The 56,825-nt window shown below is 46.3% G+C and overlaps 1 protein-coding gene and 1 long non-coding RNA gene across 3 annotated transcripts; one reads left to right on the forward strand and one right to left on the reverse strand.

Annotated features, from left to right (window-relative positions):
* Positions 1-690: 690 nt before the first annotated feature.
* Positions 691-42,005, reverse strand: Traf3ip2 (TRAF3 interacting protein 2). Of its 2 annotated transcripts, XM_075945228.1 has the most exons (9): positions 41,627-42,005; positions 28,594-29,430; positions 18,527-18,710; positions 15,085-15,263; positions 13,032-13,120; positions 9,185-9,253; positions 8,005-8,121; positions 3,748-3,822; positions 691-1,216 (listed from the first exon to the last, which is right to left on the reverse strand). In XM_075945228.1, exons 2-9 carry the CDS (start codon positions 29,420-29,422, stop codon positions 1,070-1,072), a joined length of 1,689 nt encoding a protein of 562 aa, XP_075801343.1. In that variant the 5' UTR covers positions 29,423-29,430; positions 41,627-42,005; the 3' UTR covers positions 691-1,069. The 2 variants fall into 2 exon arrangements, with proteins under 2 accessions (XP_075801343.1, XP_075801354.1); XM_075945239.1 differs by lacking the exon at positions 28,594-29,430 and having other exon boundaries at positions 41,627-41,752.
* On the forward strand, positions 41,165-48,200 carry LOC142833652 (uncharacterized). Its single transcript, XR_012907429.1, has 2 exons — positions 41,165-41,493; positions 46,580-48,200. It is a non-coding gene; the product is annotated as an uncharacterized LOC142833652 (long non-coding RNA).
* The last annotated feature ends 8,625 nt before the right edge of the window (positions 48,201-56,825 follow it).

A 56,825-nucleotide genomic window follows, 5' to 3' on the forward strand; every position in this document is an offset into this window, starting at 1 on the left:
CAGAAAAGTGAAAAAACTTGCTTAATTACAGGTGCTTAGGCTTAGGACAAAGATTAGAATTTTTAGACCACAACTCTGGCCTGTGTGACACATCCCTCTTACATCATGAGTAGACTCAAAATATTTATTTTAACTAAATGGTCAGACTCCCCCCATTTCTGTCTCTGTCTCTCTTGGTCTTCCTCCCTTCCTCCATCCCTCCCCCCCTCTTTCTTGTTTATTTGGTTTTTAGAAACAGGGTTTCTCTGTGTATCCCTGGCTATCCTGGATCTCCCTCTGTTGACCAGACTGTCCTTGAACTCATAGAGATCCACCTGCCTCTGCCTCCCAAGTGCTGGGATTAAAGGCAAGCATCACCGACCCTTCTTTTCTCTTCTTGCAGTGCTTGGAGTTGAATCCTGGACATCTCCTACATGTTAAGCAAGTGTTCTACCACTGAGCCACACTCCCTGCGCAATCATACTGTTTACAATCAGGGTTGTTCTGTTAAAAGCCTCACTGTAAGAGTAAACCTTTCATAGTTACATAAAAAGGGATGTTTTAACTTTCTTTAAATGTATTAATCCTTTAATACAGATAACTCTATCACATTTATCTAATACTATATCTAAGCAGTTTTGTTGCCGTCCCACACCTGCCCATTTCAGTGTAAAGTAATACGCCCAACTCCATTCAGATAAATGAAACACGTTCTTCCAAAGAGTAATCATTTATTATTTGGACATGAATCAGGTTGGTCTTTGGTCTAAGGACACAGCATCTGGCCAACTCATAAAAGTAGCTGAAGTGATGGGGGAGTTCTTGTGGTCGTAGGTGTTTGCTGCCGTCACCTATAGTATCCACTCACCAGAAGTACTCAGCTCAGGAGGACATGGGTACCTTGTGTGTTTTTTAAAAGACAGGAAATACAGAGCAGTCAAAGTATTGGAAGGCAGAGAATTGTGCAGAAGAAGTGTTCTGGGGCCTGAATCCCCCTAGAAGACACTGAAACAGGCCTGACTGTCACCAGCCAGCCTCAGCTAGAAGAATGCTGTGAGAACAGGGCCACACTGAGCTGGAAGCGGCTGGGTCACAGGGGTACCACCTGAAGGGTGGGCAGAGGACCACGGGGAGGAGCCACATACTCTTCCTCTCGGAGTAGCCGCAGCAGGATGTTTTTCTTATTCTTGGGCCAGCTGTAAACATGAGTGTTCTGGAGCCAGGTGGGCACGTGCTCCTGTGGAAGAGAGGACAGGAGCAAAGGTCACAGGAGAGAAGCCTGGATTCCAGATCCAGGGCTCAGTTCTGAACAGTCTGGCTTGCCCTTCATAGGCGTTCCCGGCTGTCTTGGGAGCTGCTGTTTTGGTTTTGGAGGGTTTAACACGCAGAGCACTTTTGGCTTCGGGTGCAAGCTGTGTATTCATTATGGAAACCACATGTGCACAGCTTTTTCTGTCAGTCTCCCAGGCTACCTGCCCTTTGCATGTCAACGTGCTTTTCACCACCTTCACATGAAAGGGGTAGGACAGAGGTCATACCGAATGATGTGAATTCCCTCTTGGCTTTGGGGGAAGGATGCCAGGGTTGCGGGCTTAATATAATTCATGAATCTTTCACTCCAGCCTGAGGTCTGGCCTGAAGTGAAAGAAGCAGGACAGATCTCAGAACATGAGGCTGGGGTTCCACAGGTCAGTGTCGGGGACCACCCTCAGGACCGCCCTTGTGGGCCAGATATTCTGATGGGGAGAAGCAACCATAAGCTCAACAGCACCGCAGAAAGGCCGGGGGATGCTGGTGTAGAAGGGAAAAGGCTGCAGCTTTTGAGAGGGTGCTTAGGGAAAGTCTCACAGCGATGGAAAATGTGAGGCATCTTCAAAAGCAACAAGAGCACAGCGGCAAAATCAGAACAAGTGACGCTGAGTGGGTGAGGAGGGCCAGAATTTAAGGGGGCTGTATCAGAGAAGGCCTGAAGACCACTATCAGGCCTCTGGTTTTCATTTTATGGTGTGCTGCTTTGAGGATTGTAGCATGAGTTTAGAACCAGGACTCAATGTTAAGAGCAGAAGGTATCTAATGAAAAGGCACAGTAACTGTCTTGAGGACCAAAAATCCCACATGGAGGCAAAAAATCAGCATAAACTCTTTTCTAGATGAAGTATGTTAATGTCCCAACTTCTGACAATAAAGAGACTGTCAGGTGAAATTTAAAAGCAATAGTAACCCCAACTAGAAATTATATATACATATCGGCATGTGCCAGTCATTCTAAGTAGTTATTGCCAGAGCCCATTGGTTAAAGTACTGTGATTAAATGCTCTCAGAAATGGGACAGTGCCTTCCACAGGCATGAAGGAAAGAACCTCACATGTAGAGTGGTCGCAAGGATACAAGGATAGGCAAGAGTTCATTAGGCCAACAAGCTGGGAAAGGGCATTATAAGGAGAAGAAAGAGAGGGCGAAGACACTTTGATAGAGAGAAGATGAGTGAGGTTTGCTGACATGACCCATTATGACCAGAGCAGAGGCACCCGGTAAGAAGAAAGGAAAATGAGTAAGTGGACAAAGTCCAATTTCAAAGAGCCTCAAGGGTCATGCTGAGGAAGGTAGCCAATGTTTTGAAGTCAGTAGGAAACATCACAGAATTTTGAAACTAGAGATATAGATTGAAGTTCTTTGCTGGCAAAGTGGAAGGTGACTTAGTATAGGGTCCCAGAGGAAATGGGGAGACCAGTAAAGAGATTTGCCAGTCAGTGACTGCATTTATTCTACAGGCAAGTTAGGGCCAGGGAAGATGAGGAGTCTTTTCTTATGCATTGGGCACTGACCAATCCTGTGTGTCCCATTCACATAGATTGGTTCCCTACTGTGGAGCAGAGGTTTCAATGCAGTCCTGATATCTAGGAATCTTCCAGAATGAGGCTGCCTCTAAGATCAGAGGGCTCTGGTCTGAGTCTCAAACTGTTTACTTAGTTGCTGTCTTCTGTTTGCCAGGCCTGGAAAATGTTCTCCAGTAGCTTGACTTACATTCTCTAAAGCTGTCAGCATAGCCTTAGGAATATAATCAAAACCCTCATGAGAATCCCAGCAAGGTCCACTTAGGGTGCTGGTACTCCACTGAACTGTGTGCAGCAGAATACTGATGTGGAGCAGAAAGCAGAGGCTCCATCCTTTGGTTCTAGGATGTGAGAGGGATGACAATACCCTCTTATTCCTGGGCCTTTGAATACCTGATCCCCAGTTGATGATGCTGTTTGGAGGTGTGGCCTGGCTAGACGAATTATGTCACTTGAAATGGGCTTTTGGGGTGTCAAAAGCCACACTCTCTTTGTTTCCTGTTTGTCACTGGGGATGTGAGTCATCAGCTCTCAGCTTCCCACTCTAAATGTCATGCTTGCCTGCTGCCACACTAACCTGTCAGGATGGTGACGGATCTTAGCCCTCTAGAACCATGAGTCCAAAACCAACCCTTCCTTCTATGTGTTGCTTTGCACATGGTATTTTATCACAGCAATAGAGAAATAATTAAGCATAAACCATCCTTTATGTACAGAGAACAACAAGAACAGCCTTGATCCTGCCAGACTTGCAGGCCTTTCCTATTCCTACTGTGAGCCCAGTGCACAACTTGCTGATCTTTCTGGTAATACTGTTCTCTCTGAGGGCTGTCAAAGAGTTGACAAGATTTTCAGTCTAAAATCCCAGGTAGTCATCAAACCAGATTTGGAAAAAAAAAAAAAGAATTATTTGAGGATCTTGTTGTTTGTTTACCTTCTTGGCATTTGGAAATAGCACAGGGATGAATCTGAAATTCATGCTTCCTTGATTTATGAACTCGATCTGCATCTAAAATCAAACAAATGTGAAGATTAAGTAATCTGTGAACAAAGATGAGAAGTTGATGTGTCAACAATAGTGCCAGCCCACATGGCGGCCTTATTCTTCTGGGTTGTTTGTTTGAGAAACTCTCCCCATTACACACTATGCCAATGCCACTTTTCTTGTATGGAACACTATGCTGGCTGTTCTTGGTTGTCAACTTGACTACATCTGGAATTAAATCAAAACTGGCTGGGCACAGCTGTGAGGGAGTTTTGCTTAATTAAATCATTTGAAGTGGGAAGATCTACTTAATCTGGATCTTTGAGATGGGCAGACACACTTTTAATCTAGATCTCTTTAAAGGGGAAGACCACCTCTAATCTGGGCCACATCTTCTTCTGGAAGCCTATATAAATGGAAGAAGAAAGCATCTCTCATTGCCTGTTTGCTTTCACTCTCCCTAGCACCTCCATTCCTGCACTGGATTAGAGTCTACTTCCAGATTCGCTGTTTACTGAAGACCAGCTGAGACATCCAGCAATAACTATTGGATTACTGTCTACCATTGGTAGACTGCCAGACTAGAGCCTTTAAACCATTCTAATAAATACCCCCTTTCTCCATATAGTATATGTGTGTGCACGCACACAAACATATATATTCTGTAATTGCTGTTCCTCAAGAGAACCCTGAGTAATACCACCACCTCTTGAAGGCCTGTTAAAAGTCACATTCTAGGAACCAGAAAGCTGGCTTAGCAGGTGCAGGTACAGGTGCTTGCCAACCTAAGTTCTATCCCTGGAGCTCACATGGCAGAAGGAAAGAACTGACTCCTGCAAGTTCCACTCTGTTTAGTGACATACACATACAGTAAGTAAATAAATAAAAAGTTTAAGTTCTATTCTGGCCAGGACCTTGAATTTTTTTTTAAGATTTATGTATGTATGTATATATGTATGCAGTATCTGCCTGCATGTACACCTGCATGTCAGAAGAGGGCGCTATATCTAATCATAGACAGTTGTGAGCCACCATGTGGTTGCTGGGAATTGAACACTGGATCCTTTGGAAGAGCAGTCAGTGCTGTTAACCTCTGAGCCGTCTCTCCAGCCCCAGGACCTTGAATTTTTTTGTTGATTTGTTGGTTGGATTTCTTTGGGTTAGGGTCTCCAGTGTAGCATAGACTAGCCTGGAACTCACTGTGTACCTCAAACTGGCTTTGAACTCACAGAAGTCAAGTGCTGACTTTGGGTTTTAAGGATTAGGAGTGTGCATGGGCTGGGTCACCTCAGTTCATGAGAGCAGACTATGTATCTCTCCAATTCTGTAATCAATAACTTTATATTATTAGCTTTCAGTGGCCAAGTATGAGGGTATTTATAAATTCATAATATGGAAATGAGTAAAGTGCTAGGATTATTATTATTTTGTTGTTGTTGTTGTTTTTGAGAGCCTGTTTAGCAGAGTACCTTTGATACAATTCAGGTAATCCTCCCAGAGCTAGCAACCTAGTGAGCAAGCAGGAAGGAAAATTGACAACCAGAGGACAATGTGCAGAGTGTGAACAATTGCTGGGGAAGCCCAGGATGGGGTTTCTTGTTCTGCCTCAGGGAGTGTGGAGACAGTACAAGAGAGGGACCACTGCTCAGGTAAAGGAAAGAGGGGAGAAGGCCAGGAGAGAGACCATAAGCGCCTGGATGAGGAGGTATGTTAGTATGACTGGAACCATCTGGAAACACACCTCTTCTGGAGCACAGATGGGCTTGGCAGAGGGGGCTAGGAAATCAGCCAAGAAGAGCCCACTCCATCAGGTCTGAGGTTCCCTTCCCAGATCAATCAGGTTTTACACTCTGGTCACCTAAGAGGATTTAGCTACAAGAACTCTATCAAAATCAGAATTTTCAATATCAGGGGAGTTAAAACCCTCCAAATCCCAAGACTGGCACAGAGCGTTCAGCCATCTGATGACAAGGAGAACAAGGAATTACGTATCCTGAACAATTTCATCTTCCCATTGATTTTTATAACTGTGAAGCTCTTGTTGTGTGTGGGAATAGAAGAAGAAAGTGAATGTGGAAACAGAGACAACCCTGTCCCCCACACCCACTCTCACCGACATACACAACTCAGGCCTGCACAGGGGGTTTTCTCAGAGCCATCTCCCTTCAAAACACAGACGACAACACGGAAAGCATATGCTACACTGACCAGAGCACTGTGCAGCTTAAGTACTGCTAACCACGCCATCGCAGAGTAAGACCTGTGGGGGAGGGCGTGGCGTCTGTTAAGTTCCAAGTAGAGCTGGGTTTCATTTCTGACTTCAAGGGCACTGTGTACTATTTGGTTTGTTCCCTGGGCTCCCCAGGGTGTCAAGGACTAGCCTTTAGTAGTGTTTTTATTTTCTCTCAGATGCTGGCTTTGTAATGAAGTCATCTGGTCTGTGATGTAATAACTCATTAGTGTCTAAGGAGGCCAGGAAGTCAGCTCAGGGATAGGAAGATCCTCCTATATCTGATGGCACATCCAGTCCCTCCTGAGATGGGGAAGAGCCTAGGACATTAGGCCAAGAAACCAAATTTGGAGACCACATGGTCATAGCTGGCACAGTCACCCGAGCTCGGGCTGAGCTGTGTGTATGACTGTTCTCCTTGCCATACACCAACACAACTAAGCAGGTTTTCCCAGGAACTGATAGGGACCTGGAGTCCTTCCCAAGTACCAGCTGCTGGCTTCTGGGACAGGCAGGTTCTTAGAGATGTGAATGGAGTGTCAGTGTTTTGGGGCTGTGCAGACACGATAAAGACAGCTAAGGGATAGCAGCACCCAGAATCAGTCATGACCTTTATAGATCAGCTTGTTTCTAGGAATGCTATTTTTCAGAATCCTGACCACAGGCTGGCACAAGGTAAAATTGGACAGGAAGCAGATTTATCTCCAGACCTTTGGCCTGACCCTTGACTCTTGCCACCTTGCCTTAGCTTCTGCTTTGGGTTGTGAACTCAACAAGTGGTCCACATTTGGTGGAGTAGGTGATGGAGACCTTAGAGACCCTGTGATGAATGCTGCTTCCACCCTGCTCTCTTGCAATGCCCTGGACTACACGGTGGATGGCATTTAACTTGACTTCCTCTGAGGTAAAGGTGTCCTGGGACTGCTGGCTGCTTCCTGCCTTGTGCTGCTTAGTCCTTGCATCGGGGTCACTTCCAGTAATCCATTATTCCATGTCCTCACGCAGGATAAGAACTGAAGTTGGCCTTATGAGTTCAAGTCTAGTGATTTCCCTACTCTTTCTCAAATTTCAGGATCCTTGGTAAATAAACAAGCCTGAGAAAGCAGCTCTAGGTTGGGAGGCTCAGGGCGAGTCCCCCCTTAGACATACTCCCACTAGGGATCTCACAGGACAGTTGGAAGATTACAGATTTAGTCTGTCTCCTAGCAAAACAGAAATAGTCTCCAAAGTCTCTCGAAACCCACAAAGGACAAGAAGACAGCTAGGCCATAAATCAGCTAGTTCTAAAGGTGAGCATTATTTTCTCAGATGCTGAGCAAGTTTGATTCCTCCTAAATTTTCCCATGGTTTAACCAGGCCCCATAGTCCAGGTTTGGCAGTAGAATGTTTCCCACCTATCACAAACTAAGAACAATTACTTTAGTTAACTATTTTCTATGTGCCATAACTTCAAACATTTCTTCATTTATCTTCACAGAATTGTGCATACTAGTGATCCATGTTATGAATAGGGTCGCAGGAGAGCGGTATTCAAGTACTTCGGCCATGGTCATATAGCCTGCACTTAGGAAACTAACATGACTAGGCTTTTATGATATGACAGAACTGTCCTTCCTACTTTGCTCCTTATGTCTCTGAAAAAGCAAGGGTCAGACTCCAACAGCTACAGTAACCTGCCCACTCCACCACTCACTCTTCTGTCCTGAGATTTAACATTTGTTGGTAAACAGCCAAGCAAACAAAGCCTGACATTCTAGCACCTTGATCTCTTAGTAACAGGACCAGCTGAGTACTAGGCAGAGCGTAGTGTTTCTCAGTGGGTCTCACAGTATACAGAGCCATTACCAATAACGTCTCCTGACATGGGAGGCCGGAGAGTCTCCCCCTAACATCCTGCCACCATGGGTGAAAAGCATCCTCCCCGGAGAAGGTGCCTGTTCCAGAAGAGCAGCAGGCACCGTGGTCTCACCACTCACCATTCGGTGAATGTACTTAGTATGTAAGCCGTGCTCATCGTCGTCCAGCTGCGACTCAGCACCTTCCACATCCTGTTTGTATTTGGGGCTGATTGCAACAATTATCATCACTGTCTTCTGTTAATGAGAAGGAGAAAAGCATGTTTAGGGAAGTGTGGTTCATTTGGTGAAGACCAGCTGGAAAGTGGCCAGCAGGACCATAAGCGGTCCCTGACCTGCTGGCGGGTACAGGGCCAGTCCCTCTCTCTCTCTCTGAAAGCAAAAGGCACCAGCCCCCACCCAGGCATGCAGTCATCTGCACTCCTTCCCATTGCCTCCATGCCCAGAACCCTACAAACACACAGAGCAAAGGCTCCAAGAGGAAGTCTCCCGTCTTCCACAGCCCTCACTAATATACGGCTAGTGAAAGCCTAAATCGCTGAATCTGCATGGAAGCAGAGAGGCACTGGCACCGCGCAGAAAAGTACCCTTCCTCCCTGCAGCCTGATGTGAGCTGTCAGTCACTCTGCTTCTCCACTGCCCTGCTTTCCCCGTGCACATTAGCACAGTCAGTAGGAGCAGACCCTTCAGCACAAAGCAAACTCCAGGCTGCAGACAAAAGGAAAGCAAAACCCTGGCCTGCTGAGGCTTCCACCCCCACCCACTTCTGCCCAAAGAAGCGCCCGGCCCTGGACATGCTGGCAGCAATCAATTTCTATCTTGTTAAAGCACAAGGTGTCCCAGTGGCTAGTATAGATTCTGTCTGTGGAACTCGAATCACAAGGCTGCAAGTGGGTGCCCTGGGGTGCCATGCTGCATAGCTTGCAAGTCTGCCCAGAAACCCTTTAGCCCAGGCCTACAAACACTTGGAAAGGCCCCAAATTCAACTGGATTCGGCCCCCACCACCCACCCCCGCGCCTTCATTTCCTCCTTTCCTATTCTGGTCTAGAAATTGTTTGCACTGATTGTTATCAACCACCTGTGTCTGGTTTGACCGTTATTTCCTGCCTCTGCATGTCCAGGAGGGTGACCCCATCCTTCCTTTCCAAGTCTTTGCATAGCTTCCAACAAGAGAGGCTTTGTCAGACTTCCTCAGGCTCAGACTTTGGGAGCGTATCAGGGTTTTCCTTGTGAAATAGCTTCCCATGCTAATTGTTTTTCTCAGCAGCACACATCCTCAGAATTTAGGAATATACTTACATCTCGAAGGTAGCGCTCCATCCATTTAATAATATCAATACCCCTGATTCTATCCTCAAATATGTCAATCTACAAGAAAAAGGATGAGAGGAAGGGTTCTTGATGAGAACTTTCCCTGGGTTCAGAGCTCAAGAAAACACAAGAAGTTACACATGTCTGGAACCCTAACTCGGGCTCTGAATAGGGAGAGGAATACACGGGTCCAAACAATGAGACACAAGTTTCATGACAGTCACCCTATTTCACCATCCGCAGACATTTAAGTTTATAATTAGGGTCTAGTGGTTCATATCAAAATGTGTCTGCAACTATTATAATTATATGGTCAAAAATCTGAAGGACACAGTGTATCACTAAATTGGATATAAGCCAGGAAGGCAGAAATAGTACAGCTATGTATCTGTAATTTGAAAAATTGTAGGCAGATTCTGAAACTTTAGTGCATCTGTAGTGTGCAAATGCTGAGACACAGCTGTGCTGTATGGCCTGTGTGAGTTGGGTCATGCTTAGAGTATTATGTCCAGCTTCAGTTACACGTTTCAAAAGGACTGTAAAAATCCGAAGAACAGTCACAAAAACAATTGCTGAGCTGGTCAGGAGGGGTTAAGGATGAAAGTCAAGGAGAACTCTGATAAGACTCAGATTATTATTATTAGGTAATACTCCTTTAGGTATTAGAAGTGCAGAAAAATCAAATCATTTGTTTTATAGAGGCCCAAATCTCAGTCTCTCTCTCCTATCTAATCTATCTCTTATTGGTCTACATCTCTCCCTCCTGGATGTGTGTGTGTGTGTGTGTGTGTGTGTGTGTGTGTGTCTGTCTGTCTGTCTGTCTGTCTGTTCCGTGTACATGGCACTCCTGATCGGAGGAGGGAACATATAATAGGTGCCATCAGGAGAAGGTCTTTGGAGAAGGTTATTTGATTAGCCTCGCTGCCCCCCCTAGTGATTATCCTGGTGTTACCCTGCTGTTTAGAACTGACCGAGTCTCACTAGTCATCAAGCATCCGGAGCCAGCTACTGTCTCCCCGCATGCCCTGTCTACTTCATTGCCACCTTCGTTCCCTCACACCCTGCATGCACAGCATACGCTTTCGGCTCTGTAAGTCACAGTGACTTCCCCTTCCCATCACCCAGCTCTCACCCTTTTGGGCCACTAGTAGCAAACACATTATAATATTCTTTCATTTACTCAGTGTCTCATTTATGACCTCTTCATCTTTCTATCCTGCTTCTAAGTTCCCCATAGAAAGAGATTATGTGTTTACTTAACTATTACCCCTATAGAGTACCTCATATAAACTTGGGATGTATTCCTTTATTGATAGACCATTTTCAAAATGGAATAGCTTTTGTTTGGATGATTTTTTTTAAAGACAGGGTCTCCCTGTTGTTCTAGCTGGCCTGGAACTTGCTAGGTAGACCAGGCTGACCTTGAACTCACAGAGATCCACCTGTGTCTGCCTCGGGACTGCTGGAACCAAAAATGCACCACCAAGTTCAGCTTGATTTATGTGTTAATGTCCATGTACCTGCTATTCCAGAGCTCAGGGAGCTGAAGTAGGAATTTGAGAGTTTGTAGCTAATCAGGTATACACTGAAAAATGTCTCAAAAAGTGAAAACAAAACCAAGATAATAATGTCTATTCTGGCCAAAGCCTGCACCAGTATGCAGTGGAGCCAGAAGTCCATTTCCATTTCACATTGCGAATGGGCAGCCTGGGTTCTACTCCTGGCTCTGCTGGTTATGAGGATTTAATGGCAACACAGAAAAGACACACAGTGTAATGCCAGACATGATGTTAACATGCCATAAATGGCCATTACTAGCCAGTACAGAAGTTGTTCCCCGCTACAGAGACAGACATTCTGGGCAGTGTCTGCCTCTCTAGATGTCCATCAGAGTCTACTGCGACCGTATGACAAGTTTTACACACTGTTGCTGTTAGGAGCTAATTATGTCCGTAAAAGGCACATCAGCTGGAAGTGGTGGCTTACACTCGTAAGGAGGCTGACATAGGGGGATTGTCAGCGTGGGCTATAAAGTGAGATCCTATCTCAAAAAATAAAGTAAAAATGAATTTTTAAAAACTTTCTCATAACCTCATGTGACTGGATTTGGAGATAGGGCCTCTGAGAAGATAACTCGGGAAAAATGAGGTGCTGGATGAGTCCCCACTCCCATAGGATTGGTGTTTATGGAAGAAGAAAGAATTAGTACACAGGTCTGTGCATACACAGGAGAGGGACCATGTAAGAACAGAGAGAGGATGGCCTCTCAAGTCAAGGGGGATGATCCCGGATGAAACCAACTTTGTTTCAGCCTTGTTCTTGGCCTTCCAGCCTCCAGAACTGTTGGAAATGAGCTTCTGCCTAAGCACCCTATCTAGAGTGTCTTCCGGCTGACTTACATGGCCACCTTCTTCAGGTCCCAGGCTCCATTAGTGTCCCGTTGGTGACTGTGTCCTGCTAGTGGCAGGGCAGGACACTCTTCCCTAAGATTTCCTAAACCTACCTAAACCTTTATGCTGGCTTGTTAAAAGTAAACTCTCCTTCAGTTACTCATTGTTTGATTTCACTGAGAGCATCCCGATGTAGATTGTGTCCATAGCTGTTCACAAGCACAGGCTTTCATAGGCTAAGGGTCAGGGGCACATTTAAATCCCTGAACTGCACTGCACAGGGCTCGTCTAAGGTTCATGTCCTGGCTGTTCTCCAGAGGCAGTCAATCTGTATGTTTATATTTGGAAAAGAGAAAAGTATGCTCTTATACATTGCCTCAGGTCTCACAATTTGATTTTTATATCACAGTTGCCACAGCACTGTCTTAGTTTGAAAATGAGAAAGCGATATGTTAATCTATAGAGTTGTGAAGTTGAATTACATAAATTGTAGGCATCTTAAAAAAAATAGGCACTTCTATTTTTAGGGAGTATTATAGGAAAAAAAATTCAAATAAAAACTACTAAACAACTCTAAGCCACTCTTTAGTCTTTAGTTTGTAAGTGTTCCTCTTTAGCCTCCAGTATCTGCAGGTCTCTCATCCTCACTGCCCTGTGGAATTCACTGCTGCTGAATGCCGAGGAGAGGCTTCTGAGAAGGAAGTACTCTTAATGTTTGAGGAAAGCCAGTCCTCTGAGTCGCAACCTGTGGTATTTTGTTTATCCTAAGGAAGAATGTACATGGCTTTAAGCTGTGTTGTTTCAGGGATTGGCAGGGAGACAGATTATGTGCTTGAGAATTTTGGGCCCCAGATCACAATGGACCTGCAGGGGTAAAGCAGGGTCATCTCTCCTAGACAGAGACTAGACCATGTCTTCCCTGTCCAGAAACTTCCCTCCAAGGGCAGCTGTGTGCAGTGGGGGCCCAGGGTTTTACTTCAAACCTCAAAATCTAGTACAGAGCAGAGGGTCTGGTGTGAAAAAAAAAAACTACCTTGCTGAGCTTGTAGCTTCCTGGACCACAGGAGGCACGTTGGTGGCTATGGCTGGTGAGAAAGGGCAAAGGCAGAAAGTGTAGCAAAAGTCAGGCCTTTCTTCAGCTATGACCAGCAGGACCAAAGGCTGGAATTAGCACTATTATGGACATTTTGGAGGAAAAGTGCTGGAGACTTTGGGTGGTTTAAAATGTGGTAGAATACTTGACTAGTATGAGTGAGGCCCTGGGCTTGACTCCCAGCACCAAATCAATAACTAGGTACCCAGAAGACAATTTTATAGTTCCATAAGCATTTAGCTCATGATCACATAAATAAAAAAAATCACCTATTCGTACTTTATCATCATCATCATCATCACTACTGTGTCCACCCGAACTGTTCAGTTTTCTCTTTGAATAAAATACTTACTGCAGTTTGGAAGCCATTCACCAACAAAAAGTTCACAAATCTCACCACCTCCATGGCTGTGTCCATAGAATAAGTGATAAAGACTTTGCCTAAGAGAGAAATTTCAGAGCTGTTGAAGCTAATCAAGTTATTCGATTGCACACAGAACCTGTAAGTGGTTTGTGCTGCCCCTTGCGTTGGAGGGCGATCTGAGGGCTTATGTCTTCACTGGTGTGGATTGCTGACTTCTGTGACAAGGGCTGGGGCCTGTCCAAGACAGTGCATGCCATTCAGAGTGAACAGAAGACGTCAGGGACCGAGAAGAGTCCTGGCAGGCTGAGGCCACCGCAGAGGTCCTCTGGAACACCACATGAGATGTTAAAAAGTCTGCCACCCACAGCCTGTGAGTCCTCCCAGCTCAGGCCACTGCCTTGCTTCTTGGAGACACACTTGGCCCCATGCCCAAGGAAAATGCTCTCACAGCAGGCTAAGAAGCTAAGGCTTGCTGAGGGTCACCCAGCAGTGTCTGCTTTTGATCTCATGATGCTCTCTGCTGCCCTGAACTCTTGTCTGACAAGACCAAGTAGGGGGTGATTGAGAAAGCGTTCCCGTGCCCTCCCCCAGTCGACTCCTTTTTGGAGAAAGGTCAGGAAATAGGAGCAGACTGATGCCCAGATCAGAAATGTGAGTGCAACTTCAGCTTTAAAGGGGAGACACCGCCGCAGGGCAGTCCAGCATCGCAGGCTTCCTCTTCCTCTCCAAGCCAGCACTGAGCCATAGACAGAACTGTTCTGACAAGCTCACCCGACTCAGCCAGAACCGCTGTTTTCTCAGGCCAAAGCGTTGGGGAAATTACTTGGCTAGCAGTTTAATGTGGTAGACAGATAATCTGTACATGTTGCCTTTTAGTCTAGAATGAATCAGTTAAGTCTCAGAAAACCCCGAGGCAGCGGATAAAGAAGGAAGATGCAGAAGATGAGTCTGTATGCATTCACTTGTGCTTAGACTCTTCCAAACAGAAACACGCCTCTCAAATAGAAGTGTGTGCAGGTATGATGGCGGGGGTAACCATGCAGCTAGGCATACGAGTAGCATGTGATCCTTTGTTACCTCCATATGAGCTAATCTTAGGACCCCTTTCCTAGAGTATACGACAGACAGAATATTGGGACCATACACCATGTAAGACTATGTCTGTCCAATCAGGCAGTTTTCTGAATAAAGTGTATAAGATTTTGAAGGTTCAGATTTTTTGCCTGAAAACTGTGGGGCTCACTGTCATAGGAGTCTTTTGGAGCTGAAAGGGACTAGGAGTAGAGACTCAACAGAAGCAATTAGCAAAGCAAAGGCCTCCAGTGGGGTTATGAATGTCCCGGATCTGGACAGAGTGAGCCTCTCTAGCAAATAATTTATAAGTAGTGACTGATTTCTTAAGATTTCTGGAACTAAGAATCCTAGCTGGCCTTACTCTCAGAACATTTTGATAATATTTCAACATTTCTGGATCTAGCAGCAGAATGTGGAAAATGAATCATCACCTGACACTGAACAGAGTGTTTCCTTAACTAAAAGGCTTGATTTGCATTGGGCTGTGAAGCAGTACAGAAATGTAAGATGGGTGTTTTTTTTCCTTTTTCTTTTTCTAAATAAGACTGCTCACTCCTACAGAAAGTGACCTTGTTCTTGATAGCTACTGCTAATTTACGGCGAGGCACTAGGTTTCTACCCAGTGCCTCCTGAGCATCCAATCCATTTACCCGGGGCCACACGAGACCCGATCCATCTGCCCAGGGGCACATCCCTGAAAAGCATCACTTAGAAGAGCAAAGAAATATGGGAGGGGGTGTTTGTTGTTTTCTATGTGTTAAGGAAAATCCCCAGGTAAGCAGTTGGGGAGCATTACTTGTGAGGTTAGAATCATTAAAAAAATAGCTGGGTTTTCTTTTTAAAGCAAAAAAGAAAAGGTAAATTTTTCTGTATATGTAAAATATAACTGAAATTATGGCTGAGTGACTAAGCCAAACTCTCAAAGCATAAAACCTGACAAGAAGAAACCACGTTGCAAACAACTTACGTAATTCCTCTGGCAAATTGCTGGTTTTTAGAGTTCCTCGGGCTAGGGGGTTGCTAGGGGGTCTAGGCACAGCAGCTGGGGATGGAGCCTGGGGACCCTGTGGTCTCAGCTCTGCAGGATGTTCCAAAGACGCCTCAGGTTCTCCAGCTCCATTAGGTGGTGGGTGATAGAGCTGGTCCCTGAAAGGGAATATGTTTACAGCAAATTTTTATTTTCATTACAAAGGCAAAGTTTGGGGAGACAGACGTTACAAACTGGGGACCATACCAACTCATGATCTCTCCCCTCTGCCTCTGTTTCGTATCTGACACAGAAGGAAGAGGAGTCCCATGGAGTTTCCTCTATAAACAAGCCAGCTGGCTGCCATATGTGAGGACCTGTGCTAGGGGTCAAAAGAGGGAAGCAGGATTTGATTTCTCCATTCAAGGTCTGTCTAATTGGGAAAATAAATTCCATGTACAGGTCAGACAAGGTCACCAGCAAAACAAAATAATGTGATGGGTGGCAGGAGGCTGATATGAAAGGCATTCGGAGTAAAGAGACACAACTCTGAGCTCCTGATAGATAACATTGCTTATGTTTCAAAAGCTGTTTTTTTTTCTTAAAGCCATGCAGGTTTAAAAGTCTTTCTTTTAAACTCTGTAAGTGAAGGATCCGACTGGTGACGAGGAGTCTATTGTGACTTTGCCCGCCAGCATCCCTGTGAGCATTGTGCTGAGGGTAAACAATGGCATGTACTCCTGTGAGCTTTAGAAAGCCAAGGGAATGCCAGTCTTGTCTCTGCCACTCTGCTTTCTCCTGGCAAACAGTCACAGGTGTGTGTGTTCTGCACCAGTGTCCCTGGGTGTCAAGAACAAGGTGCGGCATCTCTCTTTTGCCACTGAATCTCTTAGCAGGTATATGTGGCCCTAACTTCTGCATCAGTTGCAGCGTGCTGGAGGGAGGAGGGGGCAGCCTCTTGGCTGCTCTACTCTGGGTCATTCTCTGAGCCTCCTCTGGCCTACAGTTCTATAAGCACACAGTTCCTTAAGTTAAATCCCCTCTGCCTAAAATGGCTGAGTGGGCAGGTGAGATCCTCAGCTCTCAAGGCACTTGCTGCCAGGGCTGGTGACCTGGGTTGATCCCAGGGACCTATGTGGTGGAAGGAGAGAAGCACCTTCATGCATGCTCTGTCCTTGTGGGTGCTGTGCATGCAAGTGTGCATACACACAGGAAAGTAAGTGAAGAGTTAAAACCTAGTACACCGACAGTGTACTTCTGGTATCAACATTCTCCAGGAGAATTATCTTCTTAGCTGAACATTCTTCATCATCCTAAAATGATAACTCAAGGATACTGGGATAGGTTTAATTGATACTATAGAAATATTTGCTATGCAATAACTTTCAGCTTTCCTATAAATCTAAATGGTTCTCACGTATTGTGATTCACATCTGTAATCTCTAACACAGAGCATTGCTAGGAAGTAGAGGCTATCCTAGGCTTGTGAGTTCTAGGATAGCTTGGGTTAGGAAGTGAGACTCAATAGCTCAGATAACAATAAAAAAAATTTAAAGTGTAAAACCCTAAGTAAAGCTGCAGGCTTGAAAGTGGCCTTTCTAGCAATCTAGAATATCACTGAGGTACGAAGAGATTAGGCTGTGCAAGTGTGTGTTAGAGTGGCCGCTCTAATCTAGCTGTGTTTTTATTTGTGAGTTATTGAAAGAAATGAATTTTTATGAGAAATGAATTTTTGTTTACCTTAAACATTATGATTGTATCCCTTATTCAATACCACATATATTTGATAAAAATACTTAACGTTTTGTATGGTTTCTTGAAATGTTATACATTTCTTTGTAAGGGTGTGTCTTGTTATAAAATCACATTTTACTTAAGTCCCTTATTGAAATTTTGTGTAATTAGGAGGATGAAGGAACTGCAGAGACTTGTGGACCTTGCAGTGAAGGGAAGCAGGCTTAGGCTTTGCTTGCCAATCTTAATAAAATTGGCTTTTTTTCCCTTTGAATAAAAATTCTGAACTAATCGCCAATTTCTTTTATCTTCAAAAAAATCCACTTTAATAGGATTTTCATATGTGATTCTGTTCTATAAAAACAGAACGCAGTTTTACTTTGAGTGTTATATGAAAGTTGCACTTGAAAAGAAGCAAACATTTTATTTACTTTCTTTCCAATTTTGTTCTAAAACAGGAAACTCCACTTGTTCCTCTGTATTCTTGATACACAAATTGATAGAAAAGGTAAACTTGACAAAACATTTTAAAAATAAAAACAGTAAGGAGAAAAACTAGTCAGGGACCACTCAAGTACAGAGTGAGCCTGCGCCCTGAGTATGGGCTGACTGGGACTTGGCTCTTAGTGTGAGCCTGTGCCCTGAGTGTGGGCTGACTGGGTGCTTGGCCATTAGTGTGGCAGCATACTGGAAAGAGCTGAGGAACCTTTCAGGTTGGCTTGACTTCAGGGTATCTCATGTGATCTTGGTCAGATCTAGTGAGAACAGGAATAAAAGAACAAGTACAAAGCCGGGTAGTGGTGGCGCACGCCTTTAATCCTAGCACTCGGGAGGCAGAGGCAGGAGGATCTCTGTGAGTTCGAGGCCAGCCTGGTCTATAAGAGCTAGTTCCAGGACAGGCTCCAAAGTACAGAGAAGCCCCCCCTCCCCCGCAAAAAAAAAATCACAGTAGTCCATACTATTTGGAAGGCTGACTCGGGAGGATAACAAGTTTGAAACCAGCAAGGGCAACATAGTGAGTTTGAAGCCAGGTTGAACTACATTGTTAGAACCTGTATGAAAAAAATTGTCAGGCTGTGGTGACGCACCCTAGCACTAAGACCAGTCTGGCCCACAGAGAAAGTTCCAGGACAGGCTCCAATGCTACACAGAAAAACCATGACTCAAAATAATAATAATAATAAATTTTAAAAGGAAGGGGAAAGCCTGGCTCCCTCATTGGTCTCCGTCATCATACCATTCTGTCTTACCCTCTACCTCATACTCCTGTCATGATGCTATCAGCCGTGAAGGTGACATAGCCAAGAGGGGCCTCTTATCTTGGAACTTTGAGCTAATGAAATATTTTTTGTTTATCAAGTATTCAGTTTCAAACACCTGTTACAGCACTGGAAAATGGACCAAAGCAAAGATTTAGACAAAGTTTTGAAAACACAACATTATTTTTCTGGCAGAAGCATAGAAGGGATCAACTCGTATAGATGGTTTTATTGCAACAGAAAATAACTAGAAACCAGATGTGATGGTGCTGAGAGAGCCTTGTCCACCACTTTCTCTGTGCTCTGCCCTGAAAAGTTGATACTGAGTATTTCTCTGTGTGGCTGCGCGGACCTAGGTGGCAGGCCTGCAGACTCTCCATGTGTCTCTGTTACATTGACACTCTTCCTCATGTCAGGATGTGTGGGGATGGGTCTTGCCATACTCATACCTTGCAAGCCTCGGGAAAGAGTCTCTCTGGGCAAGCCTCTCTCCTTGGTCCTGGGGGCTGGGGTAATTCAGCATAACTTTCTGCACAGGATGCAGTCCTCTCCCCCTTCCCCCAGGAAGGGCCTGCCCAGGCAGCGCAGGCTGGATGACTTGCTGGTAGGCTGCTGGAGGGTAGCCATGAGCATCTGTGGGGGAACAAGGAAATAGCAGAGAAGGTTGGCTTCGGCTCCTCTAAGTGTAAGGCCATGCATGTTCATTGAACAGTTTTCTTTTGATAGCAACGGAGGGTCCAAATATCAACCCACCTCCATGTATTTGTCATATTCTGTACTAGTAATTAGTTCATAATATTCATGAAATTGATACGTGTTTTTTTCAATGTAAAAACATCTGTGAAATTACATTTGACATTCTAATTAGAAAATTCAAAGAATTTTTTAAGTCCTGTTTTAATAAGATACTTAGGATAATCCTTCCCTGAAGAGCCTCAGTCACACCACTATTCCTACCATAATTCCCCAGGGCTAAGAGAAATTATCCTTGTGATAGATTTAAGATTACTGTGCTGGACTAGACACGGTACTGCACGCATTTAATCCTAGACTAGGAGGCAGAGGGAGAAGGAGGCAGATCTCATGTGAGTTCAAGACCAGCCTGGTCTATATACTGAGATCCTGCCTCTCCCCAATCCAAAAAAATTACTTTCCCAGTGCCACTAGGTGAACACAGATGGACACACACGGACACACACACGGACAAACACATACACACACACACACACACACACACACACACACACACACACACTGCTTCCTCTTAGGAAGAAGTAAATGAGTGAAGCCATGGCTCATCCTCTGGGAAGGAGCCAGCAACACCTTTAACTTCACAGTCTCTCTTGTTAAAGCCATGGGCACTTGGCCCCAAGACACTGGGGAAAGGTCTCAATCAACAAGGTATTTGCTGCCTAAGTTTGAGGACCTGAGTTCAAGCTTCCAGCACCCACATACATGTAATTGGGCATGGGGCAGCACATGCTCAGTGCCAGGGAAGCAGAGACAGGAGAATGGTTGGGGCTCACTGGCAAGCCAGTTTGAGTTAGTGGGCTACTGGTTCAGTGACAGCCCTCTCTCCAAAGATAAGGTGGAGAGTGATTAAGGAGGACATCTGGCATGTACCTCTGACCTCTGCATGTATATGCATGCGCATCCACACACACATGAACACACACACAAACATGCTCATTAATTGATTATTTTTATTATTAATAGTAATCAATCATTTTTTAAAGAGCAGGGACTGATGTCAATGCATAACTTGGGAGGAAGTTGGTCCAAGGAAGCCCCAGGGTAACAGAGCCCCAAGAGAAGGCAGCTCAGCTGACCAGGTAAAAGAAAAACAGGGGCCCAGAGAGATGGCTCAGCAGTTAAGAGGATTTCTCTTTCTTCTAGAGGACTGGAGTTTAGTTCCCAGCGCCCATGTCAGGCAGTTAACAGTGACCTGTAACTCCAGCTCCAGAAGATCCAGCATCCTCCCGTAGCCTTTAGCGTGCTTGTGGGACAGACCCACACAGACATATTCATCAATAAAACCTTTAAAAGAGAGGTGTGGAAGAGGGGCGCAAGGATCCAGTGGGGTGAGAGAGGAGGATGCAGGAGCATTACCTCGACCTAGAGGGCTACCTTTGAGAAACCCAAGAGGTACATGGGGACAGGAGAGGACCAAGCGTTAAGCTCCGAAAGAGGAGCCACGAGTCCTTCATGATCCAAGCTGTCACCTCTATCTGTTTAGTGCAAAAACAATTTTGATTAAAAAAATTATCATTGGTTTTAAATCCTTGCCCAATTTATAGAAGTCATAGTTTTGTTTATCTGCCAGGGCATCATATTTGAGGGAGACACAGAGAAATAAAATAGTAAAAAAAGCAAGAAAGTGACATAACTCTTGCAGTTAGGATTCACTCTGAATGGTCAGGTCGCTGCTCTTGACTTCATTGCCCGGATGAAATAGCAGAATAGGGAGGATGGCACTGTCCTGAGTTTTGTCTGCAGTCGGAACAGTTTTAAGGAATCCTTGGGGAATGACAAACTCAAGCACAGAAGAGCAAACAACTAATATGTGTGTTTACTAGTGTGGCTGTCTCCAGGTCCTCACGTCTGGACTTAGAACCCTGGGTGGATTGTAGCGATTTCATTTATTTGTATTTTAATAAATAAAGCTTGCCTGAAGATCAGAGAGTAAAACAGCCCCACTGGTCAGCCTTACAGACCAGGCAGTGGAGGCAGACACCATTAATCCCAGTAGCCACACTAGTTAGCCATAGAAACCGGGCGGTAGTGGTGCATGCCTTTAATCCCAGCCCTAGAGAGGAATATAAGATGAGAGGAGATAGGTCTCAGACACAGTCTCATTCTGAGATTCCTGGAGGCAGGGTCGCCATTTCAGACTGAGGTAGAGGTAAGAGCCAGTGGCTGGCTGTTTTGCTTTTCTGACCTTCAGGTTGAACTTCAATATCTGTCTCCGGGATTTTATTAATCGTGCTACATTGGATGACCCTGGCAATTAACTCAGGCTAGTCTCTCAGGTCTGGTCAAACTCCCTGGAGCCATTTCATTGTTTGTCTTGACCCTTCTATCAGCTGTATCCTTCCTACCATTCTTCCTCTTGAAAAAGTGACATGCACCTCCAACGTAGGCCATGTACCGGCTTTGACACATGATCCTTGTCCTGCTATTGTTAAGCCCTGATCATTGCAAACAGGGTTTGAGGAAAAAGAGGAGTCGAGGAGATGAAAAGGATTTGCCTGGGCCCATCCCTGCTTGGGGCTGACAAAGGAAACCAGAACTTGGAGGGGAGATCTAGGAATGGGGAGAGAAGACCATGGAGCCTTTGTGGTCTAGGACAAGGCCCACCACTAAGGCTTTGCTCCGACAGCCTTCATAGAGTGGGCCACATAAATCCCAAGAGGTCTAGCTTGCCAGTGGGGATTGCAGGGCAGCCAGGCAGGTCACCACTGCTACTCAGGCTAAAACAGGAGAAAAGGTGGTCCTGGCATCATGTCACAGGCAGGAGCCCGGCTCCCCTTTAAAGTAGCTTTGCATGGCTTTAGAAACAGCTGCGCCTGCAATCCCCCAGCATCTACTGCACCAAGATACAGCCTGCATGACCAGGTCCCTGTGCTTGATCTCACCTCCCACAACACCGTCACGGGTTTATCATGGCCCACTTTCATCTTGAATATCCCAAGCTGGTCCCCACCTCTAGGATCTGAGCTTACCATCTCCATGCAGAAAGAGTTTGCCTTAGATCTTCACAGCTCAGCTTCTACTTGGCTCTTATCACCTCAGGGAGTTAGCCCCTGGCTGAGCTACCTTCTCTCTCCCCTGTTTTATTCCCTCATCACTAGAGAGGGTTTATAAGAACAGGGTGAATGGGGGTGTGGACATCATTCACCAAGCATCCCACAGCTCCTTAGGCAGTACCCAGTAAATAAGGAATAGTTAGTTACAAAGGACCCATTTTGGACTGCACAGCCTGCTTGCTTAAGTCTTGGTTTGTTAGCTGCCTGCTTCTCCTCCTCTTCCTCTTCCTCCTCCTTCTCCTCCCCCTCCCCTTTCTCTGAATCAGTTTTGTCCTCCAGAAATGAAAAAGACAAGGTCAAAGAGGAGAAACTGCTAGGGCCTTGAAAGCTTTTTCAAGGGAGATGCTGAAAGTAAACTCAAGTGAAGTTTTCACTCTTCAGAGCCATTTTTACTCCCCATATCCATTAGTGAACGGCTAATAACATTTTATTTGCTTTAAAAGGACTAGCAGGCTCTAATCATAGGGTGTGTTCCTTTTCCAGAAGGCGGATGTTAGTGCTGTTAATCAAAAGCCTTTGAATCAAGGTCAGATGATTTTGAGCAGATTATCTCCCTGCACAACATGTTTGTGTCGCCTAGCAACAAATCGTATCATTAAAATCACTAAGCACATGGGCCGAGTGTTTGACTAGCTGTAACTCAGAGTTCTGAAACAGCCACCTGTGGTAACAAGTTACACCAGTGTATATGAAAACGACCCACCTCGTTGGTTTTTACATTAGAGTACCAGCAATATAATCCCCGGTATCATCCTCTTGTTCAAAACAAAGCCTAAATACCAAAGGGTCAACCAAAATGAAGCCTTTTCTTCTGTGTGTGGAACTTGGGCCATTTTTTTCTGGAAATGTGGCTAGTTGCAGAGGAAAGTTGTTACATTTAAAAAGTAAGTTTATTAGGTAAATAATTTCAATTGCCCAAGTTTTTCTTTAATTTTTTTTGTTTGTTTTTTATATTTTAACTTATTTTGTCTTTGTGCACTAGTACATACACATGCATGCCTGGAGGTCAGAGGACCACGTGTGAGAATTGCTCCTCTCCTTCCAGCATGTGGGTCCCAGGGATGAAACAAGTTGTCAGCTTAGTGGCTGGCACCCTTACCCGCTGAGCCACATGGCCAGACCTCACTGCTGTGCTGTAACCTTCTGTTCCACTAGCATGACCAGGCCTTGCCAGCTCCATGCTGAGTACAGGCCTAGGTGCTGGAGTTTGTGTTTCCTAACTCAGGAGGGACTGCAGATTCCTTACCATGGCCTTGCTCCTGCCTTTCCTGGCCTGCCACTCTCTCTGCCCCACCTCCTCTGGCCCGCTGCCTTGTTCGTGGCACCTTAGTAACATCAGTCTCCTTGCCTCTTTGACCTTCTCATTCTTTAGCTTTCAGCTCAACTGTCTGTTCCACGAGACCCAGTCTGCCTGCCTGCCTAGTAATATTCGTTCCAACCCCTGGCTATTTCCTTGATAGCATATATGCTTTCGTCATGTTGTGTGCCTGTTTCTACTTATTTTCTGTCTGCTTACCTCGTGTCTTGTACTATCTATGCAGTGCCCAGCAAACAACATGGCAAATTTTCCTAAGAAGTTCATTCTCCTCCCTTCTTTCTCTTCCCACCATACAATTAAAGATGGCCTTTCAAATACTTGATGTCACAGAAAGCTCTACCAATGATTAGAGGCCTCTCTCTTCCCCAGAAGGTAGAATCTTCTTTTTATTCACTCGACAAATATTTAGAGACCCTCTACTCCAGGCACACAATGAACAAAGATGAATACGATACAGTTCCCTTCTGCAGCTCAAGATAAATAGAGACAGAGAGAGATGTGTGCGTCTGGAGGTGTCTGTTTTTCAACACAAACCCACACTAGTCTGCCTGCGAAGGGGAGGCATACAGATCAGCAGCCACCTACTTGAGAATCGCTGCTCAAAAATAGCTTCCCACAGACTTGTCTCCTGTGCCTAAAATTCCATCAAGAGCGTTTCCTCTAGGAGATGGAAGGTGGGTGATGTGATAGACAGATGACTTGCTAGCGCAGTAACTCCTCAGCACTGAGCACAACATGAAAACAGCAAGAATGAAAATCATGCAGAGTCTTAAATGAGCACCCAGCGCTGCATGCTGTTTGTCAGTCTCGTGAGCCGCTTGGCCTCAGTACAGACGGTCTGCATGTCACAGGGCTCTTACCACTTGGAATTGTAAACCAAGCCCTAAACGAGGTTTTCCATGTATCAGGAAAAACAGTCAACATTTTTCTTCCTTATTAAGAATGGTAGTAAAAGAGCTTATGAGGGAGAAAATAAAATCTGATTTTCAAGTTGTCAAGAAACATCATGATAAAATGCAATCGGTTTAGCCAGGAAACAAAATGGCCAACATAAATTGTTAGAAGTACTCCCACAGCTGTAAGCAGCTGGGGCTCCTGCAAGGCAACTCCTTCCTTTATCATTGCTTCCATCTGGTTTATTTTTCCTTGCCTTAATTGTACATGCATTCTAGCATACAAACAATCACACGTGCCTGGGAACATTTACCCACATGTCCTATTCCGCCTCCTTAATAAGGAAAACAAAAATTGTATAAAGCATAAGGGCTCATTAGATTTAGTCCCTTCTTTTGCCCAAACATTTTGCTTTTATTTATTTATTATTTTATGTGGCTTAGTGTTTTGCCTGCTGGTGTGTCCATGTAAGGGAGCCAGATCCCATATAATGGAGTTACAGACAGTTGTGAGTTGCCATGTGGTGCTGTGAATTGAACCCGGGTCCTCTGTATGAGCAGTGTTCTTAACTAACCTCTGAGCCACCGCTCCAGCCCTGCCCAGATAAATTTGTATTGTGGGCTTGATTCGCTTGTTTCATCACAAGTTTCATCTGGAGACCTTCAGTGGAAGGGTTCTTAAACAACAGAGGCCAACTTCTGGAGCTGTGGTAAAGAAAACTGTAGGCTACTTCATTGCTGTTTTCATCGCTTTTGGATTTTTGTTTTTATATGAAAAGGGTGACCAGTAATGTTACTTTTGCTTTAATTTGCAAACTGCAAAGACACACCATTAGCATGGTGATCATTATTTATTTATATATTCATTAACAGGCAAGGAAGTGATGCCCTCCTAAAGCCAAGGAGAACCACGTAGCCATGGTTTCCACCCCACAGCCTCCCTCAGGTGGACAGCTCTTTTGAAGTGGTTTTGTTGGCAATTAAGTGCAGTTATAGTCCTGACATGACACTCTGCATATACCTGTCCTGAATGGTTAAAATCCACGCCAACCAGAGGGATCTGAGGTGAAGGCTTCCTCTACAGGGCTGGGCTGCGTGCAGGATCCATTTCCTATCACAGGAAAACCAAAAGCAGCTAGTGCTGAGGCCTTGCTAGCAGCCAGCCACTTTTCCTGTAGCCTTTAATGCATTATCTCATTTAGTCCTCACAGCAACCTCCCAGGAGTCTTTGCTGCTAAGCAAATCATTAATATTCCAGGGCTGCAGTATCCTGCAGAAAACCTTAAGCACTGGGCCATCCTGATACCTTCCCTGGGATTAGGGCTTTCTGGAGCAAGGGTCAAGGAGATGCATCATGAACTAGGCAAGCTCAGGTTTTGCGCATTCTTTTTTGTCCCTTTTGACTTTTATTTATCTTTTAATTACAGGAATGGTTTGCTATTTAAAAATTAGCAAAAGTATATAAGATTACAATTAAAACTATACCTGTCCCCTCTTAATCCTTACATTCTCTCATGTTAATGGGTGGTGCAATCTTTCGGGACTTCTAAGGGTGGATATGAACATAGTTTCCTTTTGAGTAAACATGTATGGGATCAACTCTGTATCCTGCTTTCTGCCTTAATCCTTTTTATGTCAGAATATGTACACTGTTTTGTGCTACACAACGGGGACCGAGTAGACCACTGCATAAATAAATCCTGACATGCGGGTGCTCTTCAATCTATGTTAAGCTATGTCTCAATACACTCATTATAAACTGAGAACGTCAGGTCAAAATGTATTTACTGTACCTGAGCTCCTCAGCATGATTACCTTCGCAGCAGAGCGCCCTATAACTGATGTGCTGTTCACTTCGAGCTCTGTGGCTGGCCATGCACTGTGGCTCCTCCAGTCTCTACCCAATTCATCATTTCTTACATCCTGAAGTTACACTCTTAAATCAGGAATCAGCTCTGCTGCTCTGGCCCCTTATTAATAGACAGTGGTTTGCTTTTTTACTTTCATGCAATGTTTTATTTGTGTGTACATGCATGTGTGCGCACACAGAGGTCAGAAAAGAGCATCAGATCCTTTAGAGCAGGCGTTTGCAGGATGCCCAGTTTGTTATGTGGGTGCTGGGATCCAAACTCTGATATTTCTGATCTCTCCAGCCACCAACAGTGTTGATTTTTGTGTTTTGAATTTTTTTCCTTTTAATGGCTTTTTTTAAAAAAAAATAAAATAATATGTCAGTGTGTGGGTTTATGCGCTTGAGGGCAGGTGCTCACAGAAGCCAGGGGCATCAGATCTCCCTGCAGCAGCAGTTGTAGGCATTTGTGAGCTGCCTGATATGGGTAGTGGGAATTGAACTCAGGTCCTCTGCAAGAGCAGCACAAACTCTTAACTGCTGAGCCATCTCCCCAGCCCTCAGTGTTTTAATAAATATGCTGTTTGTGTATATTTTTGCTTGTTTGATGTTTCTATGGGACACACTACTAAAAGTAAGACTACTATCCAAAAGGGAGAACCCACATTTTTTTTTTTTTTTGGTTTTTCGAGACAGGGTTTCTCTGTGGTTTTGGAGCCTGTCCTGGAACTAGCTCTTGTAGACCAGGCTGGTCTCGAACTCACAGAGATCCGCCTGCCTCTGCCTCCCGAGTGCTGGGATTAAAGGCGTGCGCCACCACCGCCCGGCGAGAACCCACATTTTTGATAATGAAATTGCCTTCCGATTTCCATCCCTATCAAAAGTGTATGAAATGTTCATTGTCTTTTACCCACTAGCAGTAAGCATGTGCAGGGGTTTTATTTTTGCATCCATAATTACATAAAATGTATTGTTACTTTTTAAATCATGTGTGTGTGTGCATGTACTGAATACACATGTATGTGAATGCGGGCACCTTGGAAACTAGAGTATCGGATTTCCCTGGAGCTGGAGCCTGTGAGAACTGAATTCGGGTCCTCTCCAAGAGCAGCAAATGTTTTTTAACCACTGAGCCATTTCTCCAGCACCATTTGTGGCCTTTCTTAAGCTAGGTCTCATATGCACTTTGGCGCTTTGTATTTGTATGTGAATTACTCCCATGTCCACCCCAAGTTCTCTCCTGTCTGTCTCTCTTCGTCTCTGCACTTTTGAGATCAAACACTCCCTTCCAACCCCCTTCAATGGAAGACATACAGAGAACAAGGGGAAGGTGAGCTGCTGAAAGAAAGCCAGCGCTTAGGCATGAGAGACAAAGTGTCCCCATTGGGACATGTCTGCCTTAAAAGGAGGCTGCCCAAGGGGGCAATGCTTACCTCCAAAGGCTTCAACAGGAAAAACTTTCCAGTGGGAAGATCTTTCTGGACTCTCATTATCAGAGTCAGCGCTTGTTTTGCTATTATGATGGAGCAATCTCCTGTCTGCTTGGGACTTGCAAGGTCTTTGACTAAGTGTTCACACCTCTGCACCTTTATCTAAGGGGTTAATCAGAAATGCAGATAAAAATAATGCTTGTCACAGAATTGGTTATTAGACCAGAAAAAACTTTAAATGTCTGAGAACAGAGAACAAGTTAATGATAACTCATCAATATATCTAATGAAATACAGTTCAGCCTTTGAGCACTTTATCTAGATTTTACATTTGCGCGTGTGTACATGCTCTTTTGGGTGCCACAGTGCACATGTGGAAGCCAGAAGACAGTTTGCAAGATGGCTCTCCATCCATCATGTGGGCCCCAGGGATGGAACTCAGGTTTCAGGCTTGGCAGCAAGTGCCCTTAATCACTAAGCCATCTCACAAGTCCAATTCAACATTCTAAGCGATGCTGGAAGAAGTACACTCAGTGTCATTGGAAAGTATTTTATATTAGGTATATTTGCAAAGGATAAAAAAAAACCCAGTGAAGTAAATGTAGCAAAATCCTAATAGGGAATTCTATTTGGGTAAAGGAAATATCCCTTTTCAACTTTTGGGCATATTTTGTTTGGAGGAAACTCCCCTCATACTGCTGTTAGCAGAAAAAGTATCTTTACGTGCAGGTAAGTAGAATTTCAACAGCTTTTAAAACTAACCTGGAGACTTCTGAGAACTAAACCTGCCTATCAAAGTTCAGTTGTAATGACTCAGACTTAAGAAATCCACCACACCTGTGCTGTGGTTGGCACCCAGCAGGCACCTGGTCCCGCCCACTTTCTCAGCCAACTCTGATGGGAAGGGAACAGGGAAAGGAAGAACCCAGAAAGAAGCCCAAAGAACTAGGACAAATGAATTTTCTAGCAATCATCAGCAGCTTCTCTGCCTCAAAGCAGATTTTAATTGCTCAACAGGGGGATCCGCTTTGTCCTGAAAGCTTCCTAGAGGGAGATTTAAGTGAGATGGGTCTTGGCCAAGAAAATGCATCCTACTAAGGCCCCCTGGCAAGCCAACTGCATGCTGAAATACTTTGCCCCAGAGAACACTCTCCCTTACTGCCAGTCTTCGGACATGGGCAGTGTTGTTCAGAAGCCCAGAAGCGATAAAGATCACTTACATGGCGCCTGGTGATAGGGCCCTCCAGGACAATGATACTGATAGTTCCATGGAGCCTGTGGGGACGGATTGAGAGGAGGCCTCTGTGCACATGCTGGATACCTCTGAAGTTCACACTGAGGGAACTCCTGGGACCTCAGAGGCCCAGGGAGGTCTTGCAGGTAACATGTGGAGGTGAGGGGCAGTGGCCTTTCCAGCTGCCTGATGCCCAGGACGTCTTGGGGCTGGGAATCATACCCAGTGTCTATTGTGGGCACATCTGGGGCTGTTCTGTTCCTGTGGGGTCGGGACCGAGATACTGTCTCTTGGCCACCACTGGAGGAGTCAGCCAGAGCATTAGGCAAACTTGGGTCTGACGTGTCTGAGTCATGGCCAGTATCTGGAGAGGCTGCCGAAAGCTGAGCTCCCAGCCGTCTATTGCGTTTTTCCAGAAGTGAAAACCGGTGCTCAGGAGGGAGGGCGCCAAGCACAGACTCCGACTCAGGCTCACTGGCTTCGGATGAGCATGAGCAGAATCCCTTGCCAGGATCAGGGTGCCTTCTAAAGAAACTGGCATCACTCTCCTCCAGGACTTTAGTGCGCAGGTCAGTGACCTGTTGTGACACGGGCTGGTGATGGGCAAGTTTCAGGGGAGGAGGGCGAGCCTGACAACGGTCTCCTGAATCATAGCGAGAGGCTTGGCGTGCTGACAAGCTGCTGGGTGCCATGTTCCTTGTATTTGGAGCAGGTGGTTCCAATTCCTCTTCCAGGGAATATTCTGGGATTGGTTTCAGCAATTGACTCGGGAATGGTTCTGATTCGTCAACCTCCACAGGAATGCTTCGGCTCATTCTAGTTTCTGGAAGAAGAGAAAGCAAGCCAGTCTCAGAAGATAGAGCATCTTCTGACCTTAAAGGACCTGGTTCAGGATGTGGTTTAAATTAACAGTCGTGTGACACCGCTGTCTGCGGGGCCCCAGTCACAGCGAGTGGTGTACTCAGCCATTCCAGGCAAAGGCAATAATGTGTATTAAGATATTTTATCTGGAAGGCAATTGAAGAAATATGACCAGAAGTCATTGTGTGGTAGGAACTGCTTACCAGCAAGGGGAAACCACGGCTGAAAAGCAACTGCCGCTTACTGAGAAGAGAGAGATTATCAGAAAGTGGGCTGCCTTGTGTGTTTGGAATGCATGATGCAAATAATCCCAGGAACTGATGGGGAACAATCTCCAGGATGTACTGTTGTTTGTTTTGTTTTTTTAAAAAAGTGAGAAGCAGGACACTGTGTCTGAAAAGAGGAGTAGCTGTGTGTGCCGTGTGCATACCCTTCTTTATGGGTGTAACTGCGTGATGTACACAGACCTGCACTGAGGGCAGTCAGAAGTGCAATGAGAGTTTTACCTTTTGAACTTACATTTTATTTATTTTTTACTCCAGTTGGCTATTGCTTAATAACACTAAATAAACCTAATAACACTAAATATGTTTCTTAGAAAAAGAAAGCACAAGCTTAAAAACAGGTCATGGTGACATTTTCCATTTAACAACTTGGGTCGTTTGGAGGATGTATTTACCTCCGGGCACTGGGCCTGTAATGAAGGAAGCCATGACTAAAGGCTTGTCCAACTACCCTTGGCCCCCAGAGCAGAGCCCACGATCCAAGCAATACTGCTTTTATCTCTAGAAATCGACTTAACACAATGGGGAGGAGGAGGAGCTTCCCTTGTCTGTCTAATCATTAGCTGGTTGCTGGATGCCCAGCTGTAGGGCAAACAGAGGAAAGCCTGGGAGATGGGGTGCTATTGGGACACTAGGGGGTTCACAGGAGGCTGCAGAGCAAGTGTTGTAAGAGTGAGTGAGTAAGTGTCGGAAATCCTGGTGGTTCATACTACAGAGGGCCTCTATACACAGCACACTTCAAATTCCAACTTTGGATCCATGCAGTGTTTCAGCCAGCCCTGTTTACGGAGAGCCTAGTGCGTGTAAAGTCATAGAGTACATAAATTATTGTCCTAAGCTAGCTTTGGAGAATAGGAATTTCCAGTCTTCTACACCGTGTGCCCACTCCAATAAGAGAGGGCAGCCTGCACGACAATGTTCCCCTTTCACAGAGCGGGCCAACAGTTTGCTTCTAGATGGAACCCAGGGCTTTCCAGAGTAGACAAACATCTACTACTAAGGTAGAGCTTTGGTCCCTGTCCACTGGGCTTAACTGTCTGCAGAAAGCCAGGCATGTTAGCACATGACTATAGTTGCAATTTTTACAGAGGCAGGAGAATCACTTAGGCTGAGGAACAAAGCATTGCTCTTGCTCCCTTGCTGCTGCAATCCTGTGCTCTTCCTGGCACACGGGAGGCAGCCTCAGCTTCCAGCTGCCCTCAGCCGTCCCTTCCCAGGCTGTCGTATACATCTCTTGGAAGAGATCCCGCCCTCTAACTTGGTTAGAGCTTTTGAAAATGACTAAGAACCTACCAAAAGATAAAAAAGTAGCCCGCCATTTTACTATTTTAAAATCATTTCCTCTTATCCTTACAGTTTGTCTGCAGCTACAAAATGGGATACACTGTGCAGCATGCTCTTCAGCTCAGTCGGCTGGGAAGCAGAAGCTGTCTCTCGGGTGGCCGAGGCTGTGGGAGCTCCTGCTCGCCTCCCTGAGCCCACGGATAAGTGAGAGGGTGAGGAGGGTGGACAGTGATGACATTCTGCCAGCTCTTGTCATGTGATTCACATCCCTTGCTCAAACTGCAAACACTTCGGGTGCAAAGGCTCCTAATCTCTGCGGGTTTTCAAATGTGGATTTCTGAGAAGTAACTTCCTACCCGAAGCAAAGTTTCAGATTTGACTTTTCTAGCTCTGCCAGGGAGGCTAATATCACAGGTGACAAGTGAGGCCATCTCACATGACTTAAAACTGGTCTGTAAGGGGCACATGGCCCCTCAGGTGTAGGAAACAAACCTATCATGGCAATGACAACCCTCACAGTAACACTGTAGCATCAGTAATCACTACAAAATGAGAATGGACCCCGAGGTTTGAAATGAGTCACCACCAAATACACACAGACAGCAAGCCCTTACTCCATGTTAGTGGCCCACCCCCAAGGCATAAGCTCAATTACAATTGTTTGCTTTTTAAATGTCTACAGGTAGTGCAGCATGAAAGGAAGAACAAGGAGACAGTGAAAGCTCACCAGAAGTATTCCTAAAGACACGGACAGCCTGTGCCTCCTGTGTCTCTCGATCTGACACAGAGAGAAAACATGCAGGCAGGCAGCAGGACCTACCCCAGGGCCTTTGCACTCGTTCTCTCTCAGAATACCCACATGGCTCCCTTCCTTTCTCCTCAATTGTCGCCTTCTCAGTGAGGTCCCCCTGGACTCGCTTGGTAAAGTGTTTCCAGTCTCCCTCCCTTCCACGCCCTCTCTGTTTTCCCATCCTCTTTAGCAATCATTACCATCTTACATATTCCTCCGAGATAATGTAAACATTTAATCCTGTTTGCTTCCAAAATATAATTCACCACATTGTGGCTTGTCAGTCCACTACCCACAGCCCTGACCAACACCTAGAACCACACCCGGCACTGGTAGACGCTCAGTAAAGGTGTGCTGACTGAATAAATGGTCGCTGTCTACTGTACAGCAGTACTTGCAGCTGGATGGTTCCCTGGCAGGGTTGGCATTTGTAGACCTGGAACCTCCCAGCTCCAGCCCTGGTCAGAACTGGTCAGCCCTCTCCCTGACAGTCACAGGGAGCAGCTGCACATAGGTTAGAGGGGTTAATCAAAGATGCAGTTTTCACTGTAGTAAGATATTGTAAAAATATTATTCCTTAAAAACAGCCCAGTATTTCTCCACTGCTAACCATTCCCACTTTTCTTGTTTTCTTCTAGGCTCACTCCGTATTCTGTTCATGTGACTCTCACCCTGCTGTGGCCTGTACTCCAGTCCCTGACACAAGGCAAGTCCGGGCTGATGTAGAAAGTCCCTACTCAGCTAGCCATGACTTTGGAGAAAGCCCCTGACCTCTGAGTGGACAGAAGTGGACGCGCTGGATGTCAGCGCGTGGGAGCCCTGGAACCTGCACTGCTGGGACAGCTCCAAAAGACTAGGAAGCACAGGCTTGTCATACCTGGAGAATAAGAGCATGCCTGCCACACTGTGGCCCTCTCTGCGGGAAGGGAGAGGCTAGGAGGAAACCTGGTGGGTGGGGTTATGGCTGGGACTCCTGGAATTCTCAGGGCAGTTGCCAGGCTCTGCTTAGAGACTATGATAGGGCGGGGCCTCCATGCTGAGGGTGAGCAGATTCTCCCTTGCTCTACGAGGAGGGAAGAAAGAACTATCAGAATTGTGAGTCTGTGGCCCTTGACAGAGCCATTTCACCTCTGCGGAGAAGTGTGCACATGGTGCCAAACGGAGTCTGTAAAGACGAGGGTGCAGCAAAGACTCGAGACAGAATGACTCTGGGTTCAAAATCCATTGTGTATCTGGACAATGAATACGCTGTCTTTTCACAAATAATGGGGAAGTGCCACGCGAACTGAAGTGGAAACAGCTCCGAATGTATTAGTTTTTTTTAAAAAAATAAAAGAGCCACATGGCTGTCTGTGATGTAAGACTGTACGTGTGTGTCATCTCCTAGAAACTAGAATAGTGGTTATCTCTGGGCAGGGAGCAGGGGCATTCACTTTCCAGAGCGGCCTGAGCCTTTCCTAATGTGTACCGAGTATGTATCTGTCTACTAGAATCTTTGTTAGAATACCATTGTCCTGGTGTCCACAACAATTAAGAACCAATGCCAACCGTGACTCCCACTCCACCTCCAGAAGCCCGTGAACTCTCCAGAATACGAAAGACAAAACAGAGTGCCTATTGGTTGGCTGAGCTGCAAACAGAGGCTACGTACCGAACAACTGCCAGAGTGAATGGCCGCCACAGTGAACGGCCACAGTCAGGAACCATAGACCCTCTGTTCCAGCTCCAGAGACAGCAGCCTTCCTCATGGAAGTCTCGCTCACCCACTTCGGGCCGAGAACTGCAATTGCTGTGTTTCCAGCTCTTGTGTTTGGATTCCCTGTTCTTTTTTCTTTTTGTGAGAGAGGGTATCACTGCACCAGTCATATCCGTGACTGCCCTGGAACTACACATAGACCAGGTTGGCCTTGATGTAGCCTCTGCCTCCTGAGTGTGTGTGTGGGGGGGGGCTGTTTTCTTTTTTATGTGTATGAGTGTTTTGCCTGCCTATATGTTTGGCACCACACCTGTGCCTGGTGCCCTGGAAGGTCAGAAGAGGACACTGGATCCCCTGGAACTCGAGTTACAGGCAATGGAGAGCTACCATGTAGATACTGAGAACTGACTGGGTCCTCTATAAGGGCAGCAGCCTCTGATCACTGAGCCATCTCCCCAGCCCTCTTCATTCTCCTCTGTCAATTTCTCCATCTCTCCCCAAACCTCTGGCTTTCCTCTTCCCCTCCCAGGTCCGAGGCTGTGTCGTCTACTCTCCCCCAGCCCCCAGCAGGACCAGCTATGCAGTCAAGACACTCCCCACCCAGGATGTGTGCCCCTGGTTCTCTTTCTAGAATTGCTCACACTCCTTCCTCCCGCCTTTCTCTGCACACAGCCCTGCACTCGGCTCAGATCTTCCCTACCTTGTCAGCGCGCACCTTCACTCACCAGAGTCCTAGAAAGGAGCTCATTGGTGTCCACAGACCTCTGTGATCTCACCAGGACCTTGGTCCCTCTGGTCACCCTGGCCTCCCCTCTTGCATTCCATCAGACGGCTTCCTTCCCCTTCCTGTTTGAAACCCAAGGCTCCCCCAGGACACAAGTTAACAGACCTAAGGTCACGGTCATGCTCACAGTTCGCCGTGGCTCTGACTTACAGGTGGTTTTGCCCTGAATCAACACGTATTTCTCAGGTGTGAGCTATTCTCAGAACTTAACTCCTTCTGGATGCAGACATCTGGACTGTGATTGCTTCCCTACCAGCTGTGTAATTAAATGTCATGACCATGACAAAGTTGCTTCTCTGTGTCATTTTTCTAATCTACAAAAAGGAAGGACTAGCAACTCTGACCCATAGGGGTGATACAAGGCTAAAAAGTATAGCATGCCCAATGCCGAGTCTGGTCCACATCCAGTTCTTAAGTTACTTTTATCCCAGCGAGAGACTTGGCTTTGGAATAGTTTTTCTAGATGCCGTCCCACACAGGTGTACCAGCTACAAAGAGTGTCATCCGATCCTAGTTTATGGGGACCGTAGCTGTGTAACCAGCAAGTGTACACGAGAGGACTCCACATTTGATTCATGGCAGCTCACCTGGTCCTGGGCCACAGGCAGAGTGAGAGCCCCATTCTGCTATTCCTCCATGATACGCATTAAAGAGCTTTGCGAAAGCCACACGGGAGATTGGTGAAGGCAAACCTGCCTAAGGATCTGTCTCCCAGCAGAGAGAATGGTGGAAACAAACCATTGAGTTCCGTGCTTGGCACATTTTCCCTACAAAGGACCAAATAGCACATCCTTTCTGGTTTATGGTTCATATGGTGTCTCTTTCTTGTATTCCAGTGTGTGTGTGTGTGTGTGTGTGTGCATGTGTGTGTGTGTGTGTGAGAGAGAGAGACAGAGACAGAGACAGAGACAGACAGAGACAGAGACAGAGAGAAGTTTCTTATTCCCCTGAGGCAGGGTCTCTCACTGAACCTAGGCTGACTGGCAGGTGAGGTCCTAGGATCCACCCATCTCTGATCCCCAGCACTGGGTTAAAGGCCTGCACAGCCATGTACATCTTTTTCCATGGTTCCTGGGGATTTGAACTCAGGCCCTCATGCTTGCCCAGCAAGACTCTTACCCTCATGCCTCACTGTGTGGGGTTTGTTAAACACAAAGCTAGGGGCTGGAGAGATGGCTCTGTGGTTGAGCATGTATACTGCTCATGCAGAGGGCCTGCGTTCTGTACCCAGCATCCATGGATGGCTTAGAACAACCTATAACGAGTTCCAGAGGGACCTGGTGCCTCTGCCCACCACAGACAACCTTACTCACATGCACATACCATGCCTCCCACACACAACTAAAAATCAAAAAAGAATTAATATAAAAATACTTCTTAGCACTAGGCTAGTATAGAAAGACCTCATGGGCTACCTTTGGCCTAAGAGCTGATAAAGACTATGCTGATGTAGCAAAATGCAAACCTAATAAAATGGCTCTAGTTAAGACTCTTAGCTGTTCCTGTTAATACTTACTGAATATTGTGCATAAAGTCGTTACAAGGATCTTTACACACAGTATAAAAATACTCATTTAGTTCTCACTGTGACCTGAGTTGATAGGGGCTGTTGTTGGCTCTGTTTTATAATGGGGAAACTGAGGTACAGGAAGGTTAAAGAACTTCCTCAAGGTCCTATGCCCTGTAGCAGTTCAGCTTAGAGCCCGAGGGCAGAGCCGTCTGCGTTGATGCTCTATTTATTTGAGAGGGCCTAAGTGGGAACTGCTAGCAACTCCGTTCTAAGTCGGTTTCAGAGCCGTCACCTTGACCTGCAGAGGCGTGGGTGCGCGTCAGTGAAGGAGGAAGCCTGGGCATCTTTCTCTAGTGCCATTGCAATGGAGGGCGCTCTGGACCTGGAGAGGCATGGGTGCGCACACCTCCGGTGTTCACCGGACCCCACAGGAGGAAGCCTGAGCGACTTTCCCTCGTGCCATTACAATGGAGGGTGCCGACTGCAGAGGCATCTTGATTTGGAAAAAAAAAAAAAAAGCCCTTGATTGGATCTCATTAAATTTTAATCATAAACTGAATTCAAAATAAATTGAAACCTGGATGACAGAGCACAAACAAAGGGCAGTGATAAATGGCAGTGCAGCTGGGACGGGGACAGCGTCCAAGGGACATCTCCGAGGCAGGGACGGATGGGATGTAATGAAGGTGCTGGGTCCCTGGAAGAAGACAAATAACAGACAAGGAACAGAGGAAGGGCGAGTGAGCAGCCTGAGTAATTAATAAACGCCGCCACAGCTCCTGAGTAATCAAGACTAGCTAGTTACCAACTGATTGGATTTGGGCTTGGTTTTTTTGAGACACTGTCTCATGGAGCCCAGCCTGGCCATGGAATCCTGATTCTCCTGCCACCACCTCCTAGATGCTGAGATTATAGACAAGCCCCACTACATCAGGCTAGATTTTGTTTTAATTTTTTTGTGTTGTTTTGTTTTTTCAAGACAGGATTTCTCTGGAGCTTTGGAGCCTGTCCTGGAACTCACTGTTGTAGACCAGGCTGGCCTTGAACTCACAGAGATCTGCTGGCCTCTGCCTCCCAAGTACTGGGATTAAAGGTGTGCGCCACCACCGCCCAGCTGGATTTTTTTAAAAAATATGTATGTGTGTCTGTGGACTTGTGTGTGCAGTACACGTGTGTGTGTGTGTGTGTGTGCTTGTGAAGGCCCAAGGTGGACACCAAGTATGTCGCCCAGTTGCAGGCGCATGTGTGTGGAGGACCGAGCCCAAAACCACGTACCCTCTTAGGTCACTCTCCACCTTCTGTATCGAGGCAGGGTTTCTCCCACCTGGACTTCGTGGGTAGTATGGCTAGCCAACTTGCTCCAGGAGTTCCCTGTCTCTGTCGCTAAGCACTGGGGTTCTAGGGGGTCTGCCACACCCACTTGACTGGTAGGTGGGTTCTGGGGATCTGAACTCCAGTCCTGAATTATTTCATTCTTAAAAAAAAAATACAGTTTGGGTTACTGATAAGGTTGAAAAGTCCTAGAGACATATAGCATGAATATTTCAGGGGGCCATAATAAATAAATAGATACATTTATAGTTGGGAGGATCCTGAAATCCAATTTGGATCAGATACTTTTAATTACAGATCCTTGGGGTATTTCTTTTACTCTCTGGGAATAATTTAAATTTTCTTTTTACGTTTGTTTTTTTCTATGGTGTGTTGCCATGGCGCCCATGCACAGGTCAGCAGACAACCAGGCAGGAGTCTGTTCTCCGTTTTCTACCATGTAGATCCCTGGCATCAAGTTCAGGCTGTCAGCCGGGTGGCAGGCACCTTTAGGAGCTGAGCTATCTTGTTGCTGGCCCCCAAAGAGTAGTTATGTGTGTGTCTAAAAATCACAGATCTTTAGAAATATCTGTAAACTCAAGAATTTCTTCGTCTACTGCCCAAATGTATGCAAATTACCATAAGGCTGTTTTGCTTAGTGGAACCTTGGTTTGGGGAGAACCAGTCAACTCGGGTTCAAACTCAACTGAGCAAGCACTTCCAAGCTTACTTGCAGAATTTCCCTGAGAGAGAAGCTGTTCCATTAGGGCTTGCCAGAGGCTCTGAGGCGGGGTGAGCCTTGGAGACCAGGGAACGTTCTCTGGACTTTGCACAGGAGAACTCACAGCAGGCTGAGGGCAGTCATTAGACTCTCCTCTGGCTAGCTGAAGTGACCTTGGGACTGGAGGACGGAGACTTCTGGGAACGAGACTGCCTACCACACTGAAAGCTGCTAATAAAAACATTTAACGAAACAACCTCAAGCCAGTTCGGGCGCTTTTGTTGCCCTTATTTTGTTTGTCTGCTTGGTTTTGTTTGTTTGTTTGTTTTTGTTTTTGCTTACTTTACGAGAGCTGGTCTTTCTAAAGCTCCCTTTTGTGATTCCTCATTCAGGTCACAGAGTGAAGAAGGGACAGGAAGGAGGGGAAGGGTTTAGAAGAGAGAAGGAAGACAGAACTGCGCTTGCTGTGGCAGGAAGATCTTGTAATCTGAGTACAGGTGCAGAAGGGTCAACGGACAGTCCCAGGAGAAACACAGGAATGTGCAGGGTGGGCCAGTGGCCAGGTTGTCTAGGCAGACGACTCAGGATAGGAAAAGTTCAAAGATGGGCATGAGACCTGTTTACCCTTGGAGAGGAAAGGAAGAGTGTGGAAGGTTGGGCACAGGAGCCAAGTTTCCTTCACCACTTGGCGTTGCCAAGACCCCAAAGTAGACTAGGTCTGCAGTGGGTGAGCGGACAGGCTGTGTGAGGGTCTCCCACCCATCAAATCGCTTGATTTCAGCAGGGCCGTCTGGGAACCAAACCATAATGGTAGCGTGCTAAGGATGCCACATGGATGAAAGGCCACCCTTCCTCAGTGAGTTTATAGCCTGTGGTCCCCAAGAAGGTCTAGGTGCACACCTGTGCACACACCTGTACACCAGCATGCACACCTGTGCACACACACGCACACCTGCACACACACCTGTGCACGCACCCGTACACCAGCACGCACACCTGTGCACACACCCGTGCACGCACCCGTACACCAGCACGCACACCTGTGCACGCACCCGTACACCAGCACGCACACCTGCACACACACCTGTGCACGCACCCGTACACCAGCACGCACACCTGTGCACACACACGCACACCTGCACACACACACACGCACCAGAAAAGTAAGCAGAACACTGAGGTTGGAGCGCACACGGACTCTAGGAGCCACGCTGGGTAGGAGACAAAGAAGGCTGGCGTGGGAGAAGAAACCCTATGTTTCATGAACTAAAAATATCTGGGTGACAACGCATTGAGAAGAAACAGGAGAGGCCTAGGGGACAGCTTCTCGATTCCAAACATTGGCTACTTCTCGTGGAAAGCCAGCTGGACTTTCTGATAAGGAAATGGGATCAAACATTATGGGTCATTTGGTTGAATGTGAGAGGAACGGGAAGTGGCCTGTGCCTCCATCTGCGCTTTTCCGGCAGCAATTGCCTGCAGTCCGTACGTGTATGTTTTTAAAGGCTAATCTAAAATTGCCTGCAGACGAAAACGATTTGAATTCAGGATCTAGCTGAGATTTCCATTCTGCGACGTGTAAAACATTGATTTAATTTAGACAAACCACTCCGCCATCATCTATCTTGCTGAATGCCTGCTAAACGACGCCTGGAAATATGACTTTCTCCTCTTTTAATTTTCAGTCTATTTGAAAATCACTGGCGCCTTCGTCTTGGGAGGTGCGGGCTTGAACGCTTTGTGTCTCTGTACCCTCTGAGAATCCCTGAGTGGAGGATGCTTTCCCTCCAGCAGCCTGTCACACTGCCCACCCCTTCCTCCTGCTTAGCCAGACCCATGCAGTGAAGACATCAGCATGGCCTCATCGCCCATCTCCTCAGGCCTGTGGAAGGGCTGGGAAGGGCAGCACCCAGTTAAGCATGGCTGTGGGGAAGCCTTCACCCATCTAAGCAAGGCTGGGTGGCAGCTGGCAGCCACACGGACCTGCTACCCTGGTTTAGATGATCATGCTTCAGATTTAAACCAAGAATCAGGAACTCGTCACAAGCAAGATGCGATGGAGGCCTGGTGCCCTTATTCCAGAACACACAGAGCCACCTACAAACACCACGAGGCCTACACTAGAGCCTTATACCCAACAGAGAGTTTCACAATACCCAAGTCCGCCAGTCGCCCCCCAGCCAGAACCTACTGGGACTGTACTGACAGTAACTGATCAAAAGAAACAATAATTTTGTTTTTTTCAAGCCGTGGTTTGGAAAAGGTTAAGGACCCAGTGGACCTGCCATCTAATAATGAGTCTAACCGTAGTCACCAGCCTTACATGGTGCGTGTTTCACTGTTCCCTTGCCCCTCCTATTAAAGGCCCACACACTGCCTGCTGGGGCCAGGAGTGCCTTCTTGCTCCAGCTCCTGGCCTCTGAAGCAGGATCCGCTGCCAACCCTGGAGCCTGCCTTGACTCTCCGCGAACACATGGGACATGAGCTAAATTCAAGAAATCCCATTTTCCCCTATGTGGTTAAAGCCAAAAATGACGGCTGGATTCTAGGCAGCCCTCCTGCAGAGCTGCAGCTGACTCTCCCGCCCCCATCCCTCCACAAGCTCCTGCCCCGACAGCGGCTTTACCTTTGGCCTGGAAAGCAGATGAGGGGACCTGAAAAACTTTTTAAAAGTTTATGTTCAAGGAGCCTGAGTACCTCTATGGTGTTTGATCGTATGCCAGGTTCTGTGGAAAGGGGGGCCTGGAAAAAACGTAAGAAGCAAAGGCCTTTCTAATGGACTGGTAGCAGAGGTGAAATTTATATGTGTAATAATCAGTAAACAAAACATGTCTTCTAAGACCACCCATTATGGTACCCTTCAGGAACTATGCTGGCCTTGTTTCGTTAGAGAGGAATTTAGACATAATCATGTTAGTACACACACACACACACACACACACACACACACACACTGCAGATGAAGAAATCCAGGCTTCTGGGAGCCAAAGAGGATTGCCACACAAAGTGGAAGGAGAGCTAGGAACCAAGTTTTCTGACCTCTTTTTAAATTATTAATTTGGTCTCCTCTCACTCACTCCTTTAAAATACAGTCTCGGTAGTCTAAAAGGCCACCGAGAACTAGAAAGTCACAAGAAGGTGGCTCTTAAAAAAGCGCCCCCCCCCCAGCATGGTCCAGACCAAGCAAAAGCCTGGCTAAGGGAAATGGAGGAGGTTGGGGGCGAGGGTGTTGAGCACTTCCTGACTCAAGAACGTGATGTTGATTTTCTTTCTTTCTTTTTCCCCAGCATAAAAGCAGGATAGGGAAAAACTGGGAGTTGGCCTTCCTGCTCTGTCACTGACGCGTCTGGGGCTGGAAGCCAATTACTTAATCCTTGCTACCACGGCTCCCTCTTCGGAGAAACAGTTTTGATTTGTTTAAAAGACAGGTTCTTGCCACGTAGCCCAGGCTAGCTCTGTGCTCACTATGTAGCATGATTTCTTGAAACCCGAGGAGACAACTTGGAGTAGCTTGGTGGTGTCCTGTGTTCCTCTCATGAAAGAGTTAACCTCTGCTCGGCCTGCCTGAAACACTAAACCAGAGGCACATTTCTTAGGGGAGCTCTGTCGTACTCTCTGCTCAAAGCTGGTCTCCAGATGAACAAGGTAAAGGTGGGGAGACCAGGGCGGGCGGAGGAGGAAAGTGAGGCCGGAACATTCTGGTAAAGGAGAAAGCAGGGGATTGGAAACCCTGTCAGTGGTTAAAGAGGTCAAAGCAGGCACCAGTGAGATCACTCACCTACGATGGCCACAGACAGGCAGGCCTGGGGGGGTGGTCGCTGGCTCTGCTCTGGGGCTCCACCTCGGGCCGGGCGGCTCACACCTCCCTCGCCCTCTCCAGTCCAGGTAAGTGGTAGGGCAGGCAGTGAAGCAGGAAGTGGATGCTGTATGCAAATCTCTACGGGGAGGAAGCCTCTGCTCCGCAGGCTCCCCTTGGGCAGTGAATCAACCGCTGAGAAGTCTCTTTATTTCTTAAAACAGAAACCTCCTTCATTTACCAGAGAGTCAGCAACCAATTAGGCGGCGTCCTGATTTTACCACCCAGATAAGAAACTGTGAGGAATGCCCCGGCCTCGGGGGTTACTGCGGTGCCTGAGAAGGTGTCTCGGGGAGACTGAATCATTAGCAGCTTCACACGAGGAGACTAGGACCTTATAATGGGAAGGGATACGGAGCAAGAGGTTTTTTTTTTTTTTTTACAATGTCCTTTAACTCTCTAAAACAGATCTGCTGTCCATAGCTAAGGAGCTAGGATTCTGTGCCTACAGCCTTGTGCAGAAGTACACGCGCGCGCGCGCGCGCGCGCGCACACACACACACCCTCTGCTTCTCATTCCACGATCTTAAGTTTATTTTTCATTTCCCCTTGTTTACTCAGTGGCCTACAGAATTTGTTCCACGAAGGGGGATACTAGAGGCAAGATGATACCGCAGCCGTGTGTGCCGGTGATATAAATCCAAGTGATTTGCAATGCATTGGAGGGTGATGGGAGCCAGTCTAGGTGTGAACCCAGCCTTGTCACCAGCCGGCAGGGCTCTTCGCCGCCTCCCAGATGCTGGACTTGCTCACCTGTAGGTGTCTCAGACTGAACCAGTCCTTGAAACTGACTCTCTTCCTCACCCTCTCGGAGGAGACAAGTCCTAGAAGGTCCCCAGCCAGGTTATAGCAGGTCTACCCAGGTATTACCCTAGCAGCAGGTTGCTCCACACTTTATAAGCAAAGAGAATGTGGCTTGTTTTTAAAACATTATGATCAAGGTGGTATACATTGTGGTGTGTTTCTACAATGGAGTGCTATGGAGATGTTAAAACAATAAATGGCTGGCTTTGTTATTTCTACAAATTAACATGGAAAAGAACCTCTGAGAAATTAGTTAATGAAACATTATTTTTGACAATATATATGTTGACATATGTAGGGCGTTGCCCATGACCTTGTAGACAATCACTCCATACACGCTGAATGATCAAGTCAGAAATGCCTGGAGGCAGCACAGACCTGTTATTCTCATATTTATCACCTCAACCTTGAATTTTCTTTTCTTTTCTTTCTTTCTTTTGTCTTTTCCTTTTCTTTCAAGATAGTTGTTCCTCTGTGTAACAGCTCTGGCTGTTGTGGAACTCGCTCTGTAGGCCAGGCTGGCCTTGAACTCACAGAGATCCGCCTGTCTCTGCCTCCCAAGTGCTGGGATTAAAAATGTGTGCCACCACCGCCTGGCTTCAGTCTTGAATTTTCTGCTTCGAAAATTATTATCAGATCTTTTGAGAGGATTGGGGAAAACAACTTCTTTGTGGAATGGCTGAAACCAGGATAATTGTGGGGGAGGGGCAGCTACCAATGCTAGGGGAACTGAAAAGGAGAGAATGCCATGGGAGGAGAGAATAACGGGGAGTCCTTAAATGGGCTGGGTAGAGCCTCTGAGGTGCTTCCAGAAAGTTCTGCCTTTGGAACCCTTTCCATGAGGAGAGTCAAGACAGCCTTTTCTTCCAGTTCTCCACGAAATGAGAGCTGTGTGGGGTGAGGGCCTGTGGGACACACACCGGATGCTGACGCTCTGCCTGCAGTTACTCAGCTCGCTCCTCTCTAAACCCATCATGAGCTTGGGGAATGGGATAATAGCTCCTCACTCAGAGCTCTGCGGGGGCCCTTCTGGAAAGCAGCCCACGGATGTAAACTGTTTATACAGCATCTCTCTGACTAAGAAACTTCTGTCTGAGCATGGCTGCTGAGGTTTGACTGAAATACGGATGACCAAGGGCATGCCTGAGGTCTGGGACATAGACACCTCCAGTTCCCCGATGCTTCCCACTATCATCCAGATACTCTTATGTAGCCCCACAGAGAGCAGTTCTTCCCTGAGGACCTTTGTCCACTTTTAATCATGAGAGCAGTCCCGTGAGGTGCAGTGACTGTCATCCCCCCTGTACCTTTGAGGAACACAAGACTCAGAGACATTTAGTAGCTTCTTGAAGGATACATAGCTAATTTGTGGAGCAGTCAAACTCAGAGCTGTCTCCTTCCTCCCTCAGCTGCTCAGCTCTGGCCTCCGTTCCCGACATGTCTGAGTGGAGCATAAGCAGTTCACTTTACACAACTCTTGACAATGCTCAAGAGAAGGAAGGAAGCCATAAGTGGGCGGAGCCATGACTGTGTCAGTCATGTTGGGTCCAAGTTTACACATGATTGTTTCTGTCAAAGAAGAAAATATCAAATCATGGAGTCAAGATATAGGCCAACTATTCTTTCCTAGAAAAAGTCCTGGGCTGGAGAGATGGCTCAGTGGTTAAGAGCACTGCCTGTTCTTCCAAAGGTCCTGAGTTCAATTCCCGGCAACAACATGGTGGCTCACAACCATCTGTAATGAGGTCTGGTGCCCTCTTCTGGCCTGCAGGGATACACCCAGATAGAATACTGTATACATAATAAATAAATAAATATTCAAAAAAAAAAAGAAAAAGTCCTAAGGGAAGGATTTATATTGGCCAGGTTTTAGGGGTTTCTGTGTCTTTGTCAATTAGGGTATGTCTTGGTTGCATCTCTATTGTTGTGAAAAGATATCATTACCATGGCAATGTGGAAAAGAAAGTGCTTAATTTGGGCTTACTGTTTCAGAGGGTTAGAATCCATGACAGTGGAGCAAAGTCATGTTGGCAGGAACATCTGAGAATTTACCTCTTCATGAGCAGGTAGAAAGCAGAGAAACAGTGAAGGGGGGGTGGGGTACAAGTCTTTTGAAACTTCAAAGCCCTCCCCCAGGGACAAACCTCCTCCAACAAGGCCATACTTCTTAAGCATTCCCAAATAGTTCCATGACTGTAGTCAGATTTTTCTGTCCCTTCCATCAGCTCCCAAATAATGACACAGAGACTTCTTATTAATTATGAAAGTTTGGCCGATAGCTTAGGCTTATTCTTAGCTCAGTTTTATAGTTTAAATTAACCAGTCTCAGTGCTGTGGGACAATGGTCTGTACCCTGTTAATTGTATTTTAATAAAACACTGATTGGACAGTAGCCAGGCAAAAAGTATAGGTGGGGCCATGAGAACAGGAGAATTCTGGGAAGAAGAAAGAGTCAGTCTGCAGTCATCACTGAGCCGCAGAGGAAGCAAGATGAGAGGGCCTTACTGATATAAGATATTGAACTACATGGCTAACAGAGATAAGAATTATGGGCTAATATAAGTTACAAGAATTAATAAGAAGCCTGAGCTAATAGGCCAATCAGTTTGTAATTAATGTAGACCTCTGTGTGATCCATTGGGACTTAATGGCTGCAGGACCGGGAGCGACAGAAACCCCTGGCAACAAATGGCTCCCAGTGTGGGGACAATGGTCTGTATCCTGTCAACTGTATTTTAATAAATGCTGATTGGCCAGTGGCCAGGCAGGAAGTATAGGCAGGACGATGAGAACAGGAGAATTCTGGGAAAAGCAAAGATTCAGTCTGCAGTTGTCACCCAGCCACAGAGGAAACAAGATGAGAGGGCCTCACTGATATAAGGCACCGAGCCACGCGGCTAACAGAGACAAGAATTATGGGCTAATGTAAGATGTGAGAATTAGTTAATAAGAAACCTGAGGTAATAGGCCAACTAGTTTATAATTAATGTAGACCTCTGTGTGCTTCTTTGTGACTGAACGGCTGCAGGACTGGGCAAGACAGAAACCTCTGTCAACAGAATGGCACCCAATGTGGGGCAGCTGCATCCACATAAAACCTGAGAAAGCTTGGAAAGGAGTTCTAGACACTAAAAAACAAAGTTTAGCAACATTTTTCTTTTCTGATTGCTGGCAACTTACTGCAGTCCTTTAAGAGAGTCTTACTAATTCAGTGGTAGCAAAAAAAAAAAAAAAAAGCCACATGGTTTTGAAATGGCTTCCTGGACTGCGCTGCCACTACTTTCTCCGATTCTTTCTGGAGGTCCAGCTATTGAGCATTTAAATAGGGGTTGTGGGCAGCATGTTGCAAGTTACTTGGTGACAGCATGGGCCACCTGGTTATCAGAGTTGAGGTGGTAAGGACAGCGCCCACCTGGCCATCTCAGAGGCAGTAAACAGACTTCTAATATGATGGACTGGGTGGAGCCAAAAGGCAAAGCAGCCTTACTCGTAGCCAAGCTGCTTTAGCATTTTAAGAAGTGGTCCTGGTCAAAAAAGGATTATATGATGCACAATAGGACAGATTCAGACAAAAGAAACTTCTAAATTTAAAAATATATGTAGGTTTTGGAGAGAAAAGAAAAAGGATAAAGTCTTTAAAATAAAAAAGAAAGAAAGAGAGTAGTTGTGTGTGGTGGCACACACCTTTAATCCCAGCACTTGAGAGGCAGAGGCAGGCAGATCTCTGTGAGTTCAAGATAGCCTGGTCTACAGAGTAAGTTCCAGGACAGCCAAAGATACACAGAGAAACCCTGTCTCAAAAAGCCAAAAATTAAAAATAAAATAAAAGAAATAGAGTTTAAAATAAAGCCACAAAAAATAAAAATGCACAGAGAATCTGGATACTGTATGCTATTGTGTTGTCTTTAAATTGTTTGATGACTGAGGAAGGAGCAAAGCTGCTAAAAGATATTTGATTATAAATGCTCCTGGATTAATCTAATATATGTATTTTGAAAAATGTCTTGACTTCAAAATTTAAGTCAAAAGGTATGCTACATTGAAGAAGAGGTTTTGCTTTTGTTTCTACAGGAAATGAGAGGCTGTGGATTCATTTTGGGCTGAGAAAAGTCAGGTTTGACCAAGGAAGACCCCCTGAAGAATCTCCAATAGGAGAAGATGGTCCAGATGATCCAACATTTCAGAGAACTTCTGTTGGAGTTTCCTCTGAGTTCTGCATCCAGAACAGTTTCAAGACTGCTGGCTGAGATGGTCAAGACTCACAGAATATTCCATTCAGAAATTCAAAGATTATCAGCACCCCCAATCAGCAGGAAATATCCTAGAAAACTACACTCACATTCCCAAAAAATGGATTATGGATGTTTGCCTTTGTTTAGAATGTTGGTTACTAGTTGTTATGGATAATGGTCAGGAGATTTGATTCAGAGTTCTTGTTTTTTGTTTTTGTCTAAAGGGGGTGGAGGGAGTGCTGTGGGACAATGATCTGTATTCTGTCAATTGTATTTTAATAAAACGCTGATTGGCCAGTAGCCAGGCAGGAAGTATAGATGGGGCAACCAGGCAGGAAGTATAGGCAGGGCGAGAACAGGAGAAGTCTGGAAAAAGGAAAGATTCAGTCTGCAGAGGAAACAAGATGAGAGGGCCTCACTGATATAAGGCACCGAGCCATGTGGCTAACACAGACAAGAATTATGGGCTAATGTAAGATGTGAGAATTAGTTAATAAGAAGCCTGAGGTAATAGGTCAACTAGTTTATAATTAATGTAGACCTATGTGTGCTTCTTTGGGACTGAACGGCTGCAGGACTCTATCAACACATCTCTATTAATCTATGTGCTTTTCCGAGGATCATCTACCTCCTCTATGTACTATCTATCCCGCTTTCCTGATTCCTCTGTGTATCCACCCTTCTTCTTCCCAGTGTCCTCTCTGTCCCCCAAATCTTGCTTAACTCTTGGCTGTTCAGCTCTTTATTAAACCAATCTGAATGACACATTTTCACAGTGTACAAAAAAATTATTCCACAGCACATGACTGGGGACTAAGTATTCAAAAATTCAACCTAATGAACCTACCAGGAACCATTCTCATTTAAACCACCACAGGGTTGCTGTGACAGTGTACAAGAGAGTGGGTGGCTTAAACCATAAACTTTTATTGCTTAAAAGTTCTCAGGCTAGAAGTCCAAATCAAGCCACTAGAAGATTGTGTGTGGGTGAAAAGCCAGCTTCCTGGCTCATAAGGAGCCTTCTTGATCCGTCCTCATATGGTAGAGGAGCACTGAAATGCTCTCTGGTCCCTTTTACAGGGGTACTAGTCCCAGCCACAAGATCTTCCTATGACAACGTAGTTGCCTCTCAAAGGCCCTCTTTCCTAGTGCCGTTATATGAAGTAGGTGTAGTCAGTGGTACCTGCTCTGAACAGATGTATGGGATGTGCGAGTCTCTCTGGGAGCCCAACATGGATCTAGAACACCTGTTTGAGACCATTTCCCAAGCCATGCTGAACGCCGTGGACCGGGATGCTGTCTCGGGCATGGGCATCATTGTCCACATCATCGAGAAAGGACAAGATCACCACCAGGACACTGAAGGCCCGGATGGACTAACCCTGCGCCCTGGTCCTGGTTTCCTTTTGTTATTTTTCTTTTTAATAAAATTGCTTTTCTTTCAAAAAAAAAAAAAAGAATGGCCCTTGTTCAAAGAGTCCTGAGCATCAGTCAAGGGCTGAATGACTCCCCACAGAAGTGTGGCCATTCCTCCAGTATCTGTCCTGCTCTGGGCATTCACCCTGGTCTCCCTCAGTAAGCACTGGCCTTTGTCCTGACATATAGTGGGTGCTGGACATACAAGCAGAAACGTCTCAACACTTTCTTGGGTCTCCTTCAGATGGACAGGCGGTAGCAATGCAGCATTCCAACTGATTAGTCATTAGACAAGGCTGAGAGTCCACTGCATCAGAGTTTCTTCATTGCACAGTGAGTCTCTCCACTGCACGCAAGTCTCTCCACTGCACGCTGAATGCCTCCACTGCATGCTGAGTGCCTCCACTGCACACTGAGTGCCTCCACTGCACACAAGTCTCTCCACTGCACGCTGAATGCCTCCACTGCATGCTGAGTGCCTCCACTGCACGCTGAGTGCCTCCACTGCATGCTGAGTGCTTTCACTGCATGCTGAGTGCCTCCACTGCATGCTGAGTGCCTCCACTGCACGCTGAGTGCCTCCACTGCATGCTGAGTGCTTTCACTGCATGCTGAGTGCCTCCACTGCATGCTGAGTGCTTTCACTGCATGCTGAGTCTTTCCACTACACACAAGACTCTCCACTGCATGCAAGTCTCTCCACTGCATGCTGAGTACCTCCACTGCATGTTGAGTGCCATCCACTGCATGCTGAGTCTCTCCACTACACACAAGACTCTCCACTGCATGCTGAGTCTCTTCACTGCACACAGGTCTCTCCACTGCACATGAGTCTCTCTACTGCATGCTGAATCTTTCCCAGTGAGCCACGACCTTGTGATGACATACAGATTATTAGGAATGGGTTGAATCAAGATGTTAGAGTTAGCCAATAAGAGGCTAGAACTAATGGGCCAGGTAGTAATTTAATTAATACAATTTTGGTGTGGTTATTTATGGAGCAGGCTAGCCGGGCAGGATGGAACAAAGGGCCCACTTTCTTTTACTACACATGAGAGTCCCTCCACTGCACAAGAATCCCTCCACTGCATACTGAATCTCTTCACTGCACAAGAATCTTTCCACTGCACGCCGAGTCTCTCTACTGCATGCTGAGTCTCTACCTGGCCCTGGTTCCAGTTGCTACCTGTTCAGGTGACTTTTTCCTTTGGATGACAACCTCTTCAGGCTTGTTTCCTGCCCTGTTGGCAGACTGGATCAGGACCTTCAGGACCTAATGGAGGTCTTGGTATCACAAACACAAAGCAGAAGGGGAGTCTCTTTCTTTCTCCCTAAGAGGTCTGCGTGATTTGAATGTGCCTTTCCTCAAGTCACATCCTGAGACTGAACTGTCAGAGAGTGTTAGGAAATGAGAGATATTGAGGGCAGAGCTCTCATGAATGAGACTGGTGACCTCAAAGAAGTGTGCCTCTTTAACCTTGTCACTATCTGAAGAAGACAGAGAAGGTGCTACCCATGAGGGAGAGGCCCTCGGCAAGACATGAGATCTACTGGGACCTTATTCTTGGATTTCCTGCCTCCCGAACTCTGATAAAGAAATGCATGTTGTTTATAAATTTCTCAGTACAGAATAGCTCCCTTTAGCCCACAAAAGCTACATACCAAATTCATAAATCCTGAAACCACAGAACACCAAGCCCTGTAAATACCATTTTTTCCTATGCATACATATCTATGATTGTTTAATTTATAAACTTGACACAGTAAGAGATTAACAATGGTGAATAATAAAATAGAAGTTGTAACTCTATATTGTCATAAAATTATCAACATCGTTACTTTCGTTCTTTGATGTCATTGTTACACAAAACGAAGATGTCTCGATTTGACGGCTTGCATGGGAAATGTCCCTCACAGCCTCACCTATGTGAACAATTGGTTTAGAACTTGGGATGGTGTTTGGGGAAGTTGTGGGATCTTTGGGGGTGTGGCTTTTTGAAGCGGGTCACCGGGGTCAGGCCTTTGAGAGTTACAGCCGTCCCCATATTCCTCCCCACCACCTCTGCATCCCGGATCTGCCACAAGAGAGAAGGTAAGCACCTGCTGAGGGCTCCAGCTGCCATGCTTCTCCGCTGTGATGTGTTCTCCGCTGTGACGGGTTCTCCGCTGTGACTGGTTCTCCGCTGTGACGGGTTCTCCGCTGTGATGGGTTCTCCGCTGTGACGGCTTCTCCGCTGTGACGGCTTCTCCGCTGTGATGTGTTCTCCGCTGTGACGGGTTCTCCACTGTGACGGGTTCTCCACCGTGATAGGTTTTCTCCTAAATAGCCCTCCCCTCTCTAAGCTGCTCCTGCCAGTTTTATTAGTACAGTGTCAAGAGAAGTCATCCACATACTTGACACACTATACCACAAGAATCTGATATCTAGGCTACTACGTGACAAATGGGCATGTCGAACATTCAGCAAGGGATGCTGGTCGAAGGGAGGAGTCCCAGGTAGGTGAGGACAGGCAGACCAGCACCTCACCAGACTATTCAGATGAAGCACAGTTGTAATTTTTAAAATTACATTTATTTGTTTTGTTTATGTGTGTGCCTGTGGGAAACACACATGTACCATAGCATGTATGCGGAGATGGAAGAACAACACTTAGGAGCTGGTACTGCCTTTTTACCATCTGGATCCTGGGGCTCAAACTCAGGTCGTCAGGCTTGGCAGCAAGCTCCTTTACCCACTGAGCCTTCTCACAAGCCCCTGATGCATAATTTAAAATGGAAGAATCATTTGTTTCTGGAAATTTCCATTTTATATTTTCAGTCTATATTCGATGCACATAACTGCGGGTAACTGAATCTCAGGTAAGAGTGATTGCTGTAATTTGTTCCAGATGCAAGTACACATGAAAATGAGCCTCCATCCCCTACAAAGTTCAGGTTCTTCATCTTCTTCTCCTACTAGGGGGATACTGGGGCCAGCAGGCTTGTCAAGGTACAAAATAGCTTGTTAAACCATTACCCAAGGTCATGGGTGCCTTTACCAAACACTGCATACTTGAAGGGGAGCATTCTAGAAGCCAAAGATTGCCTGCTCCCCGGTGGCTTCCTGTGGTTTCTTGGATCTAAAGTTGGGAGCAGTGTCTCTTGAGTAAACTCCACACATAAGGCTTCCTATTAAAACCACCAAATTATTAGTAGCTAGTCTTCAGGATGCTCTTAGAGGCTAGGGCTCTGCTCAGTGGGACAGTGCTCGCCCGGCTCTGGAGAGGGTCCTCGTCCATGTCAGCACCAAGAGCAGATGGAGGTTTCGGAAGCTGATTAAGCACTAGCCCATTCTAAGCACATTGCCTGCCTTACACGTGGGCGTGTAAGACCCTTGCAAGGTGGGCTCTAGAGGCGGGCTCCAGAGGTGGGTTCTCTGTAATGAAGTCGAGAAGGGGATTCCAGAGAGCAGCTCTCCAGAAGAACATAGCCAAGAGGTCCCAGGTTCTGCTTCCTAAGGAGGCGGAATATAGGTGGGAGGGTCAGACAAGGGAAGCATATTGGAAAAGGGGCAGAAAGAGGGAGAACAAATGGTATGGAGCCCAGTAGAGGAATAGGCAGGGCAGTGAGGCAGCAAGGGCTGTGGTGGACAAGCTTGACATAAGAGAGCAGGGGCAGTGAGGATCTCTGCCATCTCTTTGGTGTGTGGTCCATTGTGCAAGTCCTGGCCTCCAGCCCTGTACTTTTCCTCAGCTTCAGTAGAGTCACACAATTGCTTGGCTTCTGGATATGCCCACAGGTAGCTTTATTTAATACACATAAACCGTTAGGATGAAGCTTGGCATAGTGACATAGGCCTATAATCCTAGCACCTGGGAGGTGGAGGCAAGAGGATCAGGAGTTCCCTTGGCTCCATGGTGAGCTCAAGGCCAGCCTGGGCTACGTGAGATGTTGGCCAGAAAACAACAACAACAACGACAAAACCCCACAATTAAAAATAATAAATAATAGTATGGTTACTTGTCGAAACTTGGAATTCTTGTACACACCTCTTGGGGAAGTAAAATGGCATAGAGCTATAGGCTATAGCACACTCATTTCTTTTTTTTTTTTTTTTAAATTTATTTATTTATTAAAGATTTCTGTCTCTTCCCCGCCACCACCTCCCATTTCCCTCCCCCTCCCCCAATTAAGTCTCCCCCCAGCCCGAAAAGCAATCAGGGTTCCCTGGCCTGTGGGAAGTCCAAGGAACCCCCACCTCCATCCAGGTCTAGTAAGTTGAGCATCCAAACTGCCTAGGCTCCCACAAAGCCAGTGTGTGCAGTAGGATCAGAAACCCATTGCCATTGTTCTTGAGTTCTCAGTAGTCCTCATTGTCCGCTATGTTCAGAGAGTCCGGTTTTATCCCAGGCTTTTCCAGACCCAGGCCAGCTGGCCTTGGTGAGTTCCCAATAGAACATCCCCATTGTCTCAGTGTGTGGGTGCACCCCTCGCGGTCCTGAGTTCCATGCTCGTGCTCTCTCTCTTTCTGCTCCTGATTTGGACCTTGAGATTTCAGTCCTGTGCTCCAATTTGGGTCTCTGTCTCTGTCTCCTTTCATCGCTTGCTGAAGGTTAATATTCAGGAGGATGACTATATGTTTTTCTTTGGGTTTTCCTTATTTAGCTTCTCTAGGATCGCTAATTATAAGCTCAATGTCCTTGGTTTATGGCTAGAAACCAAATATGAGTGAGTACATCCCATGTTCCTCTTTTTGGGTCTGGCTTACCTCACTCAGGATAGTGTTTTCTATTTCCATCCATTTGTATGCAAAATTCATGAAGTCCTTGTTTTTTATTGCTGAGTAGTACTCTAATATGTATAAATTCCATACTTTCTTCATCCATTCTTCCATTGAAGGGCATCTAGGTTGTTTCCAGGTTCTGGCTATCACAAACAATGCTGCTATGAACATTGTAGAGCATATACTTTTGTTGTATGATAAGGCCTCTCTTGGGTATATTCCCAAGAGTGGTATTGCTGGGTCCAGGGGTAAGTTGATCCCGAATTTCCTGAGAAACCGCCATACTGCCTTCCAAAGTGGTTGCACAAGTTTGCATTCCCACCAGCAATGGATGAGTGTACCCCTTTCTCCACAACCTCTCCAACAAAGGCTATCATTGGTATTTTTGATTTTAGCCATTCTGACAGGTGTAAGATGGTATCTTAAAGTTGTCTTGATTTGCATTTCCCTGATCGCTAAGGAAGTTGAGCATGACCTTAAGTGTCTTTTGGCCATTTGAAGTTCTTCTATTGAGAATTCTCTGTTCAGCTCAATGCCCCATTTTATAATTGGGTTGATTAGCCTTTTACGGTCTAGTTTCTTGAGTTCTTTATATATTTTGGAGATCAGACCTTTGTCAGTTGCGGGGTTGGTGAAGATCTTCTCCCAGTTGGTGGGTTGCCTTTGTGTCTTAGTGACAGTGTCCTTTGCTTTACAGAAGCTTCTCAATCTCAGGAGGTCCCATTTATTCAATGAGGTCCTTAATGTCTGTGCTGCTGGGGTTATACGTAAGAAGTGGTCTCCTGTGCCCATGTGTTGTAGAGTACTTCCTAGCACACTCATTTCTGAAGTTACCATATGATCCAGCCATTGTGTGTGTGTGTGTCCAGAGAAACTGGGAATTAAAGTTTGGGCAGGCATCCACACCCTTGTATTTATAGCAGCGCCATTACAATTAGTATTGTGGCGTATAGAGTTGAATATTGATGGGACTTCAAACGGAATGAGGATACAACACAGGCTATAACATACATGAACCAGAGAACACCTGCTCGGTAATATAAGCCAGTCACACAAGGACACATGTTGTATGACCTGCTTACATGAGGTGCCTCGAGTAGTCTTTTCAGATAAAAAGAGCTTTGGAGACATACGGCAGTGATGATGGTCACACAACACGAAAATGACCCTCGTGCTATGAACTACACTCCTAAACATGGCCAGATAGAGAATTTCCTTAGGTGTACTTCACCACTATGAAAAAGAAATCCTAAAGCAGCCTTCAAGGCAGGCTCTGCAGCTCTCAGCAGGGAGCTTAGTGGCTTGCTGAGCTATACATCAAAATCCCAGCCCATTCCCTGTGTGCCACCATCTCCTCGGCACCTAGCTGGACAGTTCCCACTCAGGAAGACACCCAGGACACCGGGCATGCGCCAGAGCCACAGAGATTGGGCTTGGGGAGCCGTGGTCTTTCTTTGCTGTGCCCTTCCTCCAATACTTGATTTTTTTCTGGTGTTCATATTTCCTCCTCCACCCTTCCCTCATCGAAATATGCCGTGTGGGGGAGGGGAGGCCCTGATCACTCATTTATACAAATCCATGGTGTGAATTTGAATCAATGGACTGCCTCTCCAAGGGGTGCTTGCTTTTTAAGCCTCATCACCTTCTATGAAATGAAAGGCTTTGTTTCGTACTGAAGGACTTTCAGACATCAGGGAGCGAGAGGGGAGGGATCAGAGGGGAGCGGTGGCCGGTAGGGCAACCATAACCAGAGAAATGCCATTAAATGGCAGAAGCTTTAGGCCGGCGTTAGAGGGAGGTGTGTTTAACGGACAGGCTGATCTGCAGGGCTCCAGGGAGATGTGAAGTATAAGGCAGGGTGTGTGTGTGGGGGGGGGCTAAGTGGCCAGGCAGTTTACATTAAACCCTCCCGGTTGAGCAAACCCTGGCTCCTGGTCCCACACGCCGGACTCTGGTTTGTCGTCAGAACTATTCACACCCAGGAAAAAGAATGCAGGGGGCTGATTTCCTTAGGGTATCATTTTCCTGACAGCTCTCCATTCCTGCGCTCTGCTTGTCGCATTGTAAAACTCCAAGCAGCTGGGCTTGGCAGCTGTACATCTCTGTCCACAGAGCCTGAGCAATGTTTTTTTTTTCAATGCACGGTTGGTAGAGAATGTCATGCAGTGTGTAAAGCGGATCATGTGTACATACGTGCATGCGTGTCTTGTAGGTGCTTCTGAGTCAAGACAGTAGTCCTAGGGGTAGGAGCGACACCGTGTGAGCGGCATCCAGGTTCAGACTTGGATGTGACATAGGCTTCCTGGTTAAGACCATAAACCATCCCCTGCCTGCACACGACCTTGGAAAGTTTAACATTGCCATTCCTGTTTCTTACTCTGTGCAACGGGTAGGAAATGGGGTGTCTGTGTCATGGGTCACCACAATGCATCAGCCTGACTGTCACCTGACCTTGGGATCTGGGGCTTCTTCCTAGCTCAGAGGGGCAAGGTAGCCTGAAGGACCACCAAATCTCTCATGCCCTCATTGCCAGCACAGACTGCACCTGTGTACCCAGAAACCCTTGAGTCTGTTATGAGAGTAAACGAAATGCCCTGTGTGCTTTGTCTGGTGTTTTGCTCAATAAAGATTAGCTACTGTCACCCTAATAAATATTAAATAAGTGCACAGCTCAGCCAGCATACCTGAATCTGATCTGAGTCAATACCGTCGGAGAAACAACTCAACTCACGAGAGTGGATAATACTAAAATATTCATGCATAGCAATGAGATGAATTTTTATGCTAATCATTGACTAAGGGTTTCTTGAATGTCAGAGAATTTAATACCAACCAGAGACATCCATGCGGATGAGGATACGGCTGAGGAGAAGCCAGTTGTGGGAGTGCTGGGGTACTTGGTTGAGGCCTCTTAAGAGACAGGTACTTCCTCCTGGTCAAAAGAATTGAATCTGAGTTCTCTCTGGCCCTGGGTGGAGAACTGGCAGTCTATGCTGTAGACTATTTACTATTGTCTTCTCACTTAAGAGTGAGTCCAGTTGGGCTTGTCAATCCCCTTAGGAAAGCCGATTCAGTTGAAGATGCTGGAGAGGGAGGAATAATTGTCCCCTCAATGTGATAATGTATGTATACGCCCCCCCCCCCCCCATTTCGGCTGTTTGCAGAACTTCACTGCTAAGACTGCCTGCTCTCCTCAGTTCTAATTCCAAAAATATAACCCCCACCCTACCTCATCTTTTCTTTGGATACTGGCCAAATTCTTATCATATTTGCCTTGGTTCTCTGAATACTCTCACTCTTCCTTCAGCCCCTCTCACACCCAGCTGCTTGCCACCCTCCCGAGCTGAACCTGCCTGCTGTCTTGAATCCTGACTCCAAAGGCATACCATTCTCTCTCTATCTCCCTTCTCCAAGAAGTTGTCAGTCATTTCTTCTCCACCTCCCTCCTTTCTCTGTCCTCCATCTCCCTTCTCCATCTCCCTCCTCCATCTCCCTCCTCCAGGAAGCTGTGATTCCCTCTCCATCTCCTTCCCCAAGGCAACTGTCAGTCATTCCTTCTCCATCTCCCTCCTCCATCTCCCTCCTCCATCCCCTTCTTCCACCTCCCTCCTTCAGGAAGCTATCAGTCATTCCCTCTCCATCCCCCTCCTCTATCTCCCTCTTCCATCCCCCTCCTCCATCTCCCTCCTCCATCTCCCTCCTCCATCTCCCTCCTCTTTCGCCCTCCTCCATCTCCTTCCTCTTTCTCCCTCCTCCATCTCCCTCCTCTTTCTCCCTCCTCCATCTCCCTCCTCCATCTCCCTCCTCCATCTCCCTCCTCCATCTCCCTCCTCTATCTCCCTCCTCCATCTCCCTCCTTCAAGAAGCTATCAGTCATTCCCTCTCCATCCCCCTCCTCCATCTCCCT

This window comes from Microtus pennsylvanicus, chromosome 1 (assembly GCF_037038515.1).
Source record: "Microtus pennsylvanicus isolate mMicPen1 chromosome 1, mMicPen1.hap1, whole genome shotgun sequence".
In the NCBI taxonomy this organism is placed as follows: domain Eukaryota; kingdom Metazoa; phylum Chordata; class Mammalia; order Rodentia; family Cricetidae; genus Microtus; species Microtus pennsylvanicus.

What these genes read in the sequence shown, in the direction of transcription:
- Traf3ip2 (XM_075945228.1), bottom strand. Translation starts at nt 29,422, where the DNA reads ATGAGCCGAAGCATTCCTGTGGAGGTTGACGAATCAGAACCATTCCCG. An exon ending in TCTTTCCCGAGGCTTGCAAG is followed by an intron (nt 15,264 to 18,526) that starts GTATGAGTATGG and finishes ATTCCCTTTCAG; the next exon opens with GGACCAGCTCTATCACCCAC. An exon ending in TGGAGCGCTACCTTCGAGAT is followed by an intron (nt 8,122 to 9,184) that starts GTAAGTATATTC and finishes TCTCATTAACAG; the next exon opens with AAGACAGTGATGATAATTGT.